This window comes from Cololabis saira, chromosome 9 (genome assembly GCF_033807715.1).
Source record: "Cololabis saira isolate AMF1-May2022 chromosome 9, fColSai1.1, whole genome shotgun sequence".
Taxonomy (NCBI): domain Eukaryota; kingdom Metazoa; phylum Chordata; class Actinopteri; order Beloniformes; family Belonidae; genus Cololabis; species Cololabis saira.
Window position 1 is genome coordinate 38839397 of NC_084595.1, and position 71513 is coordinate 38910909.

Below are 71513 nucleotides of genomic sequence, written 5' to 3' on the forward strand. Positions count from 1 at the left end.
GTTCCTGTCTGGAATAAAATCCTCTGATGTAGGGACTTCACTGTGGACTTCTTCTGAGACATTTTCAAAAGCAGAAACCTCAGTTTGACATGAGACACGTATTATTTCTGAGAGGTTTTGTGTTGCAGAAGACTCAGGTTCATCTGCACTTATCTCAGACGTTTCCAGTGCAGACTTCAGTTCTGTGAGTTCTGTAAACTTTAACTGTACACTTTGTTTTAGCATTTTCTGTGCATCCAGTTTAGAGATCAGATCAAGATTAGAGCTAGTCTCTTCTTCCAGTTGCTTTTTTAAGATCTCTATTTCGTCCAGGACTGACTTATGGGCCTCTGCGTGTTTGAACTTAATTTCCCCGTCCTCTTCTTCAAGCGTTTTGAAGGACTGAAGTAGATCGTCAATAATGCCTTCGCACTGATTGAGTTCTTCTTTGTAGACCAGCGTGAGCTGGCGTTCAGCCTCCAAACGAGTTTCAGCTTCTTTAGTTTTTTTCAAATAAACAAGTGAATCCTTCTCTGCTGATTCTTTTAAGTGTTTTTCCCGATCGAGAAAGAAATCTTTTTTCACCAGCGTCTCCTTAAACGTATCCAGCTCAGTTAGTGGTCCATAGACGGGTAAATCTTTACCGGTGTTCCCCTGCTCCTGAGCAGAGGGTTGGTAGTCTGTCCTCTTTCTATTTTCATTTCCAGAGTCGACCGTTGCACGGGTAGCAGGGGCTCTGGGCTTTTCCAGCTTGATCTCCCTTCTTTGAGGAGTAATAACGGGAGTAGACGCCACCACATCGCTCCACATACGTTTACCTGCGGTACCGCTCATTGTTCTGGTTGTTTCTTTTTCAGTAAGAGCTTTTAAAAATATTGTTCAAATGTAGTTGGGTATGACTTTTGGAGTCCTAAAACCGTGGTGTGTGTTGTAGGAATTCTGAAAGGCTTGTGAGAGAATGATCAAATGCGCATTCTTTTATCTAGTAGGTTTAGTGATGTCATCAGGTTCCGTGATGTCATCAGGTTCCGTGATGTCATCAGGTTCCGTGATGTCAATTCTATGTGAAGGGCGGAGTCAAAAAGGGGACAGGCTTTGTAATTAACATCCCATATTATCCATTTTAAATCCATATTTCAGGGGTAGCATAATTTAATAGTCCAGTTACGTCCTATCAAATAATGCTCCCGTCACTTAATGCATTCAGGTAAGATACTAATCACCTCACTGCCACTGCAGGATGAATGTCAGCATTCTTATACCTCAATTCATCCATTTTAAATCAATATTTCAGGGGTTGCATAATTTGATAGTCCAGTAACATCCTATCAAATAATGCTCCCGTCACTTAATGCATTCAGGGCACGGGAAGCATCTAAAATGATCTCTGCTGGCCTGATACTGCGCCGCAAAATATCTAAATATCTTAAAATATTTGCCTGCGCCCAAATTGAAAATTTTTTAATTTCACCGTGCTGCGCTGTGACGAAATCTCGGCGGTGTCCAATAAGAGAGAAGGTGGTGGAGGGTGAAAAAAAACTTGCAGGTTGTAGATCAGAGACGATCAAGATGGAAGAAAAAATAATTTTGTCTGTGAGTCTGTGAGGAGCTGTGGGATACAAGACTGCAGGCCTATCGTGACCTCAATAAAAAGGGACAAAATTGGAGAGAAATCCCCCAAAATTTGGACATACCAGGTGTATTTAAAAGTGGTACACTTTTGGTAGTGGTAGAGAGCTTTTGCAAACCGAGCTGTAGCTACTCTACGTCCAAAGGAGTGGGAAAACGGCGCTAGACCGGAAAAACTTTTTTTTTAACTTTCGGACGAAAGAAACCAGTTCAAGCAGCTGCTGACTATTGTAACATTTATATAGTAAAAAGGTCTGAATTTGTTGTCCAGTACTTTTTGTTCACATTTTCAACACCTGAGCACTGCCCCCCCCGGGGCTAAGCCCCGGATCTCCTGACATCCTAGATCCGCCCCTGGTACTGGCTGAGTGTGAACATGGAGCATGGTCCCAGAGCATGAATACCCTCACCCATGGAGCACGAACGGAGCTGTACCGCAAACCAGACCTTCGACCATTTTTGCTGTAGCTGTAGCCAGTTGTGTATAAAGTATAAAGGGTTATCCTTCGATCGCACATTTCCCCGACTTCCTAGATAGTCTAGCGGAAGTGTCCCCGTCTGTAGGACGGGAGACTCGTGTCGGACAAAAGGTTCAGTTGTCAGTCCTGTGCACGCTGTCTTGCAAGTTTTAGATGTTATATTAAATGTGTTTCTCTTTCAGATACGTGGGCCCGGAGAACAACCAGACGACGTACCTGCGAAGAGTCTGTCCCCTCTGGATAGTAAAGCTGCAAAAATAAATAATATATATAAATAAACCAGATCCTGTTTTGGCTGCTTACTCCAGTTCATGTAATTAACAATCATTTCAAGTGGATAATCTAACTATATTTATCTATAATTTAACAAGGAATGAGACAAAGCTTCGAAGTTTTAAAGAAAAACAAGCCACATTTATTAATACAAAAAGAAAAACAATACACACATGACAAACAAATATATACATTTATATACAAAATAAAAACAAACTATATACAAATGATAAAAAACTATACATTTATATACAAAACCTCATTTTTTTTGTCCTTTCATGTACTTCCAGACTACCACCAACCGCAGCTCTCACCAGAGTCCTCGGTCTGAGCATCAACCTCCGGCTGCCAGCACCGTCTCCCTGATGGCCACGTAGTCTCCGTGGATGAGGGACCAGCAGGTCTTCATGATCCTCTGGATGAGGGACCAGCGGAAAATTTGAATATATTGCAAAACTTCATTCGTAGTAAATTCAACTTAAAGGAGCATGAGGCAGGATTGAGGCAGGATTTATGAAAAAAAATCTGTATACATTTTAAGTTTTCTAGTAATAATGTCAGATGAAGCGTTCCAAACCAAAAAGAATGAGCCCTCTAGCGTATCTCTCTGTTGCCTTGAACAGGCTGTGTGCTGCAAAATGTGCTGCAATTCGGACTCCGAATTTCCCGCGCTGGGCGGCGGATGTGACGTCACATGACGCTGCATGTGCGTTCTCCCCGGTCTCCCGTGCCGGCTTCGCTGTTGGCTGCAGTACCCCCGACGGCCGTCGTGGCGAAGGGTGGCGCTAGAGAGTCTCATTTCTTAAAAGGAGCCTCATGGTCCTTTAAAGTGAAACCAATTTTATTTCCCACTACATACAAAGTGAGATATTTCAAGCCTTTATTTGTTACAATTTCGGTGATTATGGCTCACAGATTATGAAAACCCCAAATAAAAAATCTAAAAAAATGTGAATATATTATAAAATCAATAAACAATTCAATGATCAAAATGATAACAAATAAAGGATTAACATATATGGCTTTGCCTGTAATGAGACTATGGCGGAGACACAAGGAATACTCGAGGTTCATTGAGAAAAACCTGGTCCCGACCAGGTTAGGTTGAGAAAGTGTGTTACTATGGTAACTGACCGAGAGCTTAAGTTACCTCTCTTTGTGAAACAGGCTAGCTAGAGTTACCTCTCTTTCTCTGGTTTGAGTTACCTCCCTTTGTGAAACGGAAAACTCAAGAGTTTCCCTCATTTCAGGTTCAGGTTTTCACTAAACCTCCTTTGTGAAACGGACCACTGGCATGACTCCGCTGTCCACAGTGTCAGCCTAAGGTCTCATAAATAGATAACTACAGCCCCCTAGCTGTTTGGAAGAACACCTTACCAAACAATAAAAGTAAAATGTGTCTCTTACACCTAATATGATCAAATAGTGCAGAATCTTTGGCCAATATTATATATAATGCCCAACTCGGTGAAAAAACGTGCCACCATGACAAGGAATCTCTTGCCATAATCACCCAATAAATACCATTGGGTGTTATTGTTTAAATGGTCTGTGGAAGGATCTCAATGTGGCCAGTTCTGTATGCTTAACCTCAGTGTATACCTATGGTACAGAGTATACCTAGTACCAATGAGTACTGGCTGAGTGTGAACATGGAGCATGGTCCCAGAGCATGAATACCCTCACCCATGGAGCACTAACGGGACTGTACCGCAAACCAGACCTTCGACCATTTTTGCAGTAGCTGTAGCCAGTTGTGTATAGAGTATAAAGGATTATCCTTCAATCACACGTTTCCCCGACTTCCTAGATAGTCTAGCGGAAGTGTCATACAAAGTGAGATATTTCAAGCCTTTATTTGTTACAATTTTGGTGATTATGGCTCACAGTTTATGAAAACCCCAAATAAAAAATCTAAAAAAATGTGAATATATTATGAAATCAATAAACAATTCAATTATCTAAATTATAACAAATAAAGGATTAACATATATTGCTTTGCCTGTAATGAGACTATGGCGGAGACACAAGGAATTGTACGTGGCTCGGACGTACGGACGTGTACATGGCTCTCCTCACCTTCGCCCGTTGCCCCGAGCAACCGAAGCTAAACAATCACTAATATCCCATGTCGGAATTAATTACCAAACCTTGAACCATATGCCTATAGTCACATGCTCACGAATCAATTTCATGAGACAAAAAAAAAAAAGAAAAAACGAATAAAAAGGGTTGTCAAAAGATTAGTAGTGCCAACATGTTCATGTATCTTCAGATAAAACTAGTTTGTTGAGGAAAAAATATGAACTCTTATTTGTAGCTGGAGAGGAAAAAAATAATCTCACGTGGAAAACAAAAATATTGCTCACGCCTCGGAGCCTCTTCAGCATAATATAGCAGTAAAAAAGAAAAGAGAAGTAAGAGGGACACAAAACATGTACTGTATGTTGTACTATTATACAAATTTATTGAAACACATGGCGAGTCAAACATTTACCAAAGCAGCTGCCAAACACTCCTAAACAAGGTAGCCGGAGACGTGGGTTCTGCAGAACTGCAGCAGTAAATCCTTTCTAAAGAGTGGAGCTCCGACGAGGAGCTCCATTCTTTAGTAGGGATTTCATATGGATCCAGAACGTTAATAATCATTATTTTCTCCATATGCTGCTCCCTGGCTTCCTTGTTTAAGGTATCCCAGTAAATTCCAGTTCCTTTCCAGCAATTTAACATCTTTTTTTTGCGTTTTCTGTTCACTTGGTGAAACAGAAAAGTCTGTCCCGTCTTCCCTCATCAAAACAAATGCACGCAACGGGACAGGAGTTTTCCGGTGTGGGTACCAGATTGTATCGGGCTGCAATATTTTCCCCGGAAGTGTGCATTTTTTCCCCGCGATGGTATTTTTTTGCTATGTTAAGCTAGGAAGGTAGTTTTTCACCATGTCTTCACATTCAAAACGTCTTTTTGGCAATTGCGGATTAATCAGTGAGCACTTAGTTGACGTTACATTTTTTTAATTATATTTATATAATGTATTATGACTATTTTGCTTAGACATTTACAGATTCAACAATGAGAACATATAGAGACATACACTTCTGTAAAGTCAGAAGCAGCAGATCATAGTGGAGCTAAAAGGGAGAAGAAACATACACAAGGAATTATCAGAATTATCAGTGATCTTACTGACATTTTCATTAGACAATTGGAGATTCATCAGTGAGCTGAGAACAATAATAGCCTACTATATACAGTATAGGGTAAACAATCTTTTGCTTGCTGCATAGCAGTAAGCAGTTAAATATTCATCACGTACGGTCAAAAGCCAATCACAAGACGGAACGTCATCACGTACGGGGAGCCGGTAAAAAAAAGCAGGTGGGAAAAAAAAGCACCGACACCGGCTCATGGGGACAGATTATTCATGGAAAACGTAGTGTTCTTTCTGGTAAAGCACTACCACTTTTGTCCAAAAGATGGCGCCAAACTCAACAAAAGCTGAAAGTTCTGGGGTCCGTTTCACAAAGCAGGTTCAACAAACTCTGAGTCTAATCCTGAACTTTTAGTTGATCTACTCTGAGATCGGAAACTCTGAGTTTTCGGTTCCAGAACAGCGGATTTGAGGTAATTTACTCAACTCTAAGTAGTTTCACTTGGAGTTAAGCTCGTGCGTGAGGGATATAAAAAGCCATCATCAGTAGAGCGCTGATACAAGGATTCACCATGGCAACCGGCGACACAAAAGAGCGACGTACATTTTCTTTTTTTTCTTTTTAACTTTATTTATCATTTCAATTTACAAAATCCCTTTGAGGAAACATCAGTTTGCATCTCAAGATCCACATACTTCACGCCACTGGAGTTAGAAGTGTTAATACGTGCATATGGTGAGTATGAGAGCATATTTTGGAGAAAAAAAATGAAATTTTATTGTCATTTAGATCAGGGCCGTCAATTGGGTACGGCAGCTGCCACACCTCGGCTTCAGGGGAAAATGTAAATGTTTTATTTTTTTAAATACATTTATGGAATTACTCTGTGTCTATTTGTATTGATTTGTTCTATTACTTAATACATATAAAATAACTACAAATGCATATCAGAACAACATGATGGATTTCAGTAGGTATTATCTTTCCCAACCCTTGTACCCCCCTCATATCTTGAAATGTCCCAGCGTCCCTGACGACAGTGGTCGCAATCAATCTGGTTTTTAGCGCGCTCTGCAGTGTTACTAACTTACAAAAATGAAAAGGAAGCAGACAACCACGCAATTTAAAAAAAGAAAGAAGACAAGTGATGGGTCCAGAAGATATTAATGAGGCTGTTAGCCACTGATGGATTAATTATGCAAGTTCATCTCAAAGTAAGATATAAATCCTCTTATACATCTGTTTAAGGGAAATATTTGACTTTTTTTTACTCTCCCTCTCCTTTTTGCATTTGGACTTTAACTGTTTGAAGTTAAAATCTGATGTCCCTGTGATATTGTTGCACTGACATAGTGAATAATACGGAGCCCTGGAGGTGACATGGAAATTATTATTTTTATCTCGTGGGCACGACTTTTTATGTCGTGCACACGAGATAAAAAAGTCGTGCGCACGAGATAAAAAGTCGTACGCACGACTTTTTATCTCGTGCGCACGACTTTTTATCTCCCGTGATTTAGGAAGGCGGTCAGTGAGAACAGAACACCGGGATTGAATAATTAGGCATTCACTTCAACATATACAGCTATTGATGCCAAGCATTTATCTAGTCGTCGAAGTCGATCTCGGGAAACTGGCTTCACAAACGACGTTTTAAAAGTGGAACTATTTCCAGAGGCGGAGTTGACACAAAGTGCTTCGACATTGTCACGTGAGCGTGCTGGACCAATCAGAGTGGCCGCTGGTCCAAGATCGCTGACAGATGACAGCGATGACAGATGACAGAATTATCACAATGACAGAATTATCACTGTTTCAGCAGGTCTCTTAGGTTTATAATTCAGATTAATTTTCGTTTACATATAACATTGTTTGTAGTCATTTTAGTGCAATTTAAGGCTTATTTCTACAAATAAAATCAGCACTGTAGGCAGCGATCTTGGACCAGCGGCCACTCTGATTGGTCCAGCACGCTCACGTGACAATGTCGAAGCACTTTGTGTCAACTCCGCCTCTGGAAATAGTTCCACTTTGAAAACGTCGTTTGTGAAGCCAGTTTCCCGAGATCGGACTTCGACGACTAGATAAATGCTTGGCATCAATAGCTGTATATGTTGAAGTGAATGCCTAATTATTCAATCCCAGTGTTCTGTTCTCACTGACCACCTTCCTAAATCACGGGAGATAAAAAGTCGTGCGCACGACTTTTTATCTCGTGCGCACGACTTTTTTATCTCGTGGGCACGACATAAAAAGTCGTGCCCACGAGATAAAAATAATAATTTCCATGTCACCTCCAGGGCTCCGTAGAATAAAGTGAACTGATTGAGTTAAATTGCGTTTGTTAGATAAGCCTTTTTTGCTCTCTAACTCTGCTCTTGCTGTCCGTGGTGCAGAAAACGGATCCGTATTGCGTAAAGATATATAATAGATCCATGGTAAAGACCCATTGAGGGAGGAGCCAGAGAAAAAACTCCAGGTTCGCTGAAATAAACCTGGTCCCGACCAGGTTAGGTTCAGAGCGTCTGTTACTACGGTAACTGACCGAGAGCTTAAGTTACCTCTCTTTGTGAAACAGGCTAGAGTTACCTCTCTTTCTCTGGTTTGAGTTACCTCCCTTTGTGAAACGGAAAACTCAGAGTTTCCCTCATTTCAGGGTTAACAGACTCAGAGTTTTCATTAAACCTGCTTTGTGAAACGGACCCCTGTTGTGCTGCTGTAATAAATAAATAAAATAATACTTATATTAAACCTCTAGAGGCTGCAAACATCTGACTTTACTCTTAGAAACCTGGGGCCTGTACTACGAAGCAAGTTCAACATACCCAGGATATCTTTTCCTTATCCAGATTCACTAACCCGGACAATTGCAATCACGCTAAGCGGTCACACGACGGTGGTTATCAACTCGGTATATCAACCCAGGTTTCTCCAATCTGGATATGAGCGCGTGCACATAAAAGGGGCGTGTTTTCAGCGCATGACCAATCGCAAGCATGGAGAAGTCCGCTGTCAGAGCCGCTTATTTCAGTAGCGAAGAGCAAACAATAATTTTACGGAAATATGATGAGTATAGGCATATAATACAGGCAAAAAGCAACACAGTTGCAGCTGCAAAATGCAGGAAAGACAGCTGGCAAAAGATCGCTGACTGTATAAATGCGTAAGTTCATAGGGTAGGGATATAAACATCACTGCCCCATCATTAGGGCATAAGTAGATCTGACTCTAATTACAGTTGTCTATTCTGTTAAATGCATGTGTTGCTTAGAATTATTCGTATGGCGTGTATGACAATTGTAGCCTCATTCCTTCAGTTGCAACCCCAGCGGAGTGAAACGCACATGGGAGCAAATAAAAAATAAATATAAAAACATAATTCAAAGCGGTAAGTAGGCTCACTTTCATATCTTAGAAGTACAACAAGCACAAGGCTTTAGTGTTTCTATCACTCTCCGTTTTAGGATGATATCAGTATACAAAAGCACAATGAAATAGCATTGACATTACTTGCAGCAAACAGAAAAAAAAATGACAAGAAGAAGATCGGAGGGATCCTCTCACGATCCGCGCACCGAGCTCCACTGGATTCTCTTTGAAAGGGCATGCCATTTTCCAAGAGAGCTGATTGGTCAGTGGGCGGTGCTTTTATACCCGGCGATCTGTATCTCGAACATAACCTGCTCCGGAGCAGGTTAGCTGTTCAGCATAAGTTACCATGGCGATGTACCCCGGTAAGAAGTGAACCACCGTCGTAGTCCTGAAAACCCAGGGTTAAACCTGAAGTTACCTCGCTAACCCCAAATCCTGCTTCGTAGTACAGGCCCCTGTATAAACACTAACCTCATAACATCACCTAAATCATCTCTCTAAATGTATAACTAAACAAAGAACTGGGTCTCTGTAGAAATTCGTTTCAAGCATTCACACAAAGTTTAAATACAATATTAAAAGAAATAACAGAAAAACATAACTTATGACTGTAGTCAGTACTTGAGTTGTAAAAACAAATCAGGGGGGATGGTGGATTTTATCATATGGGGACAGATAATTTGTGCTGATTACAAATAATATAATATATAACAAATAATGGCACTGACCAAAACACCTGCAGAAATACTGCAGGAATGACATAGCAGCAGTTAAATGCAGCCTTCTGTAAGCTTTAAATATCCACTGGGCTTACATCAAATACATCAAAACACAACAATAAAAAACACTTTTCTGAACTTATCAATATGACTCTGTCCTTCACAGGATAAGTAAAATGGATCACTGCAAAAACTCAAAATAAGAATATTTGTTCTATTTCTAGTTAAAATTTCTCATTTTAGTAAAAAAATCTCATTACACTTAAAAAAGACTCATCCCTGGAAAAAACAAGTAGATTTTCACTTAAAATAAGTAGAAAAATCTGCCAGTGGAACAAGATTTTTTTGCTTGTAATGAGAAGATAGATTTTCTGGTGATGACTCTAAATGTTGAAATAGCAGTAAACCCACATTCATTGATGAAATGACATAAGGGATGGAAAGGGGGGATGACAGTTTTACAGGGGGATGATTTGGACCGTTTTTATTCCAGGAGGGATGCCATCCCCCCTCAACTCCAGTACCGTATTTTCATTATATTTCCTTAAAAAAAAACAACCCATCCGTGTGGGCGGGGCTTGTGCTGTGACGTCACCAAACAGACGGCCTACGTCACCTTTCAAACTCCAGTGCTGGACTGGTCTCAGTCATGTCCTCTATGCAGCCACACGGGGTATTTCACTCATTTTATCTACCATTATGCAAACTTTTGACTTATGGTTTACTCGTCCACAGGGACGTGCCCACCAGCTCAAAGAAAAAACGAAACGTGAGGGAGTGAGCAGTCGCTTTAGCGGAGTAGCAGGGTTTAAACGCTAGCTAGCAGGCTAGATGTTGGTAGCTAACATTAGCCGTTTTTCGTAATTTTTATGGTTCAAAAACAAACGTTAAACATCCCGGTGACCAACGCTGACTTGTTGGACCCGTTTCGGCTTTGTCAGTGTTGATACTGTGCACCGTGAGCTCGACGGAGAAGTAGCAGTGGAGGGCAGTGTGGCTGCAGACGGCTGAGCTAGCCGTGCTAGCAGCAGTGCATGTTAAAGCCTGATTTATGGTTCTGCGTTAGATCGACGCAGAGCTTACGGCGTAGAGTACGCGGCGACGCGCACCGTAGGTTCTGCGTTGGTGTAACGCGGGACCATAAATCAGGCTTAACAAGGTAGACGGTCCCGTCACTTCAGAGTCTGCTTAAGGCTCAAGATGAGTGATAATAGTTGTTAGCGTGATGTTACATCACTTATAGGAGGGAGTTTATTCTCTTAAGCGGTCAGATTTTTTTTTTTTTTATATACAGGACTGTCTCAGAAAATTAGAATATTGTGATAAAGTCCTTTATTTTCTGTAATGCAAAAATGTCATACATTCTGGATTCATTACAAATCAACTGAAATATTGCAAGCCTTTTATTATTTTAAAATTGCTGATCATGGCTTACAGCTTAAGAAAACTAAAATATCCTATCTAAAAAAAATTAGAATATTCTGGGAATCTTAATCTTAAACTGTAAGCCATAATCAGCAATATTAAAATAATAAAAGGCTTGCAATATTTGAGTTGATTTGTAATGAATCCAGAATGTATGACATTTTTGTTTTTTTTAATTGCATTACAGAAAATAAAGAACTTTATCACAATATTCTAATTTTCTGAGACAGTCCTGTAGAGCTGTCAACATGTAAAGACGGTAAAAGACTGTTATCAATTAACCTGAGCAGGACCATGTTACGTGGAGCTTTACATTCCAAACACATGATCTAATACTTGTTTACTCGGCATAGAGTGCTTGGTTTAACAATGTTGTTCTTCACGAATGATGGAAATGAGCCTGAATGAAAAGAAAAGCAGTGAATACTTTCAGGATTTGCAACCGATTTAAACCTGATTAATAATGCACATTCTTTCAAAATGCCTTAACGTTTATAGTACAAAACCTAATGCTTCAAATTAAAACAATCAGACAAACGTTTCATTCTGGGATTGGAAAAAAGGACAACAGACTCAATAACAATTCTGAAAGTGCACCAACAAAAACAAATGAAAACAATATTTAAAACATTGCAGTTGCATAAAAAAGATGGAATACTGCCAATGCTGCCTATGAAATAACTTGCACAGTGATTGTATTTTAGTTCTGTGTCTTTCTTTCGTAAGATATCATTATTTTTGTGTGTATTTTGCTAAATGTCACTTGTGTTTTGCTCCCCAGGCCCGCTGTAGAGTGGACTAAGTCCATATTAGCTGGACACTTCATCCTGCTGTTTTAGCAAAACTGAACCATGGAAAACTCTGGCAGGTCTTACAGGTCTAAGCAAGCCAGCTGGGAGAGGGGAGGAGCAGCCGCAGGAGCAGCAGACAAGGAAGAAAGATGGAAGATGCAGGATCAGGTTCGAGGACAGAACCTGAGATCAGAGGGAGGTCAGCAGGGAAAGAAGAACCAGGTTGGAGCCTACAGGGCAAGCCCCAAGAAGGGAGGCCCGGGACCCCTGAGCTACTCTCCTGTTGGAATCAGAGGCGGTCACAGCCCGTCCCAGAGGGACAATTTCCGGTGGTTTTCAGGTCCTGATAGCAGTGTTGAGAGTCAAGAGGACTACTGGAGGGAGTTCTCGAAGGAGCAGCACTGGAGGAGGAGTGCCCAGGCAGAAGGTCCAAAGGACGACAGGGAGCATGGTAGGAGGGATTCTACAGAGGGCGGTGCTCCCAAATCTGGTGAGCTTTTGGAAAACTGGCACTGGGAAATGAGTGGGATGGTTTTAGAAATATCCCCACCCAGCAAAAGAGGAAAAAAACATGTTTTAAAGTAGTCTGAGTAACGGGATGCAAGACAGATTAGATAGATCAGACCCACATCTAGAAATATATTGAGTCTTAAAAACTTATCTTATCAAACTGTCTTTGCACAGAGTTGGTTAGTACTATGACCAACCGGAGCAGCAAACACAATGACAAATTCAGAGCGAAGAAAATGTGTCAATAGTATGTTGTGTTATATTTAAGAGTTTGATGAAGTGCGATAGATGGCAATGTAATAAACACCAAATCCAATGATGGTGGCCGTTTTTGTCAGTAGAATAACAGGCCTACTCAAACAGTATCTTTCACATCACGGACCTTGTGGAGCACTGCTGACTACAGCTAACGTTAGACAGTTCAGATTACATCTTGAATAACTTACTTTATTGTTAGAGCAATTTTACCAGATGCCTCTTACCATTTGTAAATGAGATGGGCCTCATCCACAATCCCTAAGAGTTGGTCACGGAAGACCTTTGTGTGGCCAATTTGTTTCACCATTTCAAGCAAGGAGTCAAGACTGCTGAATACCTTGTATATAGATAAATATCTTTCAGTCGTCCTCCATCAGGGCAATCAACTCAGAGACGACGTCCCATTTAGCTATTAGTGGAGCTAACTGGTAAATTAAACTTTTGCTGTCCCTTTTCAGCCAAACAGCAAATACATCTACCTTGCGAAGGAATTATTTGAGTGTCGTCTTCTGTTCAATTTAAAAGAATTTTACATTTCAGTAAAAGTAACACTTGTTCAACATTTATCCAACTTACTCAAGATCTGCTGCGTTTCAGTTGTCATGCCTGAGGTGCATGAAGGAGGTAAACAAAAGGAAGTTTAAAATTTACAGCACTGCACCAAAGAACCAGAACTGCCAACTGGCTGTAGTTAGAGGGTGATGATAACACAACAACACACAAGCATAAATACCAGCTATGGCATAATTGAGAGTCATACCAAATCTGTGTAGTTGTAACGCAGAAGCATAAATCAAGTTTAGAAATTAGCTGGCCTCATAGTATCCTCATCAAATACTTTTTTTATCCCTTGCAGTGTTTCCCCTACCATTGTATAGGCCTGGCGGGGCTGCCAGGCCAAGGAGACCCCCCGCCAGGCCTAAAAAAAATTTAATATGCAAAAAATAAGCGACGTATCCATTCATTTATAAATGATCATTTACGTTTAGGAGCGCCTCTGTGCAGCGCTGTTCTGCAACGGGAGTTGCTTCGTTGCCTAGTAACGATGCGAGTACCGCTGCTGAGAGCGCGGGCATATTATTATACATTATGGGATGTAGAGAGTATGTAGCTAGCCAACTATGGCGCCATCAGAAAAATAAAAAATATCGCGGGCAACAGACAACATGATATAAAGAAATACGGAGCAACACGCACCGTACGGTGCGTGTCGCTGCGTACCCTACGCCGTAGGCTCTGCGTTGGTGTGACGCGGAACCATAAATCAGCCTTTACCGTCGCTGACACCGGTCCGACTGCAACGCATCTAAACACAGAACATCTGGCTGGGATCCCGAATGGCTTAATAACCAGTACTGGAGATGAGGGGGGATGGCATCCCCCCTGAAATAAAAACGGTCCAAATCATCCCCCCTGTAAAACTGCTACCCCCCCCTTTCCATCCCTTATGTCATTTCATCAATGAATGTGGTTTTACTGCTATTTCAACATTTAGAGTCATCACCAGAAAAATAACACCAGAAAAATAACTTATTTGACAATTTTCACCTGTTTCAAGTAAATTTTCACTTGAAATAAGTAGGAAAATCCGCCAGTGGGACAAGATTTATCTTCTCATTACAAGCAAAAAAATCTTGTTCCACTGGCAGATTTTTCTACTTATTTTAAGTGAAAATCTACTTGAAACAGGTGAAAATTGTTGTTTTTTCCAAGTCTTGATTTAAGTGTAATGAGATTTTTTTTACTAAAATGAGACATTTTAACTAGAAATAAGACAAATATTCTTGTTAAGATTTTGAGTTTTTGGAGTGATCCATTTTATTTATCCTGTGAAGGAAAGAATCATATTGATAAGTTCAGAAAACTGTTTTTTATTTTTGTGTTTTGATGTAAGCCCAGAGGATATTTAAAGCTTACAGAAGGCTGCATTTAACTGCTGCTATGTCATTCCTGCAGTATTTCTGCAGGCGTTTTGGTCAGTGCTATTTTTTTGTAATATATTATATTATTTGTAATCAGCACAAATTATCTGTCCCCATATGATAAAATCCACCATCCCCCCTGATTTTTTTTTTTTTACAACTCGAGTACTGTTAATAACCATAAATACAGCCCTTGGTTGTACCACACTCCCCATGGTGAATTTACAATTTGTTGTTTAGCTTACATTTTTGTTCTGATCTAGCTTCTTTTTTTGGTAACCAATAATGATGAAAATAACACAGACAATAGATTGTCTTTCCACTAGAACCACTAAAGTTTCATTTTTTCCCCAGGCATTGTCAAATGCATGTAACTCTGTTATAACAAAATGGGGGAAAAAAGAATCTTCTACAATGTTTAAATTATTTATAACTGATATAATCTCAATTGTAAATAGGGATGTTTTGTCACATATGCCGTCAGCACAAGCAGCCCGTTAAAAGAGGACCATCCCAGAGGGTTTTCATAGAGATCCCCTCTGAAATATACAGTATAGAAAAGATGTGCTCAATGGTCATATGGGGTCAGACCAGCACACTGCAGCCTTTCAGGCCCATGCAACTTTGGTTAAAGGTTAGATTAAGCCTAATTATTTCATTGAAGTGATATCATTCAGCAATAAAGGCCTACAATGATATTTAATGTAAAACTTTGTTATATTGCTGCATGTCACATGTCCAATATGCCGTCCCACGCGCCTCGTCTGTTTAGGGTTTTTTGGGTGGGTACCACCGGGCCTGAAAAAAATTCTAGGGGAAACACTGCCTTGAAAAGCTGAGATGACTGTAATTCCTAAATTGAAAATGCCACATTGATGTGAAGCCTCTTGAATGTGAATGTCTACACTTTTGTCACCTCTTGATTTCTTTATTTGAAACTTAAATCTTAAAAGCTCAGTCATTGCCCAAATACCTCTGGACATAGCTGTATATATTACTGATAATTCACGTAGATATATTTCCTTTTTGTAGGAAGAAGACGGAGAAACAGAAATAAGAAAAAAGCCTTTGCTGAAGAGAACAGAGGCCTCTTGACTGAAGAGTCCACATTCTCAGCCAAAGAGTTGCGCAGCCTCCGGCAAGCTGAAAGGCGGCTTAAGAAGGATGAGATTTACTGCCTGAAGAAGGTACTTGCTCAAATAATTTTTTTTTTTTTTTTCAATGATTATTGTTTTTTATTAATACATTAGATAGCCAGTGTACAAATTATTCCTGCCATACATGTGACAGAATAATTTTGCTTCTGACATGTGTGTTTTCCTTTTTTTTTTTTTTCAAACTTATTCAGAAGCCCCACAACAACCCTGGTGCAGTTTACACCTGTGCTCTGTGTGATATTCTGCTGGAATCTGTTTCTGATGCTTACAGGCATATCAGAGACAAACGGCACAAGAAAAGGGCCCGGGTGAGAAATTGCTTTGAAATCTGTGTCATTTATATTTATTACTGTGGCCAATTATGGGTACAAAGTGCTCTTAGACTGTCAATGTGCTGCGTTACTGTGAGTATGATTTAGAGACTGAAATAAATACACATTTACTTCTACGCTGTGTTCATAGGAGAGACAAGAACAAGTGATGCTGACTGAGATTCTGCCTCCTAGTCCAGAGCAGATAAGTGCAGTGAGTGCAGCACTAGAGGCTGTTTTCCAGGAACATGGGATGAATGACCAGGATGTTGAGAAGAGACGATGTGTTGTCTCCATCATGCAAGACCTCCTTTTGTCCGTCCTGCCTGGTAAGACACCTGATAATAAAATGTTCATTTGGCAAATGTCTAACCTTTTGGCCACAAACACAGACCTTTGCCTTTTAATACCATGAGTTCGCCATTCATCAGCTTTTTTTTTTTTTAATTTGTAGAGATCAACCTCAGGCTATATGGATCTTCTTGCACTAAGTTTGGATTTAAGGATTCTGATGTCAACATTGACATTCAGTATCCACCTCACGTGAGTAGCTAATTGTGAGTTTGATAGCTAGAATATATTTTTATTATTTAAGAATAAAAATACATTTAAATTAGGACCTCTCCCCACATCTTCCAAGAGAATAATTCTAACAAATAATTTTAATCAAAAATGGTTTGCAGAATGTTATTCTACAAGTTTTGCATCAGGACACGAATGCGGCGGAGAAAAGAATTGACAGTGTTGATATTAAAATGTGATGTGCCTTTAGGTTTTTAATGCAATTGCTCTGTGGATGTTGTGCTTGTAGAACTCATTCATGTCCTTGTTATGCCATATTTATGTTGAATAAAGGTTTTGAAATGGAATGTATTCACAGATGCATCAGCCAGATGTGTTGTTGATGGTTAAGGAGAGCCTTTCCGGAAGCCGTAAGTCATATCTCTTTCATTGAACTCAGATTTTGTTCCCCCCCAAAAAAATAGAAATAAAGCCACTCAAGAGTAAAGCTTGTGATTCAGTAGAGAGTTATTGAAAGTTTAGTTGACACAATCTTTTACTGTCCGCAGCTCTCTTCATTAATTTGGAAGCTGATTTCCATGCCAGGGTGCCAGTGGTCATTTGCAAAGAGAAGAAGAGGTCGGTACCATATTAAGGAATATTTGTATGTCGGATGTGTTGCTCATATTCAGGGATTTTGAGTAGACATGGTCTTTCAGATGATCAGGGTGACCATTATTTGACACTTTTGACATTTAGCTGACCTTTTTTTCCCCTTATTTTTCATTGCATTAACCCAGAGAACAGTTGCTCCATTCAGTGTTTTAGAGCCTCGTTTGGTAATTTCCCTGTTTTGTTACTTTCTTACAGGAATTTTTGTGGATTTTCTTAGGAAGTTTCTATCATGTGAGCACAACAATGTGCTCATTGCTTTTAAGGTGTAAAGGAAAGAACTAATACTTGTTTCACAATCTTTGAGTCTTAGAGTCAGATTTAGATTTGGACTTTGGCTTGGCCAATCCAAAATACTTTCATGCTTTAAAGGGAAAGTTCGGTTTTTTACAACCTGGACCTTATTTCTGGCATTTTTTATGGTTGTATACTCACCCAGAGGTGTTTGGTGTCATTTGGAGTCCTTCGGAAGATATTAGGAGTTTTTTGCGAGCCTCTTCTCCTTATAACGGTAGCGCCTGGGGCACAGAGGGACACAGACGATAAAGCGTCTAAATAACACATGATTGCCGCGAAACTCTTCATTTCTTATATGAATCACAAGATCTGCTTCCAGGACCTGTTGTAACATTGTGGCGTTGTCTGTGTAATAAATAAAATAAATAAATCTGTTTGTAAACAAGACCTCTGAACTCATGACGTCATCTCTGTGCGCGCGTCCCAGACACAGCTCCGTGTACAGCTGGAGTTCGCTACGGTTAGTTTACTGATAGTTATTTGAAACATGTCTGAATATTTGTCAAATTCTGAGGTTGTGGACGACGACTTTGAATATGATGGACGTCCTTACCGTTTTGAGCCGGAGTATACGGCTGAAGAGCTCACTGAACGGAGGACAGAGTGCGTGCACTCGCGATGACGTCATGAGTTCAGAGGTCTTGTTTACAAACGGATTTATTTATTTTATTTATTACACAGACAACGCCACAATGTTACAACAGGTCCTGGAAGCAGATCTTGTGATTCATAAAAGAAATGAAGAGTTTCGCGGCAATCATGTGTTATTTAGACGCTGCATCGTCTGTGTCCCGCTGTGCCCCAGGCGCTACCGTTATATGGAGAAGAGGCTCGGAAAAAACTCCTAATATCTTCCGAAGGACTCCAAATGACACCAAACACCTCTGGGTGAGTATACAACCATAAAAAATGCCAGAAATAAGGTCCAGGTTGTAAAAAACCAAACTTTCCCTTTAAACCAATAAAATGTTTGTCTAGGAGTTTGCATAGGGACACGTTTATGCTGAAAAGTGATCGTACTTCCAAACATATAATCCTCAATCCACTTCAGGGGTCATTGGGAGCCAGAATAAGGAGTGAGCTAAAATTAGCCTTTATCCCACTCATAGTTACCTGGAAAACTGAAACAGCATCATTCCTGTAGTTCTGACCAGGTTCCCAGATGCTGCTTGTGAAAAATGCATCACCATAGAAAGGCACAGCTTTTTCTAGCCAGTTTGCTATACACGCATGGCCACTTTATTAGGTACACCTTGCTCGTACCGGTTTGGACCCCGTTTTTTCCTTCAGAACTGCAGATCCTTCGTGGCATAGATTCAACAAGGTACTGAAAACATTCCTCAGAGCGTTTGGTCCATATTAACATGATAACATCACGCAGTTGCTATAGATTTGTCGGCTGCACATCCATGATAGAAATCTCCCGTTCCACCACATCCCAAAGCTGCTCTATGGGACTGAGATCTGGTGACTGTGGAAGCCGTTTGAGTAGTGAACTCATTGTCATGTTCAAGAAACCAGTCTGAGATAATTCTTTATGACATGGTGCATTCTCCTGCTGCAAGTAGCCATCAGAAGATGGTACTTCGTGGTCATAAAGGGATGGACATGGTCAGCAACAATACTCAGGTAGGCTGTGGTGTTGACATGATGCTCAGTTGGTACCAATGGGCCCAAAGTGTGCCAGGAAAATATCCACCACAACATTACACCACCACCACCAGCCTGAACCGTTGATACAAGGCAGGAGGGATCCAGCTTGACGCCAAATTCTGATCCTACCATCTGAACGTCACAGCAGAAATCAAGACTCATCAGACCAGGCAACATTTTTCCATCTTCTGTTGTCCAGTTTTGAGCCTGTGTGAATTGTAGCCTCAGTTTCCTGATCTTAGCTGACAGGAATGGCACCGGTGTGGTTTTCTGCTGCTGTAGCCCATCTGCCTCAAGGTTCCACGTGTTGTGTGTTCAGAGATGCTACCCTGCATACCTTGGTTGTAACGAGTGGTTATTGGAGTTACTGTTGCCTTTCTATCAGCTCCAACCAGTCTGGTTATTCTCCTCTGGCATCAACAAGGCATTTGCGCCCATAGAACTGGATATTTTCTCTTTTTGGGACCGTTCTCTGTAAACCCTGGATGGTTGGCGTGAAAATCCCAGTAGATCAGCAGTTTCTGAAATACTCAGACCAGCCTATTCTGATTCTGGTTTGACCTGCAGCAGATCGTCTTGACCATGTCTACATGCCTAAATGTATTGAGTTGCTGCCATGTGATTGGCTGATTTAGAAATTTGCGTTAACAAGCAGTTGTACAGTTGAACCTAGTGGCCGGTGAGTGTAAAGTCTAGCTTTGTAGATCATGGGGCTTCATGTTGTCTCATGAATACCAATATCTACTAAAGAACTTTGCCTCAGCGTTTCCTTTTATGCTGTATTGCCTCTCTGGTAGCACTCATGTTGTGTTATGAGTTTTTGTGGTCTGCATTTTCTTGACTTATTTATTTTGGTGCCATCATTTTTTTCTTTTAACAGTTGATTAAATGCTGCACACATTGATGGTGTGTGTGTGTGTGTGTGTGTGTGTGTGTGTGTGTGTGTGTGTGTGTGTGTGTGTGTGTGTGTGTGTGTGTGTGTGTGTGTGTGTGTGTGTGTGTGTGTGTGTGTGTGTGTGTGTGCGTATATTTCAAGTTAATACAACAACAGGAAAAGGAAAATCATTAAAAAGAACAATATTTGTGCAGCTTAGTGTAAATCACTGCATAGAAAAACAAACTTTAAATGAAATAATAAACTATGATTTATGTCAACAGTGGCCTGATCTGCAAAGTCAGTGCAGGGAACGAAAATGCTTTCCAGACCACCTGCTACCTGTCTGCTCTTGCCAGTCAAGAACGTCTCCTGCTGCCGCTGGTTTTAGGGCTGAGACGTTGGGCTCGGGTATATTTCCATTTAGATTTTGACCTGTCTCTCATTAATTTGGCAACTATCGTTCAAACATCACACTTAAAAAATGTTTTTCTTGACGTTGTTATAGATCTGCGACATCGACCGTTCTGAAGAAGGAGGCCTCCCACCATACGTCTTTGCCCTCATGGTTATCTTCTATCTGCAGAAGCGCAAAGAGCCTCTCTTGCCTACTTACCTGAACCAGGAGGTGGTTTTCATGTCCAAAAAATATGAATCCCTAATAGTTGAGCTGTTCCTATTTGTTTTCCCTGAAAACTAACGTGAGCATCCGATTGTCTTTAGGTTAAGACGTTTTCGCTCAGCAGGCTATCAGACTTCAATCTCACACATACAGAAGATGGATATTTCCACTGGACCTACAACCAATCCTCCAAAGAGGCGTCACAGCCAGCAGAGGGCGCCTGCACGAAGGGGAAGGTAACTGAAGATGCAAATCTGTTAAACAATAAAAGAAAAGATCATACATTCAACATTTTTAGCAGTTTAATAAAATATTTTTTTGTAGCTTTTAAGCTAGATAAGCTTTTTGTACATGAAATCATCTCAGTAGGACCAGACTTATAGAAACAAAGAATCCTCTGCTACTAGGCAACATGCTAAAGCTACATTTTTACTTTTTAACAGTTAATAGATTGATGTTTCATCAAAACATTGTGTTGACTTGTATTCAGATTAAACCAAAAACATTTTGATAAACGAATGAAAAATAGGACTGTTTCAGAAAAACAATGGTACACTCCTTTGTCGTGCAGGTGCCGCTGGTTTTTCAGAGACCCCATCCATCGGTGGAAGTCGGGCTCCTCTGGATCGAAATGCTGCGCTTCTACTCGCTGGAGTTCATCATGGCTGACAACGTCATCAGCGTGCGGACTGCTGTCGTCCTCTCTCGGGAGATGAAAGACTGGCCCAAAAAACGCATCGCTATTGAGGGTTAGAAGCTTTTTCAACTGAATCATGCTCATTTATGAAAATCAAAGAATGCACCTATGTTTAGATTCACGGTGAATGTCTGTTTTACCGCCTGCTTCTTTGTTACCTTTGAATTATTTTGCCCTGACATTCAGTGGTACTAGAAAGCTGCAAAAGCTACCAAACAGCAACTCCCAAATAATCAACACGTTTTATATTTCTGCTGAAATCAATAGATGATTGACTCATTCATGGATTAATTCTGACAAATGGTTTCTGTTCTCAGACCCATTATCTGTGAAGAGAAATGTGGCCCGCACTGTGAACAGCCCGCAAATGTACGATTACATCCTCCACTGCCTCAAATCCACATACAAGTACTTTGCACTTCCACTCAATTTCTCAGCTGCTAATCACAAAAGACAGGCCAGACAGGGACCTACTCAAGGACCAGACTCAAAGCAATTTAACGACGATCTCCTGGGCTTGTCAGGGGTCGGTGAGCTCACGCTTCACTCGGAACACACAAGTCATCCGTACGCTGGACAGAACGGTCCAGACGACTCCGACTGCATTATTGAGGAAGAGGAAGAAGTTGAAGAATGCAGTGACTCTGATGAAGAGAGGGAGAAGGAAAAAGCAGATCTGGGCAAAAGCAGTCTCTCAGAGGATGAGGAGGATGAGGACGAGGATGTAAACATCGACCTGGACATATATGACCGAGCTCACTTGGACAGCTTGACCACGGAAGATGAAGACATTTTCCAAGTGGATGAGATTTCTGGGGATGAGCTTTTGTCCGATGAAGAGGGTCCAGATTTGGACACACCTGGTTCAATGGACGAGGAAGAGGATGAAGAGCTGGATCCTCTCGCTGGCAACCTTTCATCCCCGCCTCCAGAGGATGCAACAAAAGAGGAAAGCCCAGAAAATAAAACCCAAAAACAAAGCAAACGGGCTTATGAGTTCACAAAACAAGCTTTCACCAGAGGAAAGGTGTGTTCTACATGTTTGTTTTCATTTGACCAACGGTAGTCATGGTTATCAGCAGTGAACAGCAGTCATTTGTGTTTCAGAAGGGATATAGTAGTCCAAGTTAGCTTGTGTTCATTAACTAAATTAATTGTTTTTCAATCCTCCTCAGTCCCACATGGTTGTGTGCAGCTTGTGCAAGCGTGACGGACATCTTAAGAAAGACTGTCCGGAAGATTTCAAGAAAGTGGAGCTGTATCCGTTGCCTCCAACAACACCTGAGTTTCTCAGTGTCCTTGACAAAGTCTGTGAGCAGTGCTACGGTAAGTAGCATGTGTACTGTAATTTGGTCAGAGTTTAGGAGATTTAAAGGGAAAGTTCGGTTTTTTACAACCTGGACCTTATTTCTGGCATTTTTTATGGTTGTATACTCACCCAGAGGTGTTTGGTGTCATTTGGAGTCCTTCGGAAGATATTAGGAGTTTTTTGCGAGCCGCTTCTCCATATAACGGTAGCGCATGAGGGCACCCGCGGGACACAGACGTTGCAGCGTCTAAATAACACATGATTGCCGCGAAACTCTTCATTTCTTTTATGAATCACTAGATCTGCTTCCAGGACCTGTTGTAACATTGTGGCGCTGTCTGTGTAATAAATAAAATAAATAAATCCGTTTGTAAACAAGACCTCTGAACTCATGACGTAATCTCTGTGCGCGCGTCCCAGACACAGCTCCGTGTACAGCTGGAGTTCGCTACTGTTAGTTTACTGATAGTTATTTGAAACATGTCTGAATATTTGTCAAATTCTGAGGTTGTGGACGACGACTTTGAATATGATGGACGTCCTTACCGTTTTGAGCCAGATTATACGGCTGAAGTAGCTCACTGAACGGAGGACAGAGTGCGCGCACAGAGGTGACGTCATGAGTTCAGAGGTCTTGTTTACAAACGGATTTATTTATTTTATTTATTACACAGACAGCGCCACAATGTTACAACAGGTCCTGGAAGCAGATCTAGTGATTCATAAAAGAAATGAAGAGTTTCGCGGCAATCATGTGTTATTTAGACGCTGCATCGTCTGTGTCCGGCGGTGCCCCAGGCGCTACCGTTATATGGAGAAGAGGCTCGCAAAAAACTCCTAATATCTTCCGAAGGACTCCAAATGACACCAAACACCTCTGGGTGAGTATACAACCGTAAAAAATGCCAGAAATAAGGTCCAGGTTGTAAAAAACCGAACTTTCCCTTTAACACGTGAGAAACTTCAAGTATTTCCTAAACAGTTTATTGACATTTAAAGTTTGAGAAGTTTTCCAACTGAAATGCCTCCATGCAGACACAAGCAGAGAAGCCTTTTTTTATTTTCTTTTTATACAAAAAAATAGATATTTAGGCTTTTCTTAATTGCTTTAAAGTGTTTCTTACAATTCACTGTCATAAATCTGATTTAACAAGCTCATGATTGTTCAACGTGTGATTAGGTGCTGAATAACAACATATTTTGAACTTGTTTTTCAGTGGACTTTGCTCCAGATGAAATGGAAGTGGACGTAAGAGAGCACATCCTTCTACACTTGGAGACCTTTATCAGACGACAGTTTCCTGGTGAAGTAAAACTACCTTGTACAGTATTTTATATAGAAGGTGGACCACATAAACCTTAATTAGACTTTAATTTATATATTTTTTTTTTTCCTTTTCTTATATCCAAACACAGGAGCCCGGCTACAACTGTTTGGCTCATCCAAAAATGGTTTTGGCTTCAGACAGAGTGACCTGGACATCTGCATGGTTTTAGAGGGTCAAGAAACCATTGATGCAAGTTCCTATTCACATTTTTAATCCCATCAGTTTGACTTTTTTGTAATTGTAGTTTTGTAAGCCCTTTTAATTTGATTACATAATAACAGTTCTTTTTGTTTTTTTGTGTTTAAAAAAAAAAGAAGTAAAATAGCGTGTAGACATTAATTGTAGTTCCTAGGTTTTTGTGCAAACTGATGGATGATGCAGAGGCTTCTCTTCTTGATAGTTATCTTCATTTTGAAATCGTACTATTTTTTTCATCCCAACAGGATGCCGAGTGCATTAACATCATTGAAAGCCTCGCAAAATTGCTCAAGAAAAACTCAGGTACTGACAATGATCTCCAAGTGCATCTCTCTGTTTTTGTTATCAGGTTGATAACACTTTAAGGGATGTTAATAACCAATCACTTAGGTATTTTATGCTAAAATGTAAATATTGTTTCTCATCAGACCTGAAGAACATCCTACCCATCACTACAGCTAAAGTCCCCATCGTTAAGTTCTTCCACATTCGTACCGGCTTGGAGGGAGACATCAGCCTCTACAACACGCTGGTAGGCCTCTGTCTCCTTCCTCTCTTTGTCATTTAGATGTTGTCCCGCTTGGATGGAACTGATCAGAGTCAGAGCGAAGGCAAACTTTGGAAGTTGTTTTTTAAATGCCAGGTATTGTCATGGTTGAAGGCAAACCATTTTCTCTCCAGGCCCTGCATAACACAAACCTGCTGGCTTCATATGCTGCCATTGACGGAAGGGTGAAGGTTCTCTGCTATGTCATGAAAGTTTTTGCCAAGGTGAATATGATCGTATAGCTGAAGACAAAGCCAATCTTTGTAAATTAGCTGTGCAGTATGTTATTTTTTAAACTTATATTGCTCGTCCATTTTTTTCCCACCTCTCATTGCAGATGTGCGACATTGGGGATGCTTCACGTGGCAGCCTCTCGTCCTACGCGTACACCCTCATGGTGCTGTTTTTTCTTCAGCAGAGGAACCCACCGGTTATCCCTGTCCTGCAAGAGGTACAGGAAGCCTCTTTGTAAAAAGTTCAGATGTACTTTTTAGTGCCATTTAAATCTGTTTATCACTATTTCTTATTTGGGATATGAAAGTGATGTTTTATGGAAAATAATACATTGGAGTTAAATCCTCAGTGTAGAAAACATCTTTCTATATATCTTTTTTGCATCGCTGTGAAGATCTTATCTTTGGTGAGTCGTTCAAATTAGCAGGTTAGTTTCTGATTACAGACCCCAATCAGAGTAGAATTATCTAGCTTCCCCATATTTGTCTCAATCCATCACATCTGCATTCTCTGGAAAGCACAAAGGTGTGAAAAAAATATCAAAAGATGTGAGTCCAGTGCCTCACTCCACCCCGTACATTCAGCTGTTATAAACTAAGCTGTGAAGTCATGGCTTAAAACTGAGCTGATGTGTCTGTGTGATGCTCTGACCACATCCGTCGCATCACAGATATTTCATAAATACTATAATTCTAAGCTTGCAAGTAACTTCCCTGGATGGTTTGTTGCAGATCTATGGGGGAAAGAAGAAACCAGAACTTCTAGTTGATGGCTGGAACGTGTACTTCTTTGATGATTTAAAAAACCTTGTGAGTATGCTGTCCTCCTTCACAACTCTAAAGCATCATTTTGAAAAATGTCTGCTAAGTTAGCCCGCGTGTCACCATCCTCCTCTTCCACTTGCAGCCAAGTCACTGGCCCCCGTATGGGAAGAACACTGAGAGCGTGGGGGAGCTGTGGCTCGGACTCCTTCGCTTTTACACCGAGGATTTTGACTTCAAAGAGCATGTAGTGTGTATCCGACATTTTGCACGCCTCACCACCTTCAACAAGCAGTGGACATCCAAATACATCGTCATTGAAGGTGAGCTTTCATGACACACTTTAAAAAAGAAGAGAAAGTAAGAAGAAGCCTTAACTATATAGTGTAAAATATTTTAAATGATTAATGTAATGCATATCATTATCAATAACTTGTCTGTTAACATCACAGATCCATTTGACCTGAATCACAATTTGGGTGCTGGTCTGTCCAGGAAAAGTAAGACCATTGCCCTTTTTTTTCCCCATTTAACTGTGTGATGTCATTCCATTCATTTAAAAAGAATGTCTTCATAATCTCTTTCTGTCATCTTTTGTAATGAAAACAGTGACAAACTTCATCATGAAGGCTTTGATTAATGGCAGAACCGTGTTTGGCACGCCCATCAAAGCTTTGCCTCCAGGTTATCCCAATTATGTGGTTAGTATCTAGTTTATAAACACCAAGTTTTCTCATGCTGCTGGTAGTAAATGGTTATTGACGTTGTAAGCCGTCTCCGTCCTTCACAGGAGTACTTCTTTGATCCGGAAGTTCTCACTGAGGGGGAAGTGGCTCCCAATGATCGCTGCTGCAGAATCTGTGGCAAGATCGGCCACTTCATGAAAGACTGCCCCATGCGCAAGAAGTGTGTATAACCAAAATACATTCATCGAGTTTCTCATACGACTGACTGGCATGTCGGCTGACAGCCTTTTTCGTTTTTCTTGCAGGACCAGGAACAGAAGGGATTCTGACAGAATGCAGGATAACCCACGAGACAAAAGGGATGGAACAGAGGAAGCTAGGGATCAGGTCAGACACAGAAATGAACACTGGAGGAAGAGAGATGCACTGGAGATGCGCTGCTGCTACATCTGTGGATCAACTGCCCACATTAAGAAGGACTGTCATCTATACCGAAGCCCTGGAGGTTTGCACATGCATGTTTTATTTTAGGGTGCTTTCACACCTGTACCGTTTCAAGCAGTTGTTCCGATACAGGGAACGCTTCCCCCTAAAGATCGGAACGTTTTGGTATATGTGAACACAGCAATCGCGCTCTGAAACGGTACAAAACAAGCGTTCCGAGATCACCTAGGAGAGGTGGTCTCGGCCCGATTCCAATCGAGACCTGAAACGGTTCATTTTTTTTATTTGGAGTGAGAACATAATCCACACAGCAACCGAGACAACTCCATTCATTGTGTGTGTGCTGCTGCGGCGCAAGGAGAGGAGTCGGTCCAGCCTCCACCAACTCCTCTCCTATTGGACGTGCGAGATGTCTTCCCAGCACGGCACAAATTAAACTTTGTTTGAAATTAAACAATGTTCAATTCGGGCAGGGTTTGCGCAGCCCAAACCCGGCTGCAGCAGGCGCCCTCTCGTCCGCTGCCGGGCTCCGCTCTGCGCCGAGCGCACATAAATGAATGGGTAAAGCCTGATTTATGGTTCCGCGTTAAATCGACGCAGAGCCTACGCCGTACTCTATGCCGTAGGCTCTGCGTTGGTGTAACGCGGAACCATAAATCAGCCAAAGCCAACGGCTGCAGTCTGCGCTGCGCTGAAAGGGGCGTGTTTGTTTATCCCGGGGTGCGGAAGAGGAAACTCCTTCCGCGTTCATTTGACCAATCAGAGAGCAGCTGGTTCGCGCATGGAATTTGTTAACAGCTTTGAAACGGTACAGACGTTTGCCTTGTGAACACAAACCCCACGAACGAGAAACGGAACAACTGTATCGGTTCAGCCCCTGAATCGGAACAAAACAAACGGGCCACAGGTGTGACAGCACCCTTAGTCTTCCACAATATATTTCTCTTGACTTCCTATTTGAACTGAGAGATATGTTTCTTTCAGAAGATGCTGCTTTTTTTTGGTATATTAATTTTCTTGCTTTGTCATTGATAGGAAATGTAAGGGTGGATAGCTTTTCTTCCTCCCCTTCAGCCCACCTGAAGAATTTGAGAGAAAAGGAGAAACAGGTACATTTTCAGGAACCAAATTAGACTCTTAAAAAATTAATCTTATTTATTTTATTTATTAATTGATTTTTTTTTATATATATATAATTAATTAATCGTTTTTATTTAGAGCATCATTTACATTTTTAAATCTCGTTTTTGCTCTCTTTAGGGCTCGCCAATACAAGAAGAGAGGAAGAGGAGAAGGCAACAAAATGTGATATTAAGTCCTCAAGCAGGTATTTAGATATATTTTATTTCTTCTATTTCAAAAGGTCTCATCAGTTGATGCATAGTATCATATTGATCAGTGTTTTTCTCAGTTCCAGTCCTCAAGTACCACTGCGCTGCATGTTTTAGATGTTTCTCTGTGACAACACATGAGATACAAATGAAAGGATCACCTCTTGCTCTGCGTCAGGGTCTACAGAAGTCTGTCAATGACCTCTTAATTTGAGCGAGGTGTACTGGAGCCGGGAAATGTACAATGATTATCAAATTTTATACGATAATTTCGACTTGCACAATGTACAATCAATAGTCAGAAGTGTACGATGATTTCAAAATCCATCTCGAAAAGCAAGTATTTTTTCATGATTCTGTTATTTGCTATTACTCTGATTTTGAATAAGATTAATTTCATCTGGTGTTTAGTCACGTTTTATTTATTTTATCCTCACTTTCTGTCTCAGATAAACACGCCTCCTTAGCCCCACGTCATCAGCAAACTCGTTTCTCATTTGCTGTTGTTGTAGCGCATGATAATTTTATCCAGAATACAATAGTTTTGGGCTTTTTGTACAATAGTTTGGTATTCAGTATGTGGTAACACTGGTGGTACATGAGGAACTGAGAAACACATATACTGACAATTTAATATGTAGTTGGTTTATATATTTTAATTGAATATATTTAATATATTCCATTAAACTAAACTTAGTGTCCTTGTATCTTTTCCTCTCTTCTTTGCTTTACTTTTTTATCTTGCATATAAAATGGATAGACAATAAACATCTGTCCTATTTTGAGAACTTCTTTGAATCAGAAACATGTTTAAAATTGAAAGATGAATGATAAATATCAGTTGGTCTCAGTAAAAAAAATAGTTTACATTGCTTTCATGTAATCTTTGTAAATTATCTTATTTAGGCTCAATTCATTTCTTTTGGGGGATTAATTAAATATTTTTATTTGAAATGAATTGGTGAGGAACGAGAACATTGCTTTTTTGCATCATTTTCAAGCTTGACTATATATTTTTTCTAATCTGTGGCATTTGGCCCTGGTTTTATCTGTTCTCTCTAAAATCAAAACAATGTGATGTACTCATAACCTTATTTTTATTTTACTCATAAAACAGAAAAATAAGCACACTTTTAGTTTTTGAATGTATAGATATAGATATGCATGTGTGTATGTGTATAGTCTAACATTTGCTCTCATTTGCTTTCTTGTGTGTCTCAGGTAGTTTAGCCTGCCGAAATATGGGTCGGTCTGGTCACAGGAAGAGCCCAGTGGAATGAGAAGCAGCAGGATATGTAGACAGCGAGAATCTTCTCTTAAACATGCAGACAACGTCCCAAAGTCCTGAAAACCATCAAGCTGAGTGGTACTGTAGGGCCAATTGGAGCCTATTAAAAGCCAAAGCCTGGACAACTTGACTTGAAGCCAAATAGGGCCTTTTTATGTGTGTGGTGTACCCCCAGTCCCAGAGCTCTCCTCTTCAGAGGAGCTTTTTAAAGCTTTCATTTTAACAAGCATTCATTATGCATGCATCCGATGTCTCAGTTTCCTTACGCTGCCACCCAGATTTAGAAAAAACAACATGAACTGCATAAGTCATAGCAAATTCCAATCCCTTAAAAAAGGAAAGAAAACAAAAACTCATTCAAAGGAGTTTGATATTTGATGGTAACGCTTTCTGACTATAAAAGCGCCACAGTCAGTAAAGACCAAGTGTTTCTAGATACTGCGGCAGTAAATAAACATGGAGACGGGTAAATACGTACTCTGACGCTTAGTCATGTATGGTAATCAAAGTTAAACAAAACCAAAAATCAAGTCAGTCTACTTGTTCATTATTTTAATAATGCTGTTGTTTCTTGGGATTTAACAAAAGAATACAGTGTTTTATTTGAATGGCAGTGTGCCTTTTGTTGTAACCAGGTTCTCTTTTTTTAGTGGATTTTATTTTTTAAGACTTTTTTTTATTTAGCCTCTGCACGTACGCTCATCAGACCATTTCCCTTTCATTCTTAAAAGTTTGTGTATGTTCGGTAGAATATGTGACCTAATGCCCCCCCACACAGTGATGATTTTATTCTGAAACTGTCGGTCCAATCACTGTTTTGTTGTTACACACTGTCTCTCGGCTGTCTGCAAGTGTGAACACAAGGACAGAACAGTGCTCTTTCTTTTGAGTTTATATCCGTCTCCACACGTGCTCGGTAGCATTGTAATGACAGTGCAGATGAGGTGTGGTTCAAAAGAAGAAAAAAGAAGAAAAAAAAATCATGCTTGCACTATGTGGTAATTTTTATTATATTTTTTTTTTAAAAACATCCTCTGGTCCAGCTTGCCTATACTGCTGCAAACGCAGCACTCACTTATAAACCCATAAGTTTCCTCTTTTTATTGCAACGGTGCCACAGTTTGGTAGCTGCTGTGTGAAGGTGTATATCCTTGGATTGTGTTGCTGCTTGTCATGTCTCAATGACCTGCTTTTCATTAAACTTTAAATGTGGATTGTCTGCATTTGTTTTTGCCAATATTTCATAATTTTTATAAAAAAAATGTGTTGATGGTATTGTAAACAAGGATTCTCATTTTAAAAAGCATTTATTTTAATGCTAACCTTATGTTTTTTTTGATAAACTCTAAACAACAATAACAAAAGAAAAAACCCTCTTTAGTTTGTATTGCGGTACCGTGATTCTGGCAGGAGAGGTTGGCTTGCAACCCATTTTTTGTCTAAAAAAAAATAAAAAAATAAACTGAATTAACGTCCTGCTGCAGCGTATTTACTTGGATGTAAAAATGTTAACCCTTTTATTATTGTATAATCAGCTGTTTAGAAAATGTTACCCACTTCAAAAGTATTTTTGGCACAAGCCTTGCGTATGTCTATTACATATACAATACAAATATGGATAGCCATTTATAATACAACAAGGGGTGCCTAAAACGTCCTTGCTCTATTGTATACAAGCCTACAGAATAACTTTATTATGAAAATCAATTCTGAGCTTTAACCATAGAAATTTACATCTCCCTTTATTTAATTAGTATTTAATCTCGTAAACTGTTTACCACAACAAATGTAACGCTGTAAAAATTTAAGAATCGAAGTCTGGGTGTTATGTTTCAATATTTCATTGGCATTTATTTTTTTTAAACCCCCAACCCAGTTTTTCAGCCTGTGGCTTAGTTCAGTCCAAATAAGTTTAAAATTTTACATCTTTCTCATTACGGATGAATAAGTAGGGACTCTAAATTATTTGCTTACTTCCTTATAAAAGTTTAGAACTCCATATATTCAGTAACAAATTAATTTGATGGACAAAAAATACTAATTATGACAGTGTTTGTGTTAAGAATTCTAGACTGTTGTGAAGAAATGTGTGCACAACTATGATTTTATGTGACAAATATGAATGTGAACTTTATTATATTTTCCTTGTAAACCTAGACATTGACAACGAGAAATTAAGTCACGAGAGAGAGAAATAATTAAACATTCAAAACAAAATAAAAACTTGAATTATACTAGTTTTACAGGACTGTCTTAGAAAATTAGAATATTGTGATAAAGTATTTTCTGTAATGCAATTTAAAAAAAACAAAAATGTCATACATTCTGGATTCATTACAAATCAACTGAAATATTGCAAGCCTTTTATTCTTTTAATATTGCTGATTATGGTTTACAGTTTAAGATTAAGATTCCCAGAATATTATAATTTTTTGAGATAGGACATTTGAGTTTTCTTAAACTGTAAGCCATGATCAGCAATATTAAAATAATAAAAGGCTTGCGATATTTCAGTGGATTTGTAATGAATCCAGAATGTATGACTTTTTTGTTTTTGTAATTGCATTACAGAAAATCACAATTTCAAATTTTCTGAGACAGTCCTGTAAAGTAGTTTTTTTTCCCCACTGCCCCTGTGGGCGGGGCGGGGGGACTGGACAGGTCGGGAACACAAAGTTCTGGTCAAAGCTTTAAATAAAAAGGGTGCAAGACAGTTGCCCCTCATTTTTGGCTGTCGTCAAAGTTATAACAAGACGGTTAAGCAACAGTGGCTAACATGACACTAATCCTTACGTGTATTAAAAGCGACCCACATGTTACGTGGAGTAGCTGATAAACATGAGGGGTTATTACAAAGAAGTTACATAACGTTAGATTACGTACATCAGTCTCGGACTTGTTTTCGGGCGTTCATTGGCTGCTACAACTGTCCTTCACGATGTCAACCAATAGGAGGCCGGTGTCTATCTTAGGGGCGTGGCCCAACATGTTTACGCGCCTGCGCACTTGTGTGTTGTGATTTTAACACTTATCAACATGTCTGCCTCCATGGTGCGAGCGACCGTCCGGGCGGTCAGTAAAAGGAAGATCTTACCCGCAAGAGCTGCCCTGACACTGGTACGTTCAATATTTTTGGTCCACAACTCCTCTGTGGCGCATTTAGTCGCTTTGAGACAGGTTGTCCTAGAAAGCCGCTCTCAACAGCAGGTGGTTGTGTAAGTCTGAATTATGGTTCTGCGTTAAATCGACGCAGAGCCTACGCCGTAGGTTACGCGGCGACGCACACCGTGTAACGCGGAACCATAAATCAGCCTTAAGTGTGCTAAGCAGCTAGCCGTGTCTCTTGAACAGGCAGATACGGAGAATTAAACCACTTTTAAAGCGCTGTTTTGTTATTTTTTCAAAGGCATAATCGTTTAACTCGAATAGGTTTGCTGATATAAGTGTAGGGATTACACATTGTACTAGTTTGTGGGTTTGTCCTACTGCTGGAAGATTACATGAGGCTAACTAAGCTGTTGGATAATAAATTAATGCTGCGTCTGCAGCGAAGTTGGCTTTATTAACAACAAATATTCACACAACACAATATATCAATGCTCAGTTCAAAAGCTGTAACATACAGGATAATCACTCAAGTATTAGCATACTGTCTAGAAAGTTCCCTGGGGTTTTAAACGACAGGAAACCAAGAAACATTGACGTCATTGTCCCGTTCTTGTATTTTAAAAAACGAAATCCGGAAAAACAAAACCAACAAAAACTAAAAACAACCTTCTTTTGAGTTTTTTTTCTAACCCTCTCAACATTTTATAATATTCGATTCTTAAGTTTTATCATAACTTAGCAGAAACAACTCACCAAGGACACTGAAACGTGCAACACAACTGTAAACAAACCAGGGAAAGATCTCAATGTTCTTGAACTTGATCAGAACATTTTCATTAGCTTTCACCAGCGTGGTGTAAAACTCATGCCTCATTGTCCTGTACATTTAAAAATAATTGCTTGAGGCTTTACTTACTTTCTAGGTCACTGGTGGTGTTTTTAAATGGGTTACCGATAATATAATTACAGTATATTAGTTTTTTGTATCTAATGTCCCCAATACCCTGCATTAGAGTGGGGATAGAAAATGAATTAACTGCATTATGCAGTGCATTGCTATTATTGCCTATGTTGGATTCCAAAAAATGTATTTCCAAGGTCTGTGTTATATACATATGTACAATATAATAAAGAATAGTTTAATTTTGCATTGAAACACACACAAATAATGTAAGAGAAACTATCGCTGGGTAGTTTGAGGACCAAAAGTATTTCCTGTTGATATCATGATGACTAAATTATTTCCACAATATTTATACTGACCTTGATCATGTTCCATAATCATCTTTTCTATGAATTTGTCTGAACAATGTTGGATTTCAAAAAGAAAAAAATATATCCTGAGAACTTGAAGTGTGATATCCTCTGATCTTTCGTAGACATTGTCAGATTACCTTTAGTTGTGTTTCTGTTGGGATTTTTATTATTATTTTGTTTTATTTATTTATTTTTTTTCAAATAAATGCACAATAACCCAGTAACTTAATAAAGGTAATTTGGAAGATTGGCTCCAAAAAAGTGCTTCAACAACAGTACTTTAAACCTAATAAATGCATAAAATGAACAATTAAATTAAAGTTTCATTTTTATAACAATAATTATCAAATTTAAAGTCACTCTTTATTAACTGGCTGCTTTAGAGAAGAAAATATACCAACAACAGCCTGCAGTTAGTCGAACAGTGTGATAATGTATCAGAAACTAACTGAAAAGTACGTCAGTGGTTTGTTATGGGTGGGTTTGAAATGGTGAATATCAGCTGATGAGTTTAGCTAACAGTGCTGCAGTGAGATAGTGTGTTGGCTTGAGTTGATAAAAGCTGTTTGGTAGATATGACAAAACACAGACACAACTGTAGATGTGACGTTATAAAGGCTCCTGCAATTGATTTTCCTTGACTGTCAGGGGAATTAGTAATGTTATAACGACACATTAGTTATCATAACGTTCTTTTAATGAGATGATTAGTAATGTGCCAATGTTTTACCATTAAGATTAAATGCATAGTAATTTAAAGTCTAATGCAAAACACATGTCCTGTTCAGAGAACAGTTGTAAAACAACACTAGGCTCGGACAGCATTTGGATGTTCTGTACATTTGTATTCAGCAGCACAAATAATCACAATTTAAGGGTTTAAAGGATTAGCACCTTCTGGCTAATGTAGTTCACCTCATGTTCTCAAATGCCTCCACGTGAGAGCCTACACTTTAGTAAAGTAAGTAAAGTAAAAGTCTAGGGCTTTATTCAGAAATAGGTTTGTCTAAAACATCAGAACAGCACCTTTACCAGTGCACACAGCAACACCTTTCTCTCCATTTTTCTTTTTTAAGGAATGTTCTGAGAGGTCACGGGTTTACCATAATAAATTACTTCCACATAAATCTAGCATACTGTGAGGAATAATGTTTCACTTTGTCTTTTCTTTAGACTCCAGCAGCTGTGACTAAGATCAGATTGTTGTTGCTGGACAAACCAGAATATGTGAGTATTTAATAAGACCATTATTTATTAAAACATTTTATCATCAAACAGGCTGTTGATTGTACTGTTGTAAGTTTGACATTTTCAGTGTGTTTTTTAAAAGGTAAATTTTTGGAAATGTGGATCAGTGAATGAAAAAAAAATATATATTTTTTTTCTATGGTCTGTGCAAAAAGGGCAAACAAGGTCATTTATTTGCAGAAGCCTATTTACTCTTTAGCGGATGACACTTCTGCTTTCTTGAAATAAAGGTAGAAACGCTGTATAAGGAAACTGACGTTGAGTAAACTGGCAGGAAACAACCATGACATCAGCAAATTGGTTATTGGATTGTTGTTTAAAATGTCAATCTGTTCAAGAAGACAAGCACACGTCAGCCTCCACACAGCCTTAATATTTCTGGCTGTAAAAAAATATTTAATATTATAAAAAAATAATAGAAAAACTGGTAATATCAGCAGATACATTTCAGTGTGTCTGAATCACTCTTGAAGGTGATTTTTATTCTGTTTACTTATTGTTTTGCATAAAAAGAAATTTGAAAATTATACTTTCAGGAGTGTAATTATAATTAATTTTTTTTTCTTGATGTATCCTGTTAACATACTCATATGCTACACCTGTACTTTCATTTGTCTTTCTTGTACTGTGTGTGTGTGTGTTGTAAAACATTTTTGACGTAGATGTTGACACATGTTTTCTGTGTCATCAGATTGGTTTAAAGGTTGGAGTGAGAACACGTGGCTGTAATGGACTGACTTACACACTGGACTACACAAAGGACAGAGAAAAATCAGATGAAGAAGTACTGCAGGATGGTAAGTGTGTTTCTTTATCATGAACCATTTTAGCTTTTCAAAGCTTAGCAACAACCTGAGATTTGTTCTGCAGTTAATTCTTGCCATTATGACAAATTATTTGGAGTTTTGTTGATCAGGGGAAAAATCCAGAGTAGTCTGCCTTCATGTAAAGTTGTTGCACAGACCAAAAAAAAAAAACACCATTGGGCTTGAAAATATCACTGCCAAATAATTAATGCAGAAGTGATTTTTGTTTTAATTTATTATAATTTAATAAGTTAAAGTCTAACCATATGACATATAAATCAGTTTTTTCCTTCAGTCTTCTTCATCCCTAGCTGTGTTAAAGTCTTGAGAGCAAGTAAAAGAAAAACAGAGTAAAACATAGTTCAGGCTGGTAAATAAGTTCTTGTAAATGTCTGAGTAAATTTCCTATGAAATCTTGGGCATAAAATAAAGAAAAATAATAATAACTTGATTTTTAAAGTTATGCGATAGGCCTTTTTTTTTCTTTCCTTTTTAAGTCTCACAAGATAAATTAGTACAAAGCGTTTGTGCTTCCTCTAGTCTCTGTTTTAAGATGGTCAGTTTTCTCCACTGAGGTGTCGTTGCAAATCAGGGAAAGTTCAAAGGGTTTTCACAGCCTACAAGCCTTAGGAAGGAAGACTCCTCTTTGTCTTGTTTTTCCTTCGTATTTTCCAAAAGAATTGATTGGTCAGCTGGTAGTGTTGTTGCTTGTTTTAAACTTTCATTTCAAACCTAACCTACTCTAGTACTGTTATAAAAGTAATAGATGATGAAAACCAAAGTTAACTTGTTAAAGCACGAGACATCTGCCTGTTCTCACATTCTTCTGATTGGAGAATGCTTAAATCAGACATATACTTTTTATTTTCAAGGAGTTTCACTGTATTAAAAGTTGTTGGACGTTGCAGCACTGACATGGTGGTTGAAACCTGAGTAGTTATGCTCCTACTATGACTTTTTCCCCCCCAGGTGTGCGAGTGTTTATAGAGAAGAAGGCTCAGCTGACCCTTCTGGGAACTGAGATGGACTTTGTGGAGTCAAAGCTGTCCAGTGAATTTGTCTTCAACAATCCCAACATCAAGGGCACATGTGGCTGTGGAGAAAGCTTCAACATGTGAGCGTCATGGAGCCTCCGTCCTCTTACCCTCCCTGCTCCAAAACCCCATCTCATCTATGAAGACTGAGAGACTGTTGACGAGGAAGTCGGACGTGAGGAAATCTTTGACATATAAACATCCTTGAGTTCCTGCCAATGCTCTTCCTGCAGACCACTCCCATATAAGTACTAGTATGCATTTTCATGCTTCGAGGAAGAACTCAATACAGTCTGTAGTCGAAATCATCTTATCAGAAGTAAATAGGTTCTTATTCATCTGACATTGACGCCACTTTTACTTCTCGGCTCTGTATTTAGAAAACCAGAGGACCTCTGAACCATTGTGTTTTTAATTCAAAGAATGGTTTCCGTGTTACACATAAGTGCACATTCGTTTTCCAGATATTCAGTCGAATCTCATGTTGTATTAAATGCAGGGAAACATGAAAAAGCATGGCTCGTGAATGTGCACACAAAGCTGAGTGATGGTTTGGTAAAGCTAAGAGGGTGCAGCATGATACCGGGAAGTATCCTGCTTCCATGTTTGAATCTATCCACCAAAGTCCAGAAGGAAGGCAGAACCAGCATGGCCTACTTGATAAACACACTGTCAGAGCTGTGGTTTATCATCCATGCCATGTAACCAGTGGTTGGCCAGGAAAAAAAAAAAGGGGGGGACGAGTTTGAGTGTCTTGAAACTGTTTTATCAGTTTGTAAAGTTAGAAATTATATATTTATCTCTGTGTGTAAATATACAAAAATGTAAATTCCTTGAATAACACATGCGCACAAAATAGCAAGCAACGCACAAAACATGTATTCCTACATGTACACAAGGTTTCCAGTGAGGTTTTTTTTTTTCTGCTCAATCAATGCCAGGACTTTGTGTTCGCATAGACTGTGTGCTCTTAAGATTTGTAGCCTGTGCAATATGTCGGTGTACATATGAAATAATAAATAGCTAAACTGAGTCATGAGTCTGCTACTTTGTGTTCTTTGGTGTGCCTTTGATGCTTTTGACAAGTTGTCATGGAGATTTGTCAGTTATGATCATGTGGGATACATTGCTAAATCATAATATCAATTTTTCTAGTTACTGGAATTAATACTGTATAACATTTCTGAACATATGTTTCCCCTCCAAACACACACAAAAGAAAGAGGGGGGAGAGTCAGGTAATAAAATCTAAATGATTTATTTTGTCTTATTCTAAGTTGTGACCATGTTTTAAGGCTGTAAGGTCTTGGAGTGTATTGACTGTATATTGGAAATAATATACAGTTTATGGTAGCCATAAAAATGATAGATTGGTGACCTGTGGAGGATGTACCCATGTCTTTCACCCACTGACAGCTGGGATACACACACCATGACTCCCATGAACAGCATTGAAGTGAGTATGGATGAGGAATGGTAACCATGACTAGTTGTCACAGGAGTGACGGTCTTAAAACTGCATTAGTTTACTTTGTTTTTGACCACTTAATCGGAGCGTGTAAACGCAACATATTTCCTTTTTATTATAAAATAACCATTTTGCATTATGGCAAACCAATCTTGAATCATTCTGTGAGCACAAAGACCCTTTGGGGATTTTGGTGTTTGCATTTCTTCCTCCTGCCTCCCTTTCAGACTAAGGGAGGGATCAACTCACCACCATATTAGTCGTCGAGTCACTAAACTCTGAGTCTGAATCCAGTACCGTGTCTAATCCCAGTGACCCAACTGTCAGATTTTTAAACCCATGCAGTCTTAAATTCAAATTCAAAAATACTTTGTTAATCCCTGAAAGGAAATTTGATTATTTTCTATTCAGAAATTCATTGTACAGGTTTGGGTTCTTTGATGTGTGTAACAGTTCTCTGTTCCCGTTTTACCACAGCATGAGAAATCAATATAAAGCAATGCAGTCAGTCCTAGAAACATTTTCTCCTGGCATTTTGGCGTCATTAGTTTGAGCCCCACATGGCATCAATTGATGACATTTGGGAAAGTGCATCTTGTACTAAATTAATATTGACCTTCTTTAATGCCAATTAATTAAGGCAAAAATCTTAGGACTTGTACAAGACCAAGGCAGATCACAAGTCCTTATAATAAGGGCTTGAATTGGGTTTGAGTATTAGAAGTTTGCTTGATACACCGCCACCGCCACAATTCGTAGAATAACTGTGGATTCTTTACTCATAGTGTTGCTTGATCTTGATTTAGGATCAACCAACTAACACTTCTTCAAGGAAACTGACAGACCTCCAAACAAAGCTGGTTTTAGGTCCCTCCAAGAAATCTGGAGTCCTGAGGAACCTTTACCCAGATTATAACACCAGTCGAAGTTAAAATGCCATTACTTAACTTCCCAAGACCCTGGTGTACACATGCTGATGTCACACATGTTGATGTCTACATCATGATACTTAATTTCTCTTAGAGGGCCCAAAGCAAAAAGAAAAAAAAATTGCTCCAGGTCTTAGTTAACTTGCACTGAATCCTGTTCAGATACATAAGAACTAGGAGGTCTGTTCAGTTAAAGAAAAAAACTCACATTGTTGAGTTTATCTTTAAAGAGACTTTAATCATAATTACTGCAATAATTAATTACCCTTCAGAGATTAATACAATATTTTTGAATATGAATTGAAATTGAATTATGCAACATCTTAACCTCTTAATGCCTGATGTATCATATTCGATATGTACATTCTGAGACTTCTGCACACCCCCATAATCAAAACAAAAAAGAAATTGTTATACGATAACAATTCTAAAAGATTAATACAATAGTTGAAAAAAAATTTAATTACTCAATATCTTTACATAGATACAAAAATATTAATTAGAAAATAGTTAAGGGCAAAATTTTGTGTATTTAATTTAAATAATAATAAACAGTTTGAATAAAAAAACATTTTCTGTGATTGTCATTTTCTGTAAAATGAATATTATTATTATTTTTTTTTAGAATTTAAAATTATGTGAAAAAAAAAAACAACTCAAAGACAACAAACATTGCATTTGCCCTCGAACATTTCATTCTCTAAATGCATCTCATTATGGGATTGGCAGGATTTGCCACTTGCTACTTGGCAGACGAGGCCACAAGACGTGTAATGACAGCTTTAAGAGCCGTTTGTTGGAAGCTGCAGGAGGTCAGACTGTAATGTCTCCGTGACCCGCAGCTTCCTCCTCATACTGTCTTTTCCATTTTTGTTAAATGTTAAAGTTATTATGAGTCTCCTTATTTTGCAGAGAACAAACTTTCACATGCACTACTCAACCATGTCAATATGTTGTTTCTGGACTCAAATAACTAAACTACTGTCATGCCTGAAGCATCAACATCAACATGTATTGTTGATTAATTACATAAAAATGGAGAGGATTAAGTTCTGTTACAGGCTTGACTATGCTTAATTTAATGTTGAGCTGCAATCTGAGTTGTGCCAGTGAACAGAATTGATCTTTTCATTCAAATCCAGCTGCAGACATTTCATTGGTGCTCTCAGCTCTGGTTAGTTACAGGTAATGACTGAGCTTTTGTTTGAAGCTCACCCTAACCTGCCTCCTCCCACCCCTGGTCCCTCTCCACCACTTTTGGTGGTCTGTAACAGAGCTTTCATCTCAGACCTGTGGAGAAAATCAACAGCCCATCACAGACCAAACCTCAGTTTAAAAAGCAGAGAGGAACACAGAAGAAGACAGGAGCAACACAGGTAAGAGAAGCAGGTCCACATTTAAATAATCTCAAAACAAATATATATGCTGGATTTAAATACACTGGGTAATTCTGTTCCTTATTTTACTTCAGCATGGGTCTTGTTAATGAACGCGACCGTTGCACATGTTCAGTGATTTTTTTGGCTGTGATTTGTTAAGGATGAACGCAGAATCAGCAGGCAATCGCAGCCCGAACTGCGAGTCCGTATGCAACGACTCTGCAGCTCTGGAGGATCAAGGGCCGCCGCTGCTGGTCGACGCCTGGTTGGTCCCCACTTTCTTCGCCCTCATCATGCTGGTCGGTCTGATTGGCAACTCGCTGGTCATCCATGTGGTCACCAAGCATCAGCAGATGAAGACTGTCACCAACTTCTACATAGGTAACCAGAGGTGTCAAGTTACGAAGTACAAATACTTCGTTACCTTACTTAAGTAGAAATTTTGGTTATCTATACTTCACTGGAGTAATTATTTTTCAGACGACTTTTTACTTTTACTCCTTACATTTTCATGCAATTATCTGTACTTTTTACTCCTTACATTTTAAAAACAGCCTTGTTACTCTATTTCATTTCGGTCTTTAAAAAAAACTATCCAGTTAAATTGCTCCATCCAGATAGAGTGAATTTGGTTGTGGTTGTTTCAGATGTTCTTGTCCAGTTTTGTTCTTACATCCGTTCCCTCAGATTCCTGCAACTAAACTTGGATGTACATTCCAATAAAGGTTAGGATAAATGATAACATGCCTCTGAAGTTTGACTTTTTGCACCACTACAATACTTATAGGCAACTAGTCATCATATCTCCTGCTCTCTGAAACACATGTTAATGCTCAATAGTACACATATATGGTTCTTTAATATATTGGCATTATACTAAGACGCATTCATTTTCAATGGCTTTTGTCCTTAATGGCTTTTTTCCCCCTTACATTACTTTAACTTTTATATTTTAAGTAGTTTTGAAACCAGTACTTTTATACTTTTACTTGAGTAAAAAACTTGAGTTGATACTTCTACAGGAGTATTTTTAAACTCTAGTATCTATACTTCTACCTGAGTAATGAATGTGAATACTTTTGACACCTGTGTAGGTAACATTTCTGAAGTGCAGCTGGTTCAACCGCTTTAAGATGTCCTGTCTCTTTCTTTGCATGTGTTTGTCCTTCAACTGAGTTTTTTTTTTTTTTATGGAAGTTTGGATCGGTTTGAAGGTTAAACAATTTTTTGTATTATGAGTCACAATTACCAACACATTAAATTATTCCATTTACCTACTTTCAGCAGGATAATTATCTGATATCCCATTCCCAATGTTGCTGATGCACAAAAAATCTGCAAATCCCATAAGAACGTCATGGCAGGGACGGTAATAGAGATGTTTGAACATGAAACCACAACAGGCATAAGTGTTAACAAATGTTGGTTCAGCTGGATTCACCCCATGTTAAGGATTCTTGAGTTTCATTTGTTTGTTTGTTTTTCTTTTTCAGTAAACCTGGCCACAACTGACATCCTGTTTCTAGTCTGCTGCGTTCCCTTCACTGCTACGCTGTACCCACTACCCAGCTGGATCTTTGGAGAGTTCATGTGTCGCCTGGTGAACTATCTTCAACAAGTAAGACACGCACACATTCATATGAAAAAAAAAAAATGTAATTTGCTTATTTATTTGTCATACAAATGCAAAAAAAATCATCAAGGTTTAACCACGGTAGACAAAATAATGGGACGGCAGTCAAAATACCACCAGTCTTGAATCAATGTATCCTGTCCCGATATCCTCCGGTGGGAGGCAGAGTACACCCTGTACAAGTCACAAGGTCATCACTGAGCTGCACAAAGAGAGAGAGAAAAAAATCATTCATAATCAGTCAGTTTAGAATCTCCAGACAGCTTAAGACGATTGTCTTTTGAACTGTGGAACAAAACAAACTGAGCGTTCTGAGAAAACCAGGACAAAGAACTAACTGGGTTCATTGAACAAAGATCTGAGGAACATACGATGACTGTGAACGTTGGACTTTTAACTGACAAGAACTTGATGTACGAGAACAGATGTGTAGGCCAACATGCATAAGGTGTTGAAATCAGCCTAAATAGGTCAATTAAACTGGCCAAAGTAAAGAAAATATCTGTTATAAAGCTATATTGTATTTATAAACCAAAATGCACAAGAATTACAATCATGACAAACAAGAATGTTAATTGTACAGTGGAAGTGTAACGCACTTGTCTATGTATTTTAGGTGACTGCACAGGCAACGTGTATCACTCTGTCTGCTATGAGTGTGGACCGGTGCTACGTGACGGTTTATCCTCTGCAGTCGCTGCGGCACCGGACCCCCCGCATGGCTCTGGCCGTGTCTGTGTCTATCTGGATAGGTGTCACACTAATACACCACACACAGCTTGTTGTGCTTCTTGTTTATGTTTCTGTCCTTCCTTCAATCCTAATCAGACTGATTCATTACAGTAAAGTTATGATGGCACGGTGGAACAAACATTAACCAGTAACCATTAAAACATCACCTTTAAAGCCACTCTATGTAGTAATACTGCTTTTGACCACATATAGATCAGCTGCTTTGACAAAAGAGCCACTAACAATACTATCCTAATGAGTAGGGATGGCCCAGTGTGTCTTAGGGCCAGTCCCAATCCCCCCCTACCCCTACTTTTCACCACTACCCCTAAATTTTGCGCGTTCCTGTGAGAGTAGTGGTGTCCCAATTCCTCTTTGCATGTAGGGGTAGTGGCCATAACGAGGGCTAGGGAGTATGAATCTAGCCCTTCAGAGCTAGGGATTTCAGATGCTGACTCGCCGACAGAGGGCCAGAGAAAATTTCCCAGAATGCTTTACGTCATCATTTGCAGACTGAATAAAAAAAAAAAACATGGCGGACATTTCTCATTTTTTAGTGAATAAAATCAATATTTTGAGTTAGTTTCTGCATTAAAATGCGTTTTGATTACATTTCTAGCGAGAAATATATATTTTACTTTCATAATATTCACTCAGTGAATGTACATAATCACTCGCTTGCTCGTTGTTGCGAAGTTTTTTCAGATCTCGCCAGAATAAAGGCTGATTTATGGTTCTGCGTTACACCAATGCAGAGCCTATGGCGCGCGTCGCCGCGTACCCTACACCGTAGGCTCTGCGTCGGTTTAACGCGGAACCATAATTCAGGCTTAATGTGAAGCTGCAACGTTTTTCAACCTGATCTCACAAAAGTCCGTGAAATGCCCAGGACTGCTTACATACCCAAACCTAAACCACGCAGTGACGTAGCAAGTGGTGTCCCAATCCCTAAGGAAGATTACCAAGCCCTACCCCTTGTGGCTTCATTTTGAGGGTGAAGTGGTAGTGGGTGAGGACTAGTGGTAGTGAGTACGGTGAACATTGGGATTGGCCCTTAATAACACGTTGTGCCACTAAAAGTGCGTTTGGATGTGTCTTGCATCAGGAACTGACACATAAACATTTTTGTGAAATGCTGCACCATTTGGTCAGAGGAAGTGTTGCTATACAGTGTCTTTAAGATTTTTTTTAAAACACCAAATCCCAGAAGTAAAAGCATAGCTATGTACCAAAAAACCCCAAAGAACCCTATTTGTATGAATAAAAAGTAGTGAATGAATAACATGCTGTGGGTTTTCCATCCCTCCGTCCTCTCCAGGCTCTTTGCTTCTGTCCATCCCTGTGGCCGTGTACCAGCGTCTGGAGGAAGGATACTGGTTTGGCCCTCAGACGTACTGCAGTGAGGTCTTCCCCACCGTCCACCTCCAGAGAGCCTTCATCATTTACAGCTTCGTGGCTGTGTACCTCCTGCCCCTGTTTACCATCGTAGCCTGCTACACCTTCATGCTCAAGCGCATGGGCCGGCCCACTGTGAATCCCATCGACAGCAGCTACCAAGTAATCCCAAGTGTTCCTAAATTTCATACCGAGTACCGAATATGTCTCTGATGGGTTCATAGGTTTGACGGAGTCTTCTTTTGTCCAGCTACAGGTTCAGGAAGAGCGAGCTGCAGCGGTGCGAGCGCGAGTCTCCCGCATGGTGAAGGTGATGGTGGCTCTGTTCCTCATCTGCTGGGGGCCCATCCAGGTCTGCATCCTGCTGCAGGCTTTCGGTCTCCGCAGTTACATCCTCTATAAGGTGACCTACTCCGTACTATTCATTCATTAGCAGATATTACAACCAACAATGAGCAAATTGACAAACAAGGTGAAAGGAGTTGAAGTCGTTGACCTCTGTTTTCCATCTATTATCATATTTCCTCCAAAAAAAAAGACATTGAAAACTTATAATTTAATTGTGGCTGCTACATGCATAATTTTCTTTGTTGTTTTTAAACTGTCTTGCGAGTAACTAACACAGAATCTAATTTGTAAACGGTAAGTCTCCGTAACTTTCAAAAGTATGCAAAGGAAACATATCATGAATTTAAACAAATATCAAATTCTCCTTTTATTTTGATTTTAGCAAAAAAAAACAACCAACAATTTAAAAAACAGAAAAGGGGACAGATTTAGCGTGGCATTGCCTCAAGTATTTCAATAATACCGTATATGTGTTTGGAAACTGAGAAATCATTTTCTGTTTTGAATTTGAAATGTTTTAATGTTAATTCTTAGTAAAGGACTTCAGATAAACAATACATTGCCTGTTCTTTATAAACTGACTGATGTTTTTGTTGTGAATTGCTCAGGACTGCCGGCAGTTCAGTTTAGCGCACCTCTTTTACTACACACCCTGCTACAACACTGTAATTTGTTCAGAATGTGGTTTGACTTTTGTTACTTTTGGTTGACTTTGTGTTGCTGATATAAGCAAAGTCTTCTAAATAAATAAATGATGTGATCCAACAACAAGCTTGCTGGCCCCTCTGCTCTTTAGATGGATAATTTCATAAAGATTTTCAAAATGTTACTTATTTCTCCACAGAATGTTGCTTACCTCAGTCTATCTTAATGGAATTAAGATCCAGAGAAGGCAGCAGTGTTTCTGAGCTGCTTCCCTGAAGTATTTTGCAGAGTGAACCACTGCCAGTCTCTTGCTAGTATTCCAACTTGTTTTAAACATATTGATGAAATCTTAATAAAAATAAATACAATTTTTTTAAAGACAATTTATTTTTCTGGGAAACAATTATATAATTTTTTCGGTCAATCATTGCACATGTGTGGTATTTTAGACTACCGTATGTTAACAGCCTTTGAAGTCAGTTCACTTAACATTGCAGTTCAGCTTGACTTTAACATTACTAAATGAAGGCTCTAATATTTGTTAACTTACAAAAAAAAATCTAAACACTCTCTTGTGTTATCATTATGATTTAATATGCACACAACTTTAAAAATGGCAATTAAAAAAACAATGTATTTAACTAATCTTGGACCAAAAATGTTTTATATATTATACATTATACAATGTGCTATTGCAACTCTTTGGTGAAAGAAACCGATGCTCACGACTCACAAACTCTGAGATGTTTCACTGCCTGTCACTGAAATAGGTTTTATTTTTGCATCCACAGCTGAAGATTTGGGGTCACTGCATGTCCTACTCCAACTCCTCCGTCAACCCGCTCATTTACGCCTTCATGGGCAGTAACTTCAGGAAGGCCTTCAGACACGCCTTCCCTGCTATTTCTCTGTGGAGCAAGAGGGGCAGGGTCAGGGTGGGAAATATGGATGCTGGAGAAGCGGGAGAGATGGAGCACCACACATCCAGGGGAGAGGCAGAGATGCACTTTCTTTCATCTGCCTCCTAAAGGCCACGCAGACGGTCAGACACTGCACTCATTCTTTATTTATTCTGTGTTCAGGAGAGCAAAGCAGTCTGCCCATGTGTGTGTATGGAACACACACACACACACACACACACACACACACACACACACACACACACACACACACACACACACACACACACACACACACACACACACACACACACAATAAAACCCATGGTGCAGTGGTGACCTGCACGTGATTCATCCTGGTGGACTGATTATGGAAAGTGAGCGGCAGTCCAGAATGTGGACATTTCAGGATGCACACATGCAAACACACACAGACAGACAGAGTCTGTCATGTGATCATTTAAAAAGGAGGACTCATTTACCTCTCATGACCTTCACGAGCTTCTTTAATGCAATTGTCGTCACGTTTTTCTGGTTTGGGCGGACTGATGGAGTTTGAGGTTCACGGTTTATCTGGTTTCACTGACCACTGGTGAAAACCGTACGACTCAAACACTTGGTTTTACTTGGTTTGTTTTGTGAATGTTTCCAAAGGTGAATTCACCTTTATCTTCTCTTTTTACCCTGTGATTGTCATTTTCCGGTGTTCCCATTTCCTTTCATAACTGCTGTGTTAAACTTTAGACTGTGAAAGGAGCATCATTTTTCACAGCATGGTTTCAGATATTAACAACTGTCCCCACGTGATTAAAACTATAAGGTCAGCTTGTACTGTTCCTTATCTTTTCTCTCATGTTTGGATATTTATTTGTTCTGCATGTTGCGGGAAAACATGTACACTGTCATTTAAAGATACATTTTCACAGAATCTGTGCTGATCAGCAAAGATTATGAAATGTCCAGATTCCTGCAGCACTCATTTATTGGTGATTGCTCTCATGTGACAGTGTGAAACTGTAGCCAAAGGTCCTTGCTGCTGTATATTATCTAAACTGCTTGAAATTTTTTTTAGCAGATAATGAAACACCACTGAGCAAACTTGTGAAGGTGATATACAGTATTGGAGTTTTCCCCAGCTGTACATCCCCTGCAGGCCTTCATCCCATCCGTTCAGAGGATGTACTTGGCTTTAAGTTTATTTGAATACACAGGCCGCTCTACATGTTTTAATGATACTAGTGAACGGATATGACTGTGATATACAACCTTACAACCCTTTATGCCCGACCTGATCTCAGGCTTATCTTCTTATATGGGATTTGTCTCCTGTACCGGGGGCTCCAGGGTATAACGAGTTTAAGATGAGACATCTTGAGGTATGCTCTCAGTTTAAGTGGCATACCAATAAATAATCTCTCATGGGACCAAGGATTAGATGACAAGATCCAAATAACCATTTTATCTAAACATTATAACTTCACGTAATGTGTCAGTCTGCACCATCCATCTATCCATCCATTTTCATCCTCTTGATCTGGGTTGCAGGGGCAGCAATCTAAGCAGAAGAAACTCATTTTTGCCGCTTATATCCGCAATCTGGTCAGTTCATGACCATAGGTGAGATTGATCGGTAAATCCACCTTCAAAAAACGTCAACATTGTAAGCAAGAAAAATGTGTTATATTTTATGTGTTATATTTTATGTGTATATATATATATATATATATATATATATATATATATATATATATATATATATATATATATATATATATATATATATATATATATATATATATTACTTTGTACATACTTAGAATGATTTAACAAATGAAATTGTTTAAAGTTTGGATAACCCAGTGGATTTTAGTTTTTTTTTCACCAGGATTTATGTGACTCTGTAGTGGTAATGCACTTTTACAGATACAACTACACTAACCTCTCTGTAAAACAAAAAATGAAACAAAAATATTAAAAAAGAGAAGATGTAAAGAGGATAGACTCAAAAAGAAATATACATTAAAGGTTTTACCGTGTCTTTCACAGTTGCTGAACCTAATCATCATAGAAAATCATTATGTTTGCATCGTTGAAAACTTGTGGACAGACTACAAAAGAGACATGCTTACAAGAGAGTGCATAGGACTTATCACACTAGAAGCCTTTTGCAAGAATAAGTAGAAAAAACAACAATTGAAAGACTGAACTAGTATTTAAAAAAACTGTGATTTCAATGCCATGGGTCAAGTTACTTATAGTCCCCAGCACTTTGGCTTTAAGTTGTTGTTAAGTTAATTTATACACAGAAGAATGATACAATTGCTAAATTTAACAACAATTCCACCATTCTGAATATGTATTTCATCTTTACTTTTTTACCTTTTACATACTTTTTCTAAGAAATATATTTGCCAATCCTTATCCATCCCTAGAATACAGCTGCTGAAACGCTATGCTGCAATACCACTTAAGACCAAATGGGGGCAGCATATCATGAGCAAGTTCTGAGAAAACTTCTGGTGGGATCTAGTGGTATTTCTCACTTATTTAACCGAGGTCACATATGTAACCATGGTTAGGTGAGCCTCTGGATGAAATATTTCAACTGTCTCCTTCTATAACACAATAGATGTGTGTTTTAAACACTAATCATCTCAATCTGGGTACAGTCAGCGAAATAACCAGAGTCAAATTCCCTGTCTGGCATGTTCAAACTTGGCCAATAAAGCTGATTCTGATTCAGATCTGATATGTTTCCCCTAATATTTTGCTATTGTAAGTGTAAAGTATAAGTGTAAATCTTACACAAAGCAACTTTAATCTCACTAACCCTGGATGTTGTTTTAATTTGTATGAACGTCTGATTACATTTGATTGGCAGAGGATTATTTACTGTCTCGTGGACAGGATTCTGGGTGCTATTGAGCCATTGCCTGAAAAACCTGTTTTGATCCTCTTCATACATACTGTACTGTACAGCGTTCAAACAAATACAGCACCTGACTGGAAAGTTTTAAGTCAGATAAAGAGTAGTTTTTATGTTTGTTTTGAACAGAAATGTGTTAAATCTGACTCCTTGTGAAAAACTAAGGATAGCCTACTTAGACCGTAAACCCGAGACTATAAAGCCTGAATTATGGTTCCGCGTTAAATCGACGCAGAGCATACGCCGTGGGTACGGCGATGCCTACGGCGTAGGGTACGCGGCGACGCGCAACGTACGCATTACCTACGCCGTAGGCTCTGCGTTGGTGTAACGCGGAACCAGAAATCAGCCTTTATAAGATTCTTCTATATGTGCCAACGTAACTGGTTGCTTTGACCCATAGGCCTACAATGTTATAGTTCTTGCGTCAACATTTGTCAAATATTGACATCATTTGTAGGCTGTCTGTCAAAAATCCATAGAAGAAAGTTTTTTGTTGTTTGTTTTTTATAATAAAACCTACCCATCACCCGTTTTGGGAGTGGAGTACACAAGTGTCCGAGGATCCTTGAACGCAGCGCCTCATTCACGCACCGCGGGGCCAGTGACAGCAGACGCTCCGGTGGAAGTTCAGCAGAATCTCTGCAGCAGGAAGAAGCACCGTCCATCTGCACCCTGGACCTCATCTACACCATGGAGCACAAACAAACCATCAACTTTGGCGCTGGACCCGCAAAACTCCCACACTCTGTAAGTTTGGATATGCACTTTCTGCGTGTGTCGATGAATCCGAGGAAAAGCTGCAAGAATACGAGCAAATGTAAAACTTGCCTCCATTAAAAAATGCCACTTTTAATGTAATGATACAGTACGTTGGTTTTTTATTGTATTTACTGATGCACCAGTCACAACTTTTTGTTTTTTGACGAATTAGAGTTTAACCCCGAAATCAACAGTCAGGAGTCACACATTTACTTTGAGATCTGTTGTTTTTATTCTCGAGCATTGTAAACTGAGGGACTGCATTTATGCGTGAAATGTGTTGGTTTTGAACATCCCAGGAGGTTTGGTATTTGGCAGCAGATGACAGACTGAAAACTGCACGTTGAGTTGCATCAGCCTCCTTCAATCATGTGGAAAAGTAATCCTTTGTGCTGCTGGATCTGCTGCAGCAGATGCAACCTCTAGATGGCAGAAAAAAAGCTCACAAGACCAAATCTCAGCATTCACTTTCACCTTTTTTTCCCCCACTTTCACAAAAGGATAAAAACGATTCTTCATTTTCAGAGTTGATCAAAGTGTGATGACGAGTAGGATGAATGCAGTGTCAGAACTGGTTAATTTTGAAGATGCATTGTGCACCACATTAATCACATGTCCCTCCAGCTCAGTTTTAATATAGGAAACTCACTCGGCATGAGCATGTTGACTTTGAGTTAATTGTGTGTGAAGGTAATGTAAAAAGCCATCATCGGTGTGGTAAACCATTCTACTGTTCACCATAGAAACGGGGAAATAAACTCACTCCTCGGCCCAGCTGACATTTTCTGTAAAGGTTGATGAATCTGGAATCCTACTGGGACCATTTGATTGAGTAGCTCCAGGTTTCCCAACCAGCACTTCTATGTGGGCCATAAGTGCACAGGTTGCATTGTGTCCAAGCCTGGGAACTACCTGATTTTATGGGTTTGGTTCAAATAGTTTATTGAGTCACCTGGGGCCTGTGTTACTAAAACTAAAACGGTTTACCTCTTTTTCTAGCCCAATGTCCGCTGGCAGGTTTTCATGACTGGGATCTGGGTTAAAACATGGATGCTGGGATTGTGAAAGGGCTGCCCTCCTCCTTGGCCTTTCAACAGTTGTTTCTCCATTAAATCCTGGGTGTCTGTTTGCATATATTGAGATGACAGGAACTCATGCTCGAAGGGAACATCGACATGACTAAAATCATATCTTGACCACATCATATTCATATCCAATCAGCAACAAACATAAGTTGACGTTTCTGTCTTACGTCAGGAAGCATATTTTTAGCTACTGCCTAACAAGACTTAATGTAGGATAAAACAACTGCAGATAAAATTCTGAATCAAAATTATAATATTTATCTTACTGTAGCCTATTACTTTCTGAAATAAAAATTCTCTAGAGTTCTAAAATTTTAATTTAAAAAAATGTTTATTTTCATTGCTGTTTAAGTTCTTTTCTAAGTAGAAGTACATTACAGTTTCAAGCTCCTAAAGTTGAATATTTATTTTTTATTCATTGTATCATTAAGGTTTTTGGATATTGGGGCAAAGAATAATAAAAAAAGGTTTTTTTTTTCTCAGACCAACTCATTAATTATAAGAAAATCCTAATGTAGGAGCCATTTCTATGTGGGCGTGTGTTTGTGTATGATACCAAATTGGGGCAGTAGGTGTCCTCACTTTCCTCACTTTCTCACTTGTAATTAGTATAAAGGTGAGAGCTTGCAATCAGCTGTCAGGTGTTGCTAGACGGAGGAGCATATCGTTTTTGACCGCTACGCTACGCTCTGCTCCGCTCCGCTCTGCTCCGCTCCGCTCCGTCACTTTGTATGGTAGTGGTGAAAAGGTGATCAATAAATGAACATCACAAAAGAAGTGAATCGTAAAGGTCATTTGTTTCATCAGACACAAAGTTCAGTAGAGCGGCAAGCATGTCGATTAAATTTAGCCTGTCTATGCAGCCCCTCAGTGGCTTTAAGTTTTATGCTTAGCCGCTACACCTAATATACCTGAATTTAACCAATATAACACACCCTGTTGTATTTTTTTATCCCAATAAGAGTCAAATACCACTGACAGCGACCAAATACGTCAGCTCTTTAGTTTTGATCTAAATTTGACTCTCTGCTGCCGTCCAAACTTTATTTTTCCCTGTTGTGATGCGTTGCAGGTGCTGCTTCAAGCGCAGAAGGAACTCGTCGACTACAACGGCCTTGGCATCAGCGTTCTTGGTGAGGAGGATGACGGACTGCACAGATGACTTTCATGACGCTTGCTTCTTCACTCTCTGGAATCTCTTTTGTGAATGTTAATGGCAGTGAGATTAAATTGATTTTTCTCTCCCCCCTACCCATCCCCATCCTATTAAAACCAGAGATGAGTCACAGATCATCAGACTTCAACAAAATCCTCAACAAGACAGAGACCTTCTTGCGGGAGTTGCTGTAAGTGACGCCTTGGGGCAAATTATAGTTGAGGCTACATGCTGGAAAATCTGCAGCATTTTTATCGGGACTTCAGATTATCGATTTAGATACTTGTGTATCACCAGTGCTTGTGTCCTCTGTCGCCACAGAAATATCCCAGACAACTACAAGGTGCTGTTCCTGCAGGGCGGTGGGTCTGCACAGTTCAGCGCTGTTCCCCTCAACCTGATCGGCCTCAAAGAGGACAGGTCTGCAGACTACCTGGTGACCGGCACGTGGTCGGAAAAAGCGGCAAAAGAAGCACAGAAATATGGCAAAGTCAACATCGTCCACCCAAAACTGGATCGTTACACGAGTAGGTGTCTTAACGTTGGCTACAGAATTAGCAGTTATTAGCACTACCTAAAAACTGATTTCAGCTCTTTGGAGTTGGCCATTGTCATTCAGGACAGTCCCGCAGGACTTGGCACCAGACCCAGGCTGTTGCGTAATATAAACAATAGAGCGGACTAGCAGTGAGAGACCCTGGTATGCCAGCGGTCTTTTCCACATGGCTGGGTCTGATTGGTGCTTTCAGAGGGGCTCTTTTTACAGAGGTGCTTCAACGCCAGTGCATTCCTTTGGATTATCTACACTTCAGTGTAAATATAGCTTCAACTATCCTCAGGTTTTCACACAAATCCTGAACAAATGAGATGAAGCTGTGTTACGGTCTGCTAAGTTGAAGGGGACCTATTATGAAAAACATGTTTTTCTCTTGCTTTAACATATATAAAGTGGTCTCCCCTCAGCCTGCCAACTCAGAGAAAGCAACCAAATTCTGCAGTGTCTGTACAGCCGCCCGGATGAGCCGTCCAGTGTGATGTGGATCTACGAGCCGTTCAGATTCTGCGCATTTTCGTTACGTAACCAAAATGCAAACCACGCACACAACTATAAAACCGTGTAACTGCATGAGAGCGTCCGACTATCGTAGCACTGCGTGACATCAGACGCTCTCTGTCCATCTCCCTCCAGCAGCTGCCACTTTATTGAGGTTTTTGTAGTGAAATTAGGAGGAATCATAGAGATAACTTCTCATTTCAACTAACTGGATCAGCCGTTCCTCATCCGTGACTGTTTCCTACAGCGCTTTCAACCGGCTTTCAACGTGAGGGGCAGGAAGAAAATAGAAGCAGGAAGAAAATAGAAGCAGGGCGCCCGACAAATGTTCAGCTCAAAACTGGCTGCAGCGCTGCGTCGCTGCAGCCAGTTAGGACAGTCCAATAGACAATAAACCAATGGAATTGATTTTGTCGCTGACGCTCGCTCGCATCGCATGCAGTTAGGACACGGTGTAACTCCGCTGGCCGGAGCTTCTGCCATTTTTTCATAGCGGTGTATCGCGTCATTCAGGCAGCCAATCAGCAAAGAGCCTCATTATCATAGCCCCGCCCACTCAGAATCCAGCATAGATAATGAGGTTAGAGACTGGGGTGATAAAGACATGGTTTAGAGGCTGAATTTCTAATGTATTTAGTAAAAACAATCAAAAGCTTGTTTTTAAGACATTCAAGGCCTGTTTAAAATAGGGATTAGATGCCATAATAGGTCCCCTTTAACAAATGTAACTTCTGCTTCATTTCGATTTTCACAAATCTGTCATCAAAAGAACCATGACCAACAGTGATGTTGAGGGATTGTCACTGAATATTATTCGTTCCTCTGCCTGTGTGCATTTTTCATTGTGAGCTTGTCAGTTTGACGTCAGACGTGCTGAAACTTTGCAGGAGGATCTTTTTTTATTTGTATTTTTAAGCTTTGTTCGGTTCCCCTTCAGAAATCCCCGACCCCAGCAGCTGGAGCCTGAACCCCTCGGCGTCCTACGTGTACTACTGCTGCAACGAGACGGTCCACGGGGTGGAATACAACTTCACACCTGAGACCAATGGGGTGCTGCTCGTCAGCGACATGTCCTCCAACTTCCTGTCCCGGCCTGTGGATGTGTCGAAGGTAACAAAAAAACTCAAACTCTTCTGTTTCTTTGGCTTATTCCTTATTGAAACACCCGTGGAGATATTACATTATGCTTTGGGCTTGTTGTTTTTTATTGTGTAGTTTGGGCTCATTTTTGCTGGAGCTCAGAAGAATGTGGGTTGTGCCGGAGTAACTGTTGTGATCGTGCGAGAGGACCTGCTAGGGAATGCGCTGAAGGAATGTCCCATCGTCCTGGACTACAAGGTTCAGGCGGAAATGAACTCCCTGTACAACACACCGCCGTGTTTCAGGTACAAACTCACCTTTCAGGATATTATTATGACACAATGTTCATGGCTAAAAGTCATTATGTACAACCGTTTATCAGAGGTGGGTAGTAACGAGTTACATTTACTCCGTTACATTTACTTGAGTAAGTTTTGGGAAATGTTGTACTTTTAGGAGTAGTTTTGAATCACTATACTTTTTACTTTTACTTGAGTAGATTTGTGAAGAAGAAACTGTTCCTCTTACTCCGCTACATTAAGCTACGTTGAGCTGTTACTTTTCTTTTATCCCTTTTATCCGCGTACGCGTCAATCTCATGACATCACTGGGTGATTCTTTGGGAAAAATGTTTGTTTTTGCCTGTTTTGTCACATTTACACAGACTCAAACACACACAGAGTTTCTATGAGTTCATGGGCTTGTTTCTAGTTCTGCCTGGTTAAATAAGAAAAGTACAAAGGCTTGAAATTTTGTGCTACTTGTGCTTAATCTATTTTTTTATTCTGTTATTTTATTTATTTTATTATTTATTTAAGTACTTGAATTTACTTAGATTATTTTAATTTACGCTATTCTTTATTAATTTTAATTTATTTTATTATTTTATTGATTTAATTTGCCTGAAGATGATTATTTTGTACTTTTGTCTGTTTGAAAGTTTGTGTTAAAAAAATAAATCAGACGTTACTCAACAGTTACTCAGTACTTGAGTAGTTTTTTCACTAAGTACTTTTTAAATTTTACTCAAGTAATTATTTGGATGACTACTTTTTACTTCTACTTGAGTCATATTATTCTGAAGTAACAGTACTTTTACTTGAGTACAATTTTTGGCTCCTCTACCCAGCTCTGCCGTTTATTGATACCTGTCTTTTATTGAATTATTATTTTTTTTTTAATCAGACCAAAGTTTGCAGACAAAGTCTTATTTGCTTTATGTCTTTCTAGGACATGGACAAAGTACTTTTTTTTTTCTTCTTTTTTCATATATAGATATATGTATGTGTGTATGTATACAAAAAAAAAAACGAAAACATGAGTGGTTTTGTTTTTCTCTCATGTAAAGTGTCCCGGGATGGTTCTTTGTCTGATTCACTGCTGGTCACAAGCAAAAGTCTAACTGTTGAAGCTTTTTGCTGCTACTTGGTTTTGTTTTTTCGTGCCTCTTCCACTCTATCTCATGTGATTTTCCTCCCGTCCCTTTCATACCAGGTTTCAGTTAATTAACGTCCCTCCTACACGTATCATCATCATCAGTTGTCATGCTTTGTGTCTTCTCAGTGACGTTGACAAGTTCTTGTCAAGAAAGGGGAATAAGCCAAATAATGCCTTTTCAGGATGCAGGACACATTTTACCACTGCTGTCTTAATTCTAATTTTCAAATCCTGATGCAACAAAAGGAACAGAGTGAACCACTTGGTGCGTGACCATTTTCTCCCTTGTTGTTGGGTTCAGCATCTACATCATGACTCTGGTTCTGGAGTGGATCAAGAATAACGGTGGAAGTGCTGCCATGGAGAGGCTCAACAAGCAGAAGTCCTCCATGATCTATGACATTATTGATGCTTCTAATGGTTTCTATGTGTAAGTATCAAACATTTAGTGCTGAATAAAGAACTCTGAAGATGACGTATCTGTGAATCGTCAGCCTCTATTAAAATGTCATCATTAAAATATCAGTGTATCTGCCACCCCAAATTAAATCCAATGTTTAACCATGAAAGTAAGGCTTTTATAAGTAAGTATAAGTTTGTAAGTTTTATATACATGTACTTCAAGGAGGGATGTGACTTAATGCGACTCTTCCTTCATCAGGCACTAGCCATTATCACCCCAGTAAAAATCTACTGAAATTTAAACCTCAAGGAAGTTTTTGACATTGAATTCAAATTAGTACGTGACCTCGAGTACAGGATCGGTAAACATTCTCCACAATGTGTGAGACGATATACAAAACAAACAAAAACACTTGAGGCTCTCCGTGTAGCAATACCTTTCTGGACCACACGGGGGCGGCAAAGCGCAAAGTTCATACAGCATTTCAGTTGTCGCTTTACCATACCATAATACCCTAACTTTATTTGTTAACTTGTGCTGCTCATAACTCATTAATTAGAACTATAAGAAACATAATGCAGATAAAAAAAAATCAGACATGTATAAAAACATGAGATACAACTTTCATTCAACACAATACGACCCAATAAAACACCTAAGATTAAATATAGAGACTAAGTATGTTGTGGTTGAAAGTCGAAAAAATATTTAAAAAAAATATATTTATAAATATTGAAATATGAATTATTTTAATTAATCATTAATTTTTCTCAAAAAAAAAACAAAACTTGACTTAAAATTATATTCTACTGCAGTTTACTTCCAAATTAAGATTTCCCTTCTTAAAAAGTTCTAGCTAAACTGGCCGCATACATGAAGACGAAATACCCTTGTAAGGCGTTTGAATGACAAAGAATGACTCGATTCCTACCTGATGATAAATCTAAAAGTAATTTCCACCAGGCAGATTTAGTGTTTTTAACGATGGCTGAAAATGTTCAGTTGCCCCGTGGACACGGCCTGTCGAAGCCGGATGAATGTGCCTTTTCGTGTGGGGAAGAAAGGAGGAGACGAAGCTTTGGAAAAGAAGTTTCTGGATGGTGCAGCCAAAGGTGGAATGATATCACTGAAAGGCCACAGGTTAGTTTTCACAAACTGCTTTATTTCATTGGCACAAAATGGATCACTGGATTCTGATATACTGTATATTATTTTTGTGATTCCCATTGATGCCGGCTACCAGAGGTGTCAAGTAACAAAGTACAAATACTTCGTTACCTTACTTAAGTAGAAATTTTGGTTATCTATACTTCACTGGGGTAATTATTTTTCAGACGACTTTTTACTTTTACTCCTTACATTTTCACGCAATTATTTGTACTTTTTACTCCTTACATTTTAAAAACAGCCTCGTTACTCTATTTCATTTCGGCCTTTAAACAAAAACTCTCCAGTTAAATTGCTCCATCCGGATAGAGTGAATTTGGTTGTGGTTGTTTCAGATGTTCTTGTCCAGTTTTGTTCTTACATCCGTTCCCTCAGATTCCTGCAACTAAACTTGGATGTACATTCCAATAAAGGTTAGGATAAATGATAACATGCCTCTGAAGTTGGACTTTTTGCACCATTACAATACTTATAGGCAACTAGTCATCATATCTTCTGCTCTCTGAAACACATGTTAATGCTCAATAGTACACATATATGGTTCTTTAATATATTTGCATTATACTAAGATGCATTCATTTTCAATGGCTTTTGTACTTAATGGCTTTTTTCCCCCTTACATTACTTTTACTTTTATACTTTAAGTAGTTTTGAAACCAGTACTTTTATACTTTTACTTGAGTAAAAAACTTGAGTTGATACTTCAACTTCTACAGGAGTATTTTTAAACTCTAGTATCTATACTTCTACCTGAGTAATGAATGTGAATACTTTTGACACCTCTGCCGGCTACAGCTGCAGAAAGAATCTTTCCTGCTCAGATGTAGAGCTGAAACATGCTGGTTTGTCTCCTCCTGCAGGTCAGTGGGAGGAATCCGCGCGTCTCTGTACAACGCTGTAACGCTGGAGGACACTGAAGCCCTCGCCGGCTACATGAAAGAGTTCCTCAAAGAGCACCAGTGAAAACCAGCTGCACGTAAAGCTGCTTACTGTCAAACAGTGGCATTTCCTTATTTTAGTATAGTTTAAAAACTAAACTAAAGAAAGACCATCTGGTTTACTTGAGACCCATTGTGGATGTGAAAAGTGCAACTTTTGATATTCGCCTTTGTTTCTTTCTACTCGTTCACTGTTACCTGTAAGGTATAAAAAAGCTATTTCTGTTGCTAGTGACGTCTCACTTACATATGTTTACATAGAATTACTTTTCAAACTAGTTTAACTAACAAAATTAATTCTTGTTGCTTGTAATTCCAATAAATGTAAATTGAAGACACTTTTTCTTTATTGTTCAGACCCTTTCTGACAGTGGGCCATGTTTTGTAGTTTATCACTTTGAGTGTCGGTGTCTGATTTATACGGATAAACTGAGCAATCCTGGATGGATCTCGAGCCTTGGGGATTTTCATTTATAAGAGTTGCAATACTGACAACAGTCAAACCCGTCATCGTTCAGCCTTGGTTTATTTCTCCAGATGTTGGTTCAGCCTTAAGCTTCGCTGACAATAGTGTTTCTTCAAGTCGGACTTAAGGACCATATTTGATAAAAAATCGTGCACAAAAACTATAAACATACACCAGCTGTGTGCACTGAAAAGAAAAGTGTCTGCCTTTCACCTCTAGTGGCTTAATTAAGGCTTATCTTGATGCAAAATCTTGTTACAGCAGAATTGCAATCTTTCAAATAAAGAAGGAAAACAAGACTTGTTTTTTTCTCTTTCCAAACATTTCACTATTAACATAATGTCCACTTGTGAGCAGAGCTAGTTTTTTGCCTGAGGTTAAGCAGTTCGCGCCCACTACTTTACCAGCAGCACAAACAACTCTGGATAAAATAGTATCCAAGCAGCAGGATGACTTCATCCGGACGAGACCGTCTTCCATCTGCATGTCCGGAGGCCAGTTCCTGCTGGACCTGAACTTCAGCACGCAGAAGCAGTTTGACCCTCACCTTTTAGCGCCCAGGAGAACTTTGCATCCGTTCACCACAAACTATGATAGCAAAGTGTAGCGAATGGTGAGGAGTTGTTATAGTAGGGGTGTTTTTAAATACTGCCTATGTGATGGTATAAGATGGATAGATAGATGGATAGATAGATATACTTTATTTATCCCAAGCTGGGAAATTGTAGTGTAGCGGCAGCATTACACACAGTGACGGTGGACAACATATACAGGACTGTCTCAGAAAATTAGAATATTGTGATAAAGTTCTTTATTTTCTGTAATGCAATTTAAAAAAAAAAAAAAAAAAAAAAAATGTCATACATTCTGGATTCATTACAAATCAACTGAAATATTGCAAGCCTTTTATTATTTTAATATTGCTGATTATGGCTTACATTTTAAGATTAAGATTCCCAGAATATTCTAATTTTTTGAGATAGGATATTTGAGTTTTCTTAAGCTGTAAGCCATGATCAGCAATATTAAAATAATAAAAGGCTTGCAATATTTCAGTTGATTTGTAATGAATCCAGAATGTATGGCATTTTTGTTTTTGTAATTGCATTACAGAAAATCACAATATTCTAATTTTCTGAGACAGTCCTGTAGGATACGAATAAGCAACTATAAGAACAGACTGTACAAATGTACAAAATAAAATATCAAGATATAATAAAATAGAATAAAGTAGCAAGCGGTAATAACAAAGTGTTGTACAAAGAGTATATACAGTAAATGGCAGTGTGTATAGGAAATAAAGTGCACAGTGTAAGTCATGAGCTGAGATTTTTTTATTCTTCTTTTTAGCTGTTATTGTGCAGTTTGACGGCATGTGGCAGGAAAGATTTCCTGTATCTGTCCCTTGGACAGCGGATCTGTAGCATCCTGTGGGAGAAGCTGCTCCGCTGTCTGTCCACTGTGTGATGGAGCGGCTGCTGATCATTGTCCATGATGGATAACAGTTTATTCAGTGTCCTCCTCTCCACTATAGTCTCAAAAGACTCAAGTCCAAGTACAGAGCCAGCCTCCTCTATGATCTTATCCAGTCTGCTAGCTCTGTAAGTATTTCAGCTGTCTTTCTTTCAACTTTCACCCTTTTCAAATTGTCATTACTAAGGGACTGAATGAAGAGAAGTGGACAAACCCGTCCTTGACGTCACCCGCTGGTTTCTGAGCGGTGGCTTCTCCTTGACGTGTAGACCCAGGAAATACTAGAGGGATGAAGTGTCTCGCCTGAGCTCTATTTCTCTTGTGCGGCCCCCACCACCTGAACTCGGATAAGTGCCAGTTGATGGATGGAGGCTGCCTTTCTTGTCATGACCAGCAATATACTTGAAACCATCTCACAAAGTAAAAAAGTAAACTCATTTATCATTTAGAAATGAAAAGCAATGTCAATTCAACAGGATTTTCCTGTCTTCCAGGTCCTTTTATCGTGGTAAAAGATGCCCACCTCACCGTGCCTGTCTATTTGTCTCTGTTTATGCACACGAAAGCCTTTTAAAACAAAAGTATCAAAAGATAATCAATGGTAAAAACCTTTGGTATACACAATCTGAGTCAGAAAAAAAGCTAAAATATATATATAAAAAAATCATGGGATAAAATCGCAACAAGGAAAATACACCAACTTGACCCCATAAACGTCTCAACCACTTCGACTTGCTGCTGACGTAAATGAAACCTGTTGTTTTTGCAACTTTTAACCTCTAGGTGGAAGTGTCCATCAAGAATCAAAAGACATCCGTCTCCTTCAACAGTGACGCTCTTGGTGCCCAACACCACATTTAATTATCAAATGAACTAAACATTTGAAACAACTATCTTCTTCCTACGCCACTGAGAAAAAGACATTTATTGCGCTCTTCTTGATGTAATGTCTGCACGCCGGCTCAACACACACACACACGCAGCGTTTGTGAAGTTTCCCCTGATGAGGTCAACTCCTCACCACGGGATAAATGTACTCAGCTGACGAGAGGCACCAGCATTCCCTCCGAAAATATGCTCTTCGCTTCATAACTGTAGAAAAAAACAGAACGAGACACAGCCATCTAATGTTTCCCCATCTATTGATCTGTTCAGTGCTGAAAATGCATCAATTTTGGACACAGAAAAAGCATGTTTACCATAATTTTTGTGAAGTACATGATATAATTTCAGGGGCTGAACATTTCAGTGGATAAAGAAGAAACATTTCCATCTACTCTGGTGTTGAATCGTGTGAAAGCTTTGTTGGCTCGTATGGGCATTAATGAAACTAGAGACACACTGTTTTATTTTGTGTTTTTCCCTGTAGTACTTTATCCTAAACTGGAGCTCCTTTCAATAAGCAAACACATTTAGTTCACATTTCACACCAAGATAAGTGTGGAAAACTTTTAGGCAGCACAAACTAGAAACATTTTAGACATCCTAAACTCGTTTATTTCAATCCCCAAAGGGAAATTAAGAATCCCAAGATTTAAATTGTAGAATTAACTTCATTTGTTTCTATTTACTTCAGGTAATATGAAGCTTATCTTTAAATAAAAACGACATGTGCAATTGCTATTTTTAACATATTTTCTATTCTATTGCACAATTCTTGACCTTGAAAAGAAATCCAGATAGTTGATGTTCATGAAATGTAGCTCCCCGAAAGTGAGTTACTTTCATTTTGAGATGTAATGAAGCGCAAGGTAAAGTTGATGCAGTAGTTATTATTTTATATAATTTCCCAAAGGATTTTTTTTTTTCCCTCTCCCCCACCAAAAAGTAATTTTGGCTGTTAGCAAATATCAATGCCAAAAGCAGAGTGGAAAGTCTAAATCCTGGTGTTGACTGTGGATCTCCAGGGAGGGAGTTGTTGGACCGGCTGTGAAGATTTGTGTGCCGAAAGGCAGAAATGCTCCAATATTGCTCAATCTAGGATGTTTCAGTATAATAAGAAGCAGCCTCGCCATTTTTTTGAGAGATTTAGTGTACGGTTATTTCCAGCAGTGGCTTTGGAAAGCCTCGGTTAGTCATCTTTTGAGCGTCTTTCCTCCTTCACCGTACAGTAGCTGTGTCTTCGGTGTACCAAAGGCCGCCGGCTCATTCAGGAAGTGCGGCAGAACAGATGGCACTACCTTTATAGCTGATTTCCAGTGCACTGTGTTCCAGCAGTAATTTTAACTGACATTTTCAGGCACAATTCACAGCCAACATGCCTACAAATAAAGGAAAAGGTGAGATGCCCAAGACAGAAGCTCGGAGAAAAAAAAGTACAATCATGTTGTAAGCATCTTTGGATTTTGAGGGAAGGTTTAAAGGCTAAAGCCATAAAGGACACTCAAATGACTGACTCAAAGGGAACAATGGTGTTCGCTGGTAAATGCTAATGTGAGCACACTGAAAAAAATCTAAATAGTGTCACAGTAATTCAGGAAACAGGTTTGTAAGATGCAGGTAGAATTTAAATTTCGAGCAGGAAAGGAGCATCTTGGTGTATCGTTATGTAATAAGTCTTGTTCTAAGTCTTGCTGATGGAAATGTGCATTTTTAAAAACAATATGACACAGGTGAATAATTTCATAATCAATAATGTGCTCAGGGAAGAATTTGTTTTCAAACCATCTCAGTCTTTAAAAAAAAACCAAACAACAAAAAACAATCAAAACTTAAACAATAATTTGCAATCGGTACAATGTTCCACATGATTAAGCATAGTAGTCTTACAATCAGTGGCAGTGTTTGCTATCTCCAGCTCATGCATCTCCAGGTTTGTGCATACACAGCTTTCATACTTCAGGGTCACCGGCAGTCTGGACCTCCAGGTTGCATTTCCTCCGCAGGACTAGGTAGAGGCAAATGAGACAAATGTTCAGGCTTATAGTGGTTTCCATTTGTTCTCATGAGGTGGAACTTGGAAAATTACACTGGAAAACCACAAGATTTAATTTCAACTTTGAAAGTCAGAGAAACCTCACATGCTGACGTCATAACCTAATGTGTCTGCTCCTTCGCGACAACAAAGTTAACACTGAGCTTCTGCCATTCATAATGTCTCTGTATTATTTTATATATACATATAATATATAATATATATATATATATATATATATATATATATATATATATATATATATATATATATATATATATATATATATATATATATATGCAATATAACCTAGATTTGGAGGCATGTTTTTTTAATTTGTGAATTTGAGAACTTGAGAATGTTTTTTATGAATATTTTTGTTCTTATACCTGTTTTTATACCTTACCTTTATATTAGGGATAAAAAGAATGAGTCATTAGAAATGTACATTGTCAAGCTCAAGTACCTGGATAGTCCATTGAAACCAACGGAGAAAAAAATGACTAAATCTGAGTCTAGATACCCCCTGCCAAAGATGAATAAACTAAATCCCAGACAAATCTAACAAACCAGACAGCTGCCCCAGTGGAAAAAAAGAGAAAAAACAACAATCTTCTGCTGTGTGTTGCAAGAGCTGCTAGAGGCCAAATTGATCAATAGCAGCTATTAATTGGAACAAGCATGGCAACCACTTGACTGTGTAGGACAAACCTTGTTCCCTTTTGCAGTGCAGTATTCTGTGTAGCTCCAGTCAGTGACAGGCAGACAGAAAAATATGACAGCAGACATACAATCGTTACAAAACGCTACGGTTTTTTTTATTTAGAAATAAAATTATATCAAGTTTTATTGTATCCTTTTAATTTTTTTCTTTTTATTCCTGTTTCTGTGGAAACATACATACAGGTTAAATCACATTTCCTGGTGTAGAGCCTCAGCCATCCGGCTCAGGTAATCCTCAGAGGCTTGAATCGAGACATCTGGACTTCCTTTTTTTGGTTCATGTAGATGTTTTAACTTCCATCCAGAACAGACTTCCCAAACTACAGGAGATGGATGTGGCTCATTGATTTGTTTAGGGCTACCATGTGTAGCTTTTAACGATTAAATGATCACATGGGGGCAGCACATCACTAGAAAGTTCATGTTTCAGCCACTGGCTCAGGATACAGGAAAGGGCACCTCTAGTGGAACAAAGTGGCATTACAGGACATGCTGGACTGTTTGCATACCGGCCTGTGATCAGAAGTGATGCAGATCTGATCCTACAGTCTTGTCATTCATTTTCTCCACAATATTGTCATGATATGTAATTGTCCCTTTCATTCCATGCCCTGATGTAAGTAACAAGAATCTAGTTCATTCTTATTTATTTTGTATTTCAGTTAAAAAGATGACAAATTAAATCAAACAGCATTTCACATTTGTTTTGTTTACCATTTTAGCTAAGCCACAGCTAACGAAGAAATTAAACTGTGAAATGCGATTAATCTCAAATAAAGCTGCTTTTCAAAACAGAAATGCAAAAACTAAAATGAACAGATTTCAAGCTTGTTATTTATTATAACTGAGTAAAGTTACCTTAGAGAATGAGAATTGCACCTCACTTCATGCAATATACTGTATAATTATAACATTTCAATGTAACAATCTGCTTTTCTGTCTCTTATCAGTTAAACTGTGTCAAGTTCTTCAAACTCAAAATGTTAACTGAGATGCCGTTTGGATTTGAACAAAATATCTAACCTCTGCATAATTTTCCCTAAAAAATACTGTCCACGATCCCTGCTGCAGGTTCGCCTCAGAGCCAAAAAAAAAGAGAGAGAACGTGGAAGATAAGAAGAGGCTGGCGGGCTTTGAAATGAGAGCAGAGTTAAAGCAGGGATGGGAGGTTGTGACAGGATTGTGTGGTGATTCTCGTCCTGTCAAGCCCGTTAATTTCAAGGTAATGCCACCGGCAGGCTGCAGTAAGACGGTGATAATGAAAAACACCGGGGAAGACAATATCAAATGGCTCCTCTACATCCTACAGCGGAGATTAGTCGGCACAAAAGTAGGGTGGCAGAGGCAGAGGAAGCAGAGGCAGGCTTTAGTGCTGCTGATTGAGTCTCATGTCAAGAGCTCCATGCATGTACCAGGAAAAGTTACTGTGACTGACACACACACACACACACACACACACACACACACACACACACACACACACACACACACACACACACACACACACACACACACACACACACACACACACACACACACAAACACACACACACATTATATGAAGAAATGTTTTGTAGACAGTTGAGACGGAATTTCATCAACAATTGATGACTCGTGATTAATTTATTTAATTTGATATATAATGGCATTCAGAAAAGTAAAACCAATGAGACATATTTCTTGAGTCAGTCAAGTATGTACGGTGGGCGACAAGGGCCAAACGCACTGCAATGGTCTAATGCGTCTCAGTTAAGGAAAACGGCTTCAACTACAGAAACGATTCAAATTCACAAACTCAAAAAACGAGGTACAAAAAGAGGAACGTGGTGCAAATGAAAAAACGTGCTGCAAAAAACAAAGACAAATGCAGCATCATCAAACGCTGCAAATAGAGAAACGATGCAAAGCACAAAACGATATAAATCGAGAAACCATCTTCCAAAGAAAAACGCTTCATAACCGGTCACTACAACCGGAAGTGCTCCAAACCTGCAGGGGGCGCTCTTAGCGTGACAGCTCAATGGACGGACACACGGGCTGTAGAGAGAAACCGAACAGCTGACTGAACCACTGTGTTTACAGTCTGGTGTAACGTTAAAATATAATAAAGAAACGTCTCGTAATGTACAGAGTTGTACAGTGATATAAACATCATATATAAATATAGTCAGATAAAAATCACATTACCGTTCCCGCTGTATGTTTAAACCATGGATGTTCCTGTAATTGAAGTCGTTTTCCTTAAAGGAGCTTGAGGCTGTTTTTTTTATTTGCAAAATGTGCTGCAATTCGGTCCCGAATTTCCCGCGCTGGGCTGCGGATGTGACGTCACATGACGCTGCATGCACGTTCTCCCCGTTCCCCTGTGCCGGCTTCGCTGTTGGCTGCAGTACCCCCAACGGCCGTCGTGGTGAAGGGTGGCGCTAGAGAGTCTCATTTCTTAAAAGGAGCCTCAAGCTCCTTTAACTGAGACGCATTAGGCCGTTGCAGTGCGTTTGGCCCTTGTCGGCCACCGTAAGTATGGCCCTTTTCCAACCAGTATGAAGATATTGCCTCCATTTTAAATAGTCTATTGCTTTTAGTTGTGACTGTCAGCGTAAGTGGTAACATGGCAACAACGCGGCCGTCGTCCCTGGGACCCGGGGGTGCTGGTGGTGTGAGGGTGGTTGTGGTTGTTTTTGGGTGGGTCCAGGTGACCTGACACCCTGCCTCCTGGGGGGCGGATGCCTGGCCGGGTACCCATGAGAGGTGGTGATCCACGTACCCGTCTCCTCAGTGCTGCAGGCTGGTGCCCTCTGTGGATCCTGGGCGGTTTCCACTTGCCGGGTGGTAGTCCGTGAGCCAGAACCCAAAATTTCACTGGTCAGTACCACTCAAGGTGACTAAACTTACTTATGATTTTTGAAAAGATCCATGTTTGTAGATGGTATTTTGATATGATAACCCTTCCTGAGTGGCAGCTGTATCAGAGTTATCAGCTCATGAAGTAGTAATTGTCTTTGGTATAATTTTAAATGGGACTTTTTAAGCGTTCATTCAAGCTAAGATGTGAATCTTTCTGACCAACATAGAGGTCCCTGCAGCTCTTTAAACTATAAACAACACATTTTTACACAATTTTTGCCTAAATGATATACTATCTTTTAGCCCTGTGTCATCTAGGAACAACAGAGACACAAATACAAAAACTGGAATACTCACAGGACCATAAGGATTCAGGAAATGTATAATATACCCATACTATATCATTGTTACAGGTCATTGTGAGCCTTAAACTAGAAGAGCATCATTAGGCTCCTATGAAACTATAACAGCCACTAGGCTAATGTCATAAACTGGTCATGCAAATACAGGACATAAAGGAACCACAATGAGATGAGGAACCAGCTTAGTTTTATAAACAAGCATCTAAAATGTAATTTCCTGAAGGGGCTTGGTAACTTCATGAGCTGATAACTATGATAAAGCTGCCACTAGGGAAGGTTATCATACCAAAATATCATCTATAAACATGGATCTTTTCAAAAATGACCATTAAAAAAAACAACCTTGAGTGGTACTGGTATCTGGTCTGGCCCATGGACTATGGGGGCCCATGGCCTAAGCTTACCAGTATCCATCAGGGACCGGCGGGCTGGATGGTTCCTGATGGGGAGGGTGAATCCAGTTCACTGGGGGGCTCTGCTGCAGGACACTGACCCGACACACCGGTACCAACTGTGATTCAGCCCAACGCTTTGGCTGCGATCAGAAGTTGTTGGAGGTCAACATCACTGCTTTATGTCTCTTCAATTGTTCTAATCCTTTCAGCTCTTGCACAAATCAGTGGGTTACATCCAACATAATCACAAAACATCATACACTCAATTACACACATCACACCACACTGCACACACACCAACGCATTACCAATGACACACTCAACATCCATCACAATCTGCTGTTTTTGTCTGTCTTTCTGTACTTTACTGTCTGTGATTAACGTCCTCTTTGACAGAATAAAACATTAAGAACTGTTTACTCTTCACAGCAAACAACTATATTAAATTCAATTCAATTAGAAGACCTTGATTTGTCCCCAGAGGGGGAATTGAAACACATGTTGTCGCAGCATGACATGGATTACGTGACTGCTAAACAGAGTAAACACACACAACAATTATACACAGGATATATAACAGAAACTGTAGCAAGTATTTGTTGACTGCACATCAGTGTAAAACATGCTGATATGATGAAAGAGCATGCCGGACATATGTGAATAGGAGTTGTATCTTTGCAGGAATTGTATTTACAATGCAGCTGCAGGGGAAATAATGAGTCACACAGAAAAAACAACGTGAATTTAGATTTACATTTTACATCGGGTTTTCTGAGTATTTCTTTCAGAGTTTTCTTCACAATCTACATTCTCCTTTTCATTATTTAACATAGTTTCATTTTTATTCTCACTTCTCAGGCTCTCTTCATCTTCTTGTCTGATTAAGTCTTATACTGCTTCACTCTCTTTTCAGTTCCTCGCATCCACACCATCTCTCTTCTTCCTTCCAACACCTTCTAATATAATTCTTTCTCAGAATCTGCTTTCTTTGAATCTCTAACACAGCTTTCCAATTACGTGTGTGTGTGTGTGTGTGTCTCCTTTGTTAACTCATTGCTCCATAAGGCTAATCTTGTTAGCACCAAATGCACCATGTTCCTCTAGCTCGTCTTAATTGCTGTTGTGTTATTAATGAGTGGGGGAGCGGGGAAATTGCTCTTAATTATGCTTGTCTCCTTCAGCAGGCATCTCCAGTGAAGCGGTGGTGACAGCGTTCAGGCACAAACACACTGGGGATAATTAAAGCACTTAACTTGTAGGAGTGTTTATCTAAATCAAATAGCAACGAGCCGTTCCCACGATTAGCTGTGTCATTCATTAGCTGCAGAGTGCCATTCATTTAGGTGTTACGGTGCATTGTCATTTTGTCACAAATTCATTCATAACCGTCGTGGTGCAAGTGTGCTCAGCGTCATGTGGCAAAGTGATGGCATGGCCCCCTCTGTGCATCTGTCTGTCCTTGTTCTTTGAGTCACTGACTGGACATTCAAACTTGAAACTCTGATAAAAAGTGAAAGAAATCACACAATACTTGCATGTTTTCTACCTCTGATTTCACTAAAAGCCTCATGTTCTTTTCTTTCAGGTGCATTGAAACGGTTCCTGTTCCAGATATTGCAAATACGCACATTTGTGCTCCGAAAGCACCTGTTGAGTGGGTAATCTGACACACCAGATGGCTTGTTACACAGAACCACCTGGAAAGTCATCTTTGGAAACTGGTTTAAAAAATCCGGGCGATGACATGAATCACCCGTCGATCACGACACAGGCTGGGTGCCCCTTAGATTATTTTCATTTCAAGTAAAGGAGTAGACTTGAGCTCAGTGTAGGGCCCTCCCGGGGTTGGCAGAGGGTGAGCAATGCCCAGGACTGACTTAGATAGGAGCACTGGGTGATAAAATGGGAAATAAATCAGGATAACAAAAAAAAAAAAAAATATATATATCAGTTTAAAAGTAAGCAACGACGGTATCTGAACTGCTTGGAGTAAAGTTTCAATGTTGGCTTTCCACATACACAAGACTTCACAGAAAGTTTTGTGGTCAAATGTGACAAAAAAATCAATATGTCTGCATCATAAAAGGCACAAGTGTGTTTGCTGCAAATGCTGTTCCATATTGCATTTGCCTTGGCTTGTGTTTTCTCTGTTCACAGATATGTTTATGAGCTGTAAAAGTACACATTCGGTTGGTGACATGACCTCATCCGTTTGCTCTCATTTGCTGTTGTGGATAGGAGTTATAAATATCAAACAGGTTTGATATTTACGATTTGAGTTCAGGGAGGCTCCGAGTCAATTGGGAGTAGAAAAATAACCATATTGACGCCACAAACTTGAGGATTATTTAGACAAAGTTTCGGTGATGAAGCTCGACACGAGGAGCTCAAAGTTGTCCAGCCTAGCAGAGAAACAAGCTCTACCATCGAAGTAACAGGGTAACTCCTCACAAAGCTAGTCAAGAGAAAAAGATTTTCTACATCAAGGAAATCTCTTTTACTTTTTGCATTACTTTGTGTCCTCTGGCTTTGATATCAGTGATGGTAGAGCAACATCTATAGCCTCCCAAAAAGCTTCTACTATACCAGGACTACCAATGCAATACACGTTTTTATCCTGCTACGCATCCAGTGTTTTCACACAATGAAAAATAAATTCACATATAATTTAGACCGATCCCATCCGTCTGGATCTGTGGTGTCTCATCCCAATTATTATATCAGAAATCCAATAGCTACTTTTTTATTCAGTTCAGAAAACAAGTCAGACTGTTTACATTTGGATGCCCCACTAACTCCCAAACCAATCCCTTCTTCACTGGAAAATGCCACAGAGGTGAGTGTTGGTTAACTCTAAAATGCCCCCCGTATCATATTTAATACAGGATTTCTGAGACCTCTGTGCCACTAATAATAATAATAATACAATGTTTTATCAAATTGATTAAATAAATAGAACAAATGAATTTGAAATACATGAAATCACCTAATGTGTTCTTAATAATGGAAAATGTTATTATTTAGAAATGTTTAAAGACAAAAGAAGAGATGTTACTTAGAAATACTAAGTAACATCTAATGTCTAACATCTAATATAAAATTATTTTCTGTTAGACATTAAAGGGTCAAAAAACAGGAGGTATAGCTCAGATATGTCAGAGCTGAACTTACTGTTGCTAAAAGTCAATTCAATTCAGTTCATTTCATTTCAATTCACACCATCATAAAATGTGATCAGCTTTCTACCACTGACTGACTGAAGCGTTTGCACCTGTATCAGTAATTATAACAGTAGTTATTCTTCGATACATGTAATTCTGATAAAAGATAGTAATCTAGGCTCATTAAATCATTGGCAGTGCTTTGTGTTGGTGCTTTAAAGTACAATAGTTACATTTTCTGCAGTAAAATATAAACGAAACACAACATAAGAACAATTTTTCTAACTTGTGTATTTGCAAATGTTTTGTTTGCAACATTAAACACAGAGAAAGCTATGATTTTACCCAGTGTGACAGTGGGTTTCATTTTTTGTTGCTTTTTCATTTTAAAGGTGATGGGGATAAAAAGCGCTTTTCTAAAAAGCTGTAGTAACATTATGACTGTAAGGGGTATCAAATCTTATAACTGCTGGTTAGAAATGAACCTTTTATTATCTCTGAATCAAACAGCATGAGTATAACATGAATGATATGTCACATTATATTGTCTTTGAATGTTATTTCTATCTGAGTCCCATCATATAGCCTTCATCGGTTATAATGTTTTTATGCATGTTCCATTCAAATTAGAGACCAAACCAGTGTGAAACCAGTTATAATGTGTTTTATTTTGAGGAATTGTCTGTTTACAAGATACTGATGCACAGTTAAGACGATTACATGTTTCAGTTTGTACGGTAAACATAAGAAATTAGTCCATTTCTTTTTAAGTGAGCCGTTTGAATTAACCCAATTATTGTAAAAAGCAACATTTAGGGCACCTGCTTGTGAATACGCTTAATCTGCATCCATTGATTCACGAAAGCTGTG

The 71513-nt window shown here is 39.2% G+C and overlaps 4 protein-coding genes across 7 annotated transcripts; all 4 read left to right on the top strand.

Moving 5' to 3' along the window:
• Positions 1 to 10208: 10208 nt before the first annotated feature.
• On the top strand, positions 10209 to 30630 carry tut7 (terminal uridylyl transferase 7). 4 transcript variants are annotated; one of them, XM_061729552.1, is made up of 29 exons: positions 10209 to 10273; positions 11807 to 12306; positions 15539 to 15693; positions 15855 to 15971; positions 16126 to 16303; positions 16429 to 16517; positions 16855 to 16906; positions 17045 to 17114; positions 20256 to 20382; positions 20480 to 20599; positions 20695 to 20829; positions 21165 to 21342; positions 21608 to 22317; positions 22466 to 22616; positions 23817 to 23903; positions 24016 to 24116; positions 24371 to 24428; positions 24554 to 24657; positions 24807 to 24896; positions 25010 to 25123; positions 25638 to 25715; positions 25813 to 25990; positions 26120 to 26167; positions 26277 to 26368; positions 26458 to 26573; positions 26659 to 26858; positions 27833 to 27906; positions 28058 to 28124; positions 29350 to 30630. In XM_061729552.1, exons 2-29 carry the CDS (start codon positions 11877 to 11879, stop codon positions 29406 to 29408), a joined length of 3978 nt encoding a protein of 1325 aa, XP_061585536.1. In that variant the 5' UTR covers positions 10209 to 10273; positions 11807 to 11876; the 3' UTR covers positions 29409 to 30630. The 4 variants fall into 4 exon arrangements, with proteins under 4 accessions (XP_061585536.1, XP_061585537.1, XP_061585539.1 ...); XM_061729553.1 differs by having other exon boundaries at positions 11807 to 12267; XM_061729554.1 differs by having other exon boundaries at positions 10213 to 10273; positions 11894 to 12306.
• Positions 30631 to 32441: 1811 nt separating this feature from the next.
• Positions 32442 to 37902, top strand: isca1 (iron-sulfur cluster assembly 1). Its single transcript, XM_061730087.1, has 4 exons — positions 32442 to 32533; positions 34955 to 35008; positions 35721 to 35826; positions 36805 to 37902. The coding sequence occupies exons 1-4, from the start codon at positions 32453 to 32455 to the stop codon at positions 36951 to 36953; spliced, it is 390 nt and encodes a 129-aa protein (XP_061586071.1). The 5' UTR covers positions 32442 to 32452; the 3' UTR covers positions 36954 to 37902.
• Positions 37903 to 40567: 2665 nt separating this feature from the next.
• On the top strand, positions 40568 to 46426 carry kiss1rb (KISS1 receptor b). Its single transcript, XM_061730088.1, has 7 exons — positions 40568 to 40642; positions 40806 to 41026; positions 42139 to 42263; positions 42895 to 43030; positions 44329 to 44567; positions 44656 to 44808; positions 46190 to 46426. Exons 2-7 carry the CDS (start codon positions 40807 to 40809, stop codon positions 46424 to 46426), a joined length of 1110 nt encoding a protein of 369 aa, XP_061586072.1. The 5' UTR covers positions 40568 to 40642; position 40806.
• A 3379-nt stretch (positions 46427 to 49805) lies between these two features.
• On the top strand, positions 49806 to 59054 carry psat1 (phosphoserine aminotransferase 1). The gene is made up of 9 exons (XM_061730089.1): positions 49806 to 49973; positions 52143 to 52203; positions 52347 to 52416; positions 52548 to 52753; positions 54218 to 54390; positions 54496 to 54665; positions 56099 to 56227; positions 57203 to 57340; positions 58228 to 59054. The coding sequence occupies exons 1-9, from the start codon at positions 49917 to 49919 to the stop codon at positions 58328 to 58330; spliced, it is 1107 nt and encodes a 368-aa protein (XP_061586073.1). The 5' UTR covers positions 49806 to 49916; the 3' UTR covers positions 58331 to 59054.
• Positions 59055 to 71513: the final 12459 nt, after the last annotated feature.

Bases quoted from the DNA above. Each gene is read 5' to 3' on its own strand.
- tut7 (XM_061729552.1), top strand. From the start codon at position 11,877: ATGGAAAACTCTGGCAGGTCTTACAGGTCTAAGCAAGCCAGCTGGGAG. The intron at 20,600-20,694 runs GTGGTTTTCATG...GATTGTCTTTAG, and splicing joins CTACTTACCTGAACCAGGAG to GTTAAGACGTTTTCGCTCAG. The intron at 26,369-26,457 runs GTTAGTATCTAG...CGTCCTTCACAG, and splicing joins CAGGTTATCCCAATTATGTG to GAGTACTTCTTTGATCCGGA.
- isca1 (XM_061730087.1), top strand. From the start codon at position 32,453: ATGTCTGCCTCCATGGTGCGAGCGACCGTCCGGGCGGTCAGTAAAAGG. The intron at 32,534-34,954 runs GTACGTTCAATA...TCTTTTCTTTAG, and splicing joins CAAGAGCTGCCCTGACACTG to ACTCCAGCAGCTGTGACTAA. The intron at 35,009-35,720 runs GTGAGTATTTAA...CTGTGTCATCAG, and splicing joins TGCTGGACAAACCAGAATAT to ATTGGTTTAAAGGTTGGAGT.
- kiss1rb (XM_061730088.1), top strand. From the start codon at position 40,807: ATGAACGCAGAATCAGCAGGCAATCGCAGCCCGAACTGCGAGTCCGTA. The intron at 42,264-42,894 runs GTAAGACACGCA...TATGTATTTTAG, and splicing joins TGGTGAACTATCTTCAACAA to GTGACTGCACAGGCAACGTG. The intron at 43,031-44,328 runs GTGTCACACTAA...CGTCCTCTCCAG, and splicing joins GTCTGTGTCTATCTGGATAG to GCTCTTTGCTTCTGTCCATC.
- psat1 (XM_061730089.1), top strand. From the start codon at position 49,917: ATGGAGCACAAACAAACCATCAACTTTGGCGCTGGACCCGCAAAACTC. The intron at 54,666-56,098 runs GTACAAACTCAC...TGTTGGGTTCAG, and splicing joins AACACACCGCCGTGTTTCAG to CATCTACATCATGACTCTGG. The intron at 57,341-58,227 runs GTTAGTTTTCAC...CTCCTCCTGCAG, and splicing joins ATATCACTGAAAGGCCACAG to GTCAGTGGGAGGAATCCGCG.